Genomic DNA, 72,089 nt, shown 5'->3' on the forward strand with positions numbered 1-72,089 from the left:
GCTGCTTCTGAAGCAGCTATGTACTCCACTTCGCACGTAGATCCCGTCATGACGCTTTGTTTAGAACTGCACCAACTGACAGCTCCACCGTTCAATATAAACGCGTATCCAGTTTTTGACTTAGAGTCATCCGGATCAGTGTCAAAGCTTGCATCGACATAACCATTTACGACGAGCTCTTTGTCACCTCCATAAACGAGAAACATATCCCTAGTCCTTTTCAGGTATTTCAGGATGTTCTTGACCGTTGTCCAGTGATCCACTCCTAGATTACTTTGCTACCTCCCTGCTAAGCTAATAGCAAGGCACACATCAGGTCTGGTACACAGCATTGCATACATGATAGAGCCTATGGCTGAAGCATAGGGAACATCTTTCATTTTCTCTCTATCTTCTGCAGTGGTCGGGCATTGAGTCTGACTCAACTTCACACCTTGTAACACAGGCAAGAACCCTTTCTTTGCTTGATCCATTTTGAACTTCTCCAAAACTTTATCAAGGTATGTGCTTTGTGAAAGTCCGATTAGGCGTCTTGATCTATCTCTATAGATCTTGATGCCCAATATATAAGCAGCTTCACCGAGGTCTTTCATTGAAAAACTCTTATTCAAGTATCCTTTTATGCTATCCAGGAATTCTATATCATTTCCAATCAACAATATGTCATCCACATATAATATTAGAAATGCTACAGAGCTCCCACTCACTTTCTTGTAAATACAGGCTTCTCCAAAAGTCTGTATAAAACCATATGCTTTGATCACACTATCAAAACGTTTATTCCAACTCTGAGATGCTTGCACCAGTCCATAGATGGATCGCTGGAGCTTACACACTTTGTTAGCATCCTTTGGATTGATAAAACCTTTAGGTTGCATCATATACAACTCTTCTTCCAGAAATCCATTCAGGAATGTAGTCTTTACATCCATTTGCCAAATTTCATAATCATAAAATGCGGCAATTGCTAACATGATTCAGACGGACTTAAGCATCACTACAGGTGAGAAAGTCTCATCGTAGTCAACTCCTTGAACTTGTCGAAAACCTTTCACAACAAGTCAAGCTTTGTAGACAGTAGCATTGCCGTCAGCGTCAGTCTTCTTCTTGAAGATCCTTTTATTCTCGATGGCTTACCGATCATCGGGCAAGTCAACCAAAGTCCACACTTTGTTCTCATACATGGATCCCATCTCAGATTTCATGGCCTCAAGCCATTTTGCGGAATCTGGGCTCATCATCGCTTCCTCATAGTTCGTAGGTTCGTCATGGTCAAGTTACATGACCTCCAGAACAGGATTACTGTACCACTCTGGTGCGGATCTTACTCTGTGGACTTGGATCTACCAAATGATAAGAATGCCTTTGAGATTCAATCATAAACCACTTTGCCCCGGTTGTATGTAAACCCCCCTTCACCCCCATCCCCTAAAGTGGTAAAGAAGGAGGCTCTTTTTTGACCTACGAGGTTTGGTAGTAACTTGATCTGAAGTTACATGATCATCATCATTAGCGTCCTCACTAATTGGTGTAGAAGTCACAGGAACAGATTTCTGTGATGAACTACTTTCCAATAAGGGAGCAGGTACAGTTACCTCATCAAGTTCTACTTTCCTCCCACTCACTTCTTTCGAGAGAAGCTCCTTCTCTAGAAAAGATCCATTCTTAGCAATGAATGTCTTGCCTTCAGATCTATGATAGAAGGTGTACCCAACAGTCTCCTTTGGGTATCCTATGAAGACACATTTCTCCGATTTTGGTTCGAGCTTATCAGGTTGAAGCTTTTTCACATCAGCATCGCAGCCCCAAACTTTAAGAAACGACAACTTTGGTTTCTTGCCAAACCACAGTTCATAAGGCGTCGTCCCAACGAATTTAGATGGTGCCCTATTTAACGTGAATGCAGCCGTCTCTAAAGCATAACCCCAAAACGATAGCAGTAAATCAGTAAGAGACATCGTAGATCGCACCATATCTAGTAAAGTACGATTACGACGTTCGGACACACCATTACGCTGTGGTGTTCCGGGTGGCGTGAGTTGCGGAACTATTCCGCATTGTTTCAAATGAAGACCAAACTCGTAACTCAAATATTCTCCTCCATGATCAGATCGTAGAAACTTTATTTTCTTGTTACGATGATTTTCCACTTCACTCTGAAATTCTTTGAACTTTTCAAATGTTTCAGACTTATGTTTCATTAAGTAGATATACCCATATCTGCTCAAATCATCTGTGAAGGTGAGAAAATAACGATACCCGCCGCGAGCCTCAACATTCATTGGACCACATACATCAGTATGTATGATTTCCAATAAATCTGTTGCTCGCTCGATTGTTCCGGAGAATGGTGTTTTAGTCATTTTGCCCATGAGGCATGGTTCGCAAGTACCAAGTGATTCATAATCAAGTGATTCCAAAAGTCCATCAGAATGGAGTTTCTTCATGCGCTTTACACCAATATGACCTAAACAGCAGTGCCACAAATAAGTTGCACTATCATTATCAACTATGCATCTTTTGGCTTCAATATTATGAAAATGTGTATCACTACTATCGAGATTCAAAAAGAATATACCACTCCTCAAGGGTGCATGACCATGAAAGATATTACTCATATAAATAGAACAACCATTATTCTCCGATTTAAATGAATAACCGTCTCGCATCAAACAAGATCCAGATATAATGTTCATGCTCAACGCTGGCACCAAATAACAATTATTCAGGTCTAAAACTAATCCTGAAGGTAGATGTAGAGGTAGCGTGACGACCGCGATCACATCGACTTTGGAACCATTTCCCACGCGCATTGTCACCTCATCCTTAGCCAATTTTCGCTTAATCCGTAGTCCCTGTTTCGAGTTGCAAATATTAGCAACAGAACCAGTATCAAATACCCAGGCACTACTGCGAGCATTAGTAAGGTACACATCAATAACATGTATATCACATATACCTTTGTTCACCTTGCCATCCTTCTTATCCGCCAAATACTTGGGGCAGTTCCGCTTCCAGTGACCAGTCCCTTTGCAGTAGAAGCACTCAGTCTCAGGCTTAGGTCCAGACTTGGGCTTCTTCACTTGAGAAGCAACTTGCTTACCGTTCTTCTTGAAGTTACCCTTCTTCCCTTTACCCTTTTACTTGAAACTGGTGGTCTTGTTGACCATCAACACTTGATGCTCCTTCTTGATTTCTACCTCTGCAGCCTTTAGCATTGCGAAGAGCTCGGGAATTGTCTTATCCATCCCTTTCATATTATATTTCATCACGAAGCTCTTGTAGCTTGGTGGCGGTGATTGAAGATTCTGTCAATGACACTATCATCCGGAAGATTAACTCCCGGTTGAATTAAGTGATTGTTATACCCAGACATTTTGAGTATATGCTCACTGACAGAACTATTCTCCTCCATTTTGCAGCTGTAGAACTTATTGGAGACTTCATATCTCTCAATCCGGGCATTTGCTTGCAATATTAACTTCAACTCCTGGAACATCTCATATGCTCCATGACGTTCAAAACGTCGTTGAAGTCCCGGTTCTTAGCCGTAAAGAATGGCACACTGAACTATCGAGTAGTCATCAGCTTTGCTCTGCTAGACGTTCATAACATCTGGGGTTGCTTCTGCAGCGGGTTTGGCACCTAGCGGTGCTTCCAGGATGTAATTCTTCTGTGGAGCAATGAGGATAATCCTCAAGTTACGGACCCAGTCCGTGTAATTGCTACCATCATCTTTCAACTTTGCTTTCTCAAAGAACGCATTAAAATTCAACGGAACAACAGCACGGGCCATCTATCTACAACAACATAGACATGCAAAATACTATCAGGTACTAAGTTCATGATAAATTAAAGTTCAATTAATCAAATTACTTAAGAACTCCCACTTAGACAGACATCCCTCTAATCATCTAAGTGATCACGTGATCCATATCAACTAAACCATGTCTGATCATCACGTGAGATGGAGTAGTTTTCAATGGTGAACATCACTATGTTGATCATATCTACTATATGATTCACGCTCGACCTTTCGGTCTCAGTGTTCCGAGGCCATATCTGCATATGCTAGGCTCGTCAAGTTTAACCCGAGTATTCTGTGTGTGCAAAACTGGCTTGCACCTGTTGTATGTGAACGTAGAGCTTATCACACCTGATCATCACGTGGTGTCTCGGCACGACGAACTTTCGCAACGATGCATACTCAGGGAGAACACTTATACCTTGAAATTTAGTGAGAGATCATCTTATAATGCTACCGTGGATCTAAGAAAAATAAGATGCATAAAAGATAAACATCACATGCAATCAATATAAGTGATACGATATGGCCATCATCATCTTGTGCCTTTGATCTCCATCTCCAAAGCACCATCATGATCACCATCGTCACCGGCGCGACACCTTGATCTCCATCGTAGCATCGTTGTCGTCTCGCCAACTATTGCTTCTATGACTATCGCTACCGCTTAGTGATAAAGTAAAGCAATTACAGGGCGATTGCATTGCATACAATAAAGCGACAACCATATGGCTCCTGCTAGTTGCCGATAACTCGGTTACAAAACATGATCATCTCATACAATAAATATAGCATCATGCTTGACCATATCACATCACAACATGCCCTGCAAAAACAAGTTAGACGTCCTCTACTTTGTTGTTGCAAGTTTTACGTGGCTGCTACGGGCTGAGCAAGAACCGTTCTTACCTACACATCAAAACTACAACGATAGTTCGTCAAGTTAGTGTTGTTTTAACCTTCACAAGGACCAGGCTTAGCCACACTCGATTCAACTAAAGTTGGAGAAACTGACACCCGCGAGCCACCTGTGTGTGAAGCACGTCGGTAGAACCAGTCTCGCGTAAGCGTACGCGTAATGTCGGTCCGGGCCGCTTCATCCAACAATACCGCCGAATCAAAGTATGACATGCTGGTAAGCAGTATGACTTGTATCGCCCATAACTGATTTGTGTTCTACTCGTGCATATAACATCTACGCATAAACCTGGCTCGGATGCCACTGTTGGGGAACGTAGTAATTTCAAAATTTTCCTACGCACATGCAAGATCATGGTGATTCATAGCAACGAGAGGGGAGAGTGTCGTCCACGTACCCTCGTAGACCGTAAGCAGAAGTGTTATGACAACGCGGTTGATGTAGTCGTATGTCTTCATGATCCGACCGATCCAAGTACCGAACACACGGCACCTCCGAGTTCAACACACGTTCAGCTCGGTGACATCCCACGAACTCACGATCCAGCAGAGCTTCGAGGGAGAGTTCCGTCAGCACGACGGCGTGATGACGGTGATGATGATGCTACCGACACAGGGCTTCGCCTAAGCACCGCTACGATATGACTGAGGTGGATTATGGTGGAGGGGGGCACCGCACACGGCTAAAATATCAACTGATCAACTTGTGTGTCTATGGGGTGCCCCCTTCCCCCGTATATAAAGGAGTGGAGGAGGGGAGGGGGCGGCCTCCTAGGCGCGCCCCAACGGTTGTCCTACTCCCATCGGGAGTAGGACTCCAACCCTTCCAAGAGTAGGAGTAGGAGGGAAGGAAGGAGGAGAGAGGGGGGAGGAAAAAGGGGGGCGCCCCCCCCCCCTTCCTTGTCCAATTGGGACTAGAGGGGGAGGGGGCGTGCGGCCTGCCCTGGCCGCCCCTCCTCTTCTCCACTAAGGCCCAATAGGCCCATTACACTCCCCGGGGGGTTTCGATAACCCCCCCCCCCCCGGTACTCCGGTATTTGTCCGAACTTACCCGGAACCCTTCCGAAGTCCAAACATAGTCATCCAATATATCGATCTTTATGTCTCGACCATTTCGAGACTACTCGTCATGTCCGTGATCATATCCAGGACTCCGAACTACCTTCGGTTCATCAAAATACATAAAATCATATTACCAATCGTCATCAAACGTTAAGCGTGCGGACTCTACGGGTTCGAGAACTATGTAGACATGACCGAGACTCATCTCCGGTCAATAACCAATAGCGGAACCTGGATATTCATATTGGTTCCTACATATTCTACGAAGATCTTTATCGGTCAAACCGCATAACAACATACGTTGTTCCCTTTGTCATCGGTATGTTACTTGCCCAAGATCCGATCGTCGGTATCCCAATACCTAGTTCAATCTCGTTACCAGCAAGTCTCTTTACTCGCTCCGTAATAAATCATCCCGCTACTAACTCATTAGTTGCATTGCTTGAAAGGCTTATAGTGATGTGCATTACCGAGAGGGCCCAGAGATACCTCTTCGACAAACGGAGTGACAAATCCTAATCTCGATCTATGCCAACTCAACAAGTACCATCGGAGACACCTGTAGAGCACCTTTATAATCACCCAGTTATGTTGTGATGTTTGGTAGCACACAAAGTGTTCCTCCGGTATTCAGGAGTTGCATAATTTCATAGTCATAGAAACATGTATAAGTCATGAAGAAAGCAATAGCAATATACTAAACGATCAAATGCTAAGCTAACGGAATGGGTCAAGTCAATCACATCATTCTCTAATGATGTGATCCCGTTAATCAAATGACAACTCATGTCCATGGCTAGGAAACTTAACCATCTTTGATTCAACGAGCTAGTCAAGTAGAGGCATACTAGTGACGCTTTGTTTGTCTATATATTCACACATGTACTAAATTTCCGGTTAATACAATTCTAGCATGAATAATAAACATTTATCATGATATAAGGAAATATAAATAACAACTTTATTATTGCCTCTAGGGCATATTTCCTTCAGCACCAAGAGCAGCTAATTATGCAAATTGTAATCCACTAAAGCAAAACGTAGTTGAAACAATGGAGGAGCCACATACTAAGGAGCAATCCCTCAAAACAGTTTTGGAAACGAAGCTCCAAGCAAAGAGATAAAAAAATCTCAAGTTTGGGAGCAAGAACACAAGAGATAGCGGAACCATGATTTTCTGGATGTAGGAGATAAAGTGGGCTCTAAGTGAGTGGGGTCCTGTGGACCCCACAAGGCATCTTGGCACGCCCTGGGGGTGGTCGCGCCCTGTTGCATCCACCAAAAATAGCCAATGGGCAGCATCTCTAGTGATATCTTCATCACGAAGAGTAACATGGTAGCAAAGGGACAGATTAAAAATGGATACAATTGTTTAATTACAAAAAGATTAACAGCATCCTGAGTCATGTATTGTAAGTTTGTTGCTGGTATTGGTGAATTTGAGATGGACAGTTAATACTTGAACATCACACAGTGTGCAGTACTGAAATAGACAAGGCACGAACATGCTTAAAACATGAACCGTACAAAACATAGCCATTGCAAGTGGTATTGGTAAGATTGAGCTGTTCAGATCATACTTGGTAAGTCCTGGGGGGTAGTCATTGGGGAACTTCATCTAGGCCAGAGCCTGCACCAAGTCGGCGGCGGCAGAGGCGAGGTGTTCCTCTGGGTCAACACACACAACGGCCATCGCGCCATCGACCGCCATCAGCTCCTCGACCTCCACGTGATATGTGGTTGGGCTTGCGCGGCGATGCTCTAGATGTAGGGTGGGGGATTTGGAGGCATGAGGATGTTTCGCAGGCGCCATTTAAAGAATCAGGTCGGGGCCATGATAGAGATCAGTGGGTTACCTGACTGGATCGACGATGCTTGGGCAGAACGTAGATGTGGTTGAAGCTGTGGTTGCGGCGGTGACAGTTTGAGCTGCCGGGAGGGGGGCAGCGGCGTGGGGGAGATAATGTGGAAATTTGATGGCTGGGTATGTGGTGAGAGGAATAAATTCTAAAATCGCGCGCCTAATGAAAATCTCGCTGCGAAATTTGAAACTTGGGTGGGGGAAACACACAACACAGACGAAGCGCGTAAAATACTCGTGTGCGAGAAAAGAGAAAATTGGTAGATCCCGTCTCTAAAAAAATGTACACGTGTAGTTGATTTTTTTGGTCAATGGTATGCTTGCTTTATTAGGAAACATCGCACAGGTAACTGACTTATGGATCCTTAATGCAAAAAAACGCACACGGGTACGCCATAGAAACCATGTGTTTTGTGTATATCTATCAGCATCTCCAGCCGCACCTAATTTAAAAATCTCTTTCATTGTAGCAGGATTATTCAATGTACATGAAGGAGGCAAAGGTGATACCCGATGAACAATCATCGGTTTATGAAATGCAATCAAGTGTCAACCTTCCTCGCTCGCATAGCCAGAATTGATCCTATGCAACAAGAGAGAAGCTTGCTGCCATCCGACAGGGCAGCTATTTAAGCTGATGTGCGGCCAACTCCAACGGTGAGCTGGGACTAAAAACCAGCTGCGGCCAGCTCTAATCTCCGTGGCTTCCGGTGGCTGCTGGTGGACCTATCGGGAGTATTTAGGGCCGGGTTGCGGCTACAAAACTCCAGCGAACACATGCTAATCAACGCTCAAAGCCCTCAAAGGACGCGCTTACCGACATTGTACGTTAAGAGTAGATAGTACCAACTTAAAGTACTACTGGTCATTTGCTCTAAAACTAGTACATATGTAGTACTGGTAGATGCTCGTAATTAATTATACAAACTTACGGGAGACACGCGCACTAACTACTTCTCACATGCTGGCATCGGGGCATGCTGGCCAGACGCCGTCGTTCTCCTTCCCGCCCTTGTCAGCGGTAGCCCGCCGTGCTTCGATCTCCGCCGATCTCTACTCAGCACGGCGTGCGGCCTCTTCTTTCTCGCGGCAGCGGGACTCTCTTTTCTTGACTGCTTTCTGCCTTTTCTGCTCCTTCTATGCAGCTTTGGTCGCCTCTAGATCCACCGCCCATTCGGCCATGGCAGCATCAAAGTCCACCCACATACTTGTGCGGCCGCGGGTGGCGATGAACTCGGCACGACGGGATGCTATCGCTTCCTTACCATGTGTGCGGTCGCGGGCGGTGAGGAACTCGGCGCGGCGGGATGCCATCGCTTCCTTACTAGTTACTGTGCACCACGGTGCCATGAATGATGCTTGGAGAGAGGTCTGGGTTGGCATGGCCGGACAGCCGAACACCGCGGTGGTTTTTAAGAGCTCGACGACAAACGACAAAGGAAATTTGGCTTCCCTTATAATCTTGCTCATTCATTATCGCACACGGTTCATCTCTGTCGCCTCCAGAAACAGTGTGAGCTGAGCCTATTGTGTGTGGCGTTACGATTGGTCGGAACCCCAGCCACGCGGATCGTGCGTGTGCACCGTAGGATGCGACGCGATCGAATGGCAATCCACGTCCCTCTCATCAAAACCGTGCAACTGTAGCTGGATTGGATTTATATGCGCTAAATGCCTAGAAAATGCACATAATCCCCTAAATATGGTAAATGAGCCCGAAAAGTGCCAAATTTGAACACGGTGATTTGCAGGGTGTATACTCATCGTAGAAAAAAAGTCAGGACAAAGAACGCGGGAAATTTGGATTCCCCTTCAATCTTGGTGATTCCCTCTCGAAATCATGGAACTTCCTCGGTGATGGTTCGATTTACGAAGGGCGAGCATGATGACATAAGCCAAACCTTCTCAATTTTTTACCAGGGCATGGTGAGGCCATACCATGGCACCATGCCAGGCATCATGTTTTTCAAGCATGTATTTCAAATTTCTATAGTTGAAAAACCAATAAACGACGCATTTGTGGTTGACTATTGACACACATTCCCATGAAATCTCGGCCCATTCCTTGTAAAAGGCATGAGAATTTACTAAATAGCATGAGCATGGTTTTCCAGACCGTTCTTGTGCACCTTTTCATGCACCGATTGTTTGAATTTGAATTATGTGCATTAATGCCTAGAAAATGCACATGATCCCCTAAATATGGTAAATGAACTCGGAAAAGTGCCAAATTTTAACACGATGATTTGTAGGGTGTATGTTCATTGTAGAAAAAACTCATGGACAAAGGACGAAGGAAATTTGGATTCCCCTTCAATCTTGGTGATTTCCCCCTCGAAACCATGAGACTTCCTCGGTGATGGTTTGATTTATGAAAGGCGTGCATGACGACATAAGCCAAACCTTCTCAAATTTTTACTAGGGCAACGTGAGGCCATACCATGCACCACGCCGAGCATCATGTTTTCCAAGCATGTATTTCATTTTTCAATAGTTGAAAAACTAATAAACGACACGTTTGTCGTTGACTATTGCCACACATTCCCTTGAAATCTCTGTCATTCCTTGTAAAAGGCATGAGAATTTACTAAATAGCACGAGCATGGTTTTCCAGGCCGTTCTTGTGCACCTTTTCATGCACCAATTGTTCGAATTTGAATTATGTGCATTAATGCCTAGAAAATGCACATAATCCCCTAAATATGGTAATGATCCCGGAAAAATGTCAAATTTGAACACGTTGCATTGGAGGGGGTATGTTGATCGTTGAAAAAAAAATTGAATGACATACTAGGATGGAAATTTGGATTCCCCTTCAATCTTGGTGATTTCCCCCTCGAAACCATGAAACTTACTCGGTGATGGTTTGATTTATGAAGGGCGTGCATGATGACATAAGCCAAACCTTCTCAAATTTTCACCAGGGCACGATGAGGCCATATCATGGCACCATGCCAGCTGTCATGTTTTTCAAGCATGTACTTCATTTTTCTATAGTTGAAAAGCCAATAAACGACGCGTTTATGAGTATTGCCACACATTTCCTTAAAATCTCTGCCCATTCCTTGTAAAAGGCATGAAAATTTACTAAATAGCATGAGCATGGTTTTCCAGACCGTTCTCGGGCACCTTTTCGTGCACCGATTGTTTGAATTTGAATAATGTGCATTAATGCCTAGAAAAGACAAATAATCACGTAAATATGGTAAATGAGCCCAGAAAAATGCCAAATTTGAACATGTTGCATTGGAGGGGGTATGTCGATCGTAGAAAAAAAATGAATGATAAACTAGGAAGGAAATTTGGATTCCCCTTCAATCTCGGTGATTTACTATCGCACACGATTCATCTTCGTCGCCTCTGCGAACCGTGTGTGTTCACCCACACATGCAAAAGGAAAAAAGAAAACCCTTGCCCCCCTGCCCACTTCATCCCCACCCACTGGGCTCGGACTCCTCCGCAACTCTGCACCACATCAACTTCTATCGCGGCGGTCACCCTAAGCTCGACGGCTATCGTTGGCAGGCCGAGGTCACGCTCCAAACGGCACAGAATTTTGCCCCTACCGCTTGCCGCCGCCTATCTGCACTGACTTGCACCAACATTCTAGACTCTTCGATTGGGGTTTTCTGCGGGATTGGGCCGGGGATTTTCTCATGGAGAAGGTAATCAATTTAGCAAAATATTCACTCATCTCTTATCGTAGTCCGTCCCTCGCTGTTAATCAACCGGCAGAAATCGCCGTGTATTCATTTTTCTTCTAGCTGATTCATGGGTTTTCATTCATGTGTCCACAGTGCGAGCACAAATCGGGCAAGTGTGGTCGCGGCTAGTCGGAAACGAAGTTCTATCTCACCATTCCGGATGACTTCAGGGAACACTCGGTATGTTCAATCTCACCCTACCACGGGCGGCATGGCCTAACTTTGTGAACATATACCGTCTATTGCTACATTTGGATAAAAGGTACGGTGCCACATGCAGGGCTGCGTAGCTCTAGCACCGACGGCACATCAGAGGTTGTGTGCGGACGGGTTGGCGATCTGTAGCACGTATAGGAGGTGGTGGAGCTTGTATGGGCGGCGCCTGAGTGCGGATGGCTGGCAGTGGTCGAACGGGCATGGTGGCGGGGCTAGGGGAACCCTAGAATTCTTTTGCTCGCTATGTCCACTGGTGCACTTTAGATGGAACGGGAGAACTGGGGAGAAGGTGGGACATGGGAAATCGATGGGGAATGAAACAAAAATCGATAGAGGAGGGAGGCGGGCTTGCGGACAAAACCTAAGAGAAATGAGGTAGGGCGGAAAAAGGAACGCTCCGGACGAAGGTTGGGTAACCGCCCCATGATTTTAGCTAAGAGCATGGTTAATAGTACAACTAGCTGATGACTATATAATGTTACAATGTCATCTATAGTCAAGGTTATAGCCGACACGTACAATAGTTAGATATAAAGATGTGCTACTTTATTAATGCATGGGTCACGTCTCACTCTCACATAGTATCTAGGAGCATGTGTTACAGTTGTCTCTTATTCTGTAGCCGGCTCCTCTTCTCTCTCCTCTCTATGTCAGCGGAAATATAATATTTTAACTCTTATAGCCCGCTTACATAAGCTTATTGTACTTGCTCTAACTCCCTTCCGATTGTACTAGTGTATAAACTTTTTGTAATATCCATTCGCACCAATAACATTGCTCTTTTGTTTTTTGCGCAATTGCACATTTTATTTGTTGTAATTGTTGTGCAATTGCACATTTATTTTGGTGCAACTGTATTTAGTTTGTGCAACTGATTTGTTTTTTTTTCGATAAAGAACGTTTCATTCAATTGATATATCGAGGTGATAGAACAGCATTGAAGAATGCCCGGCCTCTGCATAGCGCGATGCACACAGCCAACATATCCAACAAGCCTAAAATAAATATCGTTTTGTAGCAAAAGTAAATCAGTCCAGCCTAGGGTGGGGCAACTCCTATCCGGAGATTACACCGCCATCCATGTTGGGAGAAAACCTCCCTGGCTGTATGCTCCAGCCGTATAGACGTCATCATAAAAATGTCTCTGTCCTCCGGCCTCTGCAGGATAGATCACGTACGGAGCCATCGCGTACACGCATGGATAACCTGCACAGGACATGAAACACATTTATTGTTAAAAATCACATCATTTCTGGTAAGCCACAGTGCCCAACATAAGGCAGCCGCTCCCACGAGTAGATGTGCAGAAAATTGTTTATCGATACCCCGCAACCAATTGCCGAAATGTTACGCGCACTACATGGGGATATAGATTTGAAGCTACTTGAACTATGGTCCAGACTACACGAGTAAACTTACACTCAAAAAATAAGTGTTTAATGGACTCGTCATGTTGGCAAAAGACACATGTTAGCAACTGATTTGTTTAATGTGAAATCTGAAATTGAACGTTTTAAATGTTATTTTGGGTCTGGGTATGTGCTAATTCCTAGGAGATATACTATTGTGTACTACTCCCTCCGTTTTAAAATAGATGACTTAACTTTGTACTAAAGTTAGTACGATGTAAGAGTTAATCTAGTTGTAGTATTAGGTATGGTCACGTAGTAGTCCAAAGAGTCCTAGTACTAGTCGTTTTAGTGTTCACGTAAGTAAATCGGACAAGTGCTTGTACGAGTCCGGGTCTCCGTCGTGTTGGTTGTCGACTCGGCGACGTGTTGGACGGGGTGGCTGTATCCCTTTATATACTGAGCAAATAAACGAAAAGGTGCAAGTCGACCGCACCGCAAATAGAGTTTCTTCTTCTGTTCGTTCGCAAGTTTACGTGGAGAGAGTCGCCGGCTACGCACGCAGGTACAAGACAGCCTCGTGTACGCACGCACGGCCAGATCGATCAAGCTGCTTGCTTGATAGCTAGCTAGCTTTGCACGTGTCTTGTGTAGCTCCTGGGCAATTTGGTTTAGTGATCAAAAGCCAACAATTGGTATCTAGAGCCTCGACGATCTACGATGACGGACAGCGACGCTTAGTTAGTCAAGTCCGGCAACGGCGGTTTCAAGGGGAACAAGTCCGTCAACGGCGGTTCCAAGGCAAACAAGAACGGTGACAAGGTGAAGAAGGGTGGCAAGTCAGCAACCAGTGGTGGCGGAACGGGCGGCGCCAATGTGCAAGCGCATCGCAACATCCCCATCCAGTACCCGATGCTCACCGACGCCAACTACGGCGTGTGGGCAGTGAAGATGAAGATCATTCTCCGAACCCTGCGAGTGTGGCAGGCCATTACGGACGACGACGTCGACGAGGAGTGCGACGAAGGTGCCATGGCCGCCATAGCCCAGTCTGTGCCAGATTCCGTGCTGATGACATTGGCGGAGTTCGAGACAGCAAGAGAGGCGCGGAACGCACTCAAAGAGATGAGGATCGGAGAAGATCGCGTCACGAAGGCTCGGGCACAAGTGCTGAAGCGCCAATTTCACAAGTTGCAGATGGAGGAAACTGAATCGGTGAACGACTATGCCATGCGTCTGACTACTTTGGTGGGAGAGATCCGCGCGCTTGGTGCAAAGCTCGACGAGACCGAGATTGTGGAGAAGTTTTTCAGTTTGGTGACTGATAAATTCACGTACATCATCGGCACGCTCGAGCAGCTTTATGACATCGACGACATGACCATAACGGAGGCGATCGGACGCTTGCGGACATGGGAAGAGAATGCTCGTGGTTGTCGGAAAGGCAAAGGAGGAGGTGGTGACCAACTCATGTACTCTCGCGCAGATTGGGAGGCCCCAAGTAGCAAAGGAAGGCGTGATGGTGGTGAAGGCTCAAGCAACGCGAAGCGCGGACAAACCGGAAAAGGCAAAGGAAAAGGCAAGCCACAAAGTCGTGGTAAGGCGGACCGATCTAAAGAGCTGAAGTCACGGAACTTGGATATGTCCGAGGTCAAGTGCTATAACTGCAACGAGATGGGTCACTTTGCGAAGGATTGTCCGGAGCCTAACAAGCGGGAGATCAAGGCAAATTTGGCAAAGCAGGAAGACGAACGTCCAGGTCTTCTGATGGCCGAAGTTTGTGATCTCGTCCAAACAGCGGTTGTGAAACCAAACCGGAAGGTGCTACTTCATGAGAAAAAGGTAACACCAAAGTTATCCAGGAGCCAGAACGTGTCGTGGTATCTCGACACGGGTGCCAGTAACCACATGACGGGGTGCAAGGAGAAGTTCCTCGAGTTGGAATATGATGTTCAAGGCTCGGTCAAGTTCGGTGATGGTTCAAATGTGGAGATTTGCGGGCAAGGTTCTGTCCTCTTCGAGGGTCTCACAGGAGAACATCGCATACTCACCGGAGTGTACTACATCCCACGGCTTCGCAAAAACATCATCTCTGTCGGGAAACTTGATGAGAATGGATGCAAGGTGGATATTGAGAATGGACTGATGACGATCTTCGACAACCTCCGAAACGTGCTAGCGCGTGTGAATCGCACGCGGAACAGGCTCTATATCCTCAACCTCGATCAATCTCAACCGGAGTGTTGGCTCGCCAAGAGTGATGATGATTCGTGGTTATGGCATGCTAGATTTGGACACGTTAACTTCTACGCCTTGAAGAAGATGTCGAAGATGGAGATGGTATCTGGGATGCCGTTAATCGACCATGTTGATCGAGTATGTGATGGGTGCTTGGTTGGAAAACAGCACCGCAGGCCGTTCCCTGCTCAGTCTACCTATCGTGCAAGTGATGCACTCGAGCTGCTTCATGGTGATCTTTGTGGCCCTATCACCCCAGCAACTCACGGAGGAAAGAAGTACTTCTTCCTTGTGGTAGATGACTACTCGAGATACATGTGGGTCGTTCTCCTACGATCTAAAGATGAGGCGTTTGAAGCGTTCAAGAAGCTGAAGGCTGCAACAGAGATGGAACACAAGCTGAAGGTTCGCGCTCTACGAACAGATCGCGGCGGAGAGTTTACGTCGAACGAGTTCAACGACTACTGCGAGAAGATTGGCATAAAGAGGTTCCTCATGGCACCTTATACGCCGCAGCAGAACGGGATTGTTGAAAGGCGCAATCGAACCGTCGTTGACATGGCGAGAAGTTTACTCAAGAGCAAGAACTTGCCGGGGACTTTTTGGGGAGAAGCTGTCTCGACGGCGGTCTATCTTCTCAATCGGGCTCCAACGAAGGCAGTGATCGGCAAGACTCCGTATGAAGCAATTTACGGACGGAAGCCGAATGTGTCTCATCTACGGACGTTTGGGTGTGTGGCACATGTGAAGACGGCGGAGCCGCATCTCGCAAAGCTTGCCGATCGTAGCACCAAGATGGTGTTCATCGGGTACGAGAGGAGTTCCGACACCAAGGCATACCGCTTCTACGATCCACGAAACAAGCGTCTACGGATTTCACGCGACGTCGTGTTTGAAGAAAACCAAGCGTGGAATTGGAGCGCAGTAGCCAACGATGCTCCAAACGGTAACATATTCACAGTTGAATTTCCAACTGATGGTGATGCAGGGGAGGACGTCCAGGTGGTTGGTAAGACGCCCAACCAAGGTGACCGCAACGGCAGTGATCACCATGGTGCCGACACCGACGACGACGCGCATGGGTCGCAAGGTGATAGCGACAACGACGCGCAAGACACGGGTAGAGATCTCGGCAACGACATCGACAACGAGGCGCATAGTGATGATGACAATCAAGATGATGGTCACGATCATGACGACTACGCCGATGACGCGGATGCCAACAACCCGGCATCTACCACGCCCGAGACTCAACCGTCTTCCTCAAGTGCATCGACGCCGACACAATTTGTGTCGCCTCCTTCGCAATCCACAACGGATTCTTCCGGGCCTCGTCGCTACAAGACCCTCAAGAAAGTCTACAAGTACGCAAAGCCAGTTACGCTCGAGTACTCCGATTTGTGTTTACTCGGAGTTGAGGAGCCGGCGAACTTCGTAGAGGCGAGCAAAAGTTCAAGTTGGATGCACGCCATGGATGAGGAGATGAAGGCGATCGAGAGCAATGGCACGTGGACTTTGGTAACCCGACCTCCGAACCAAAAGGCTATAGGTTTGAACTGGGTTTACAAGTTAAAGAAGGACACGAAGGGTGCCATTGTGAAGTACAAGGCAAGACTCGTTGCAAAGGGCTACGTACAACGTCAAGGAGTTGACTATGAGGAGGTGTTTGCACCGGTTGCTCGAATCGAGACGGTAAGAGTGCTCCTAGCTTTGGCAGCACAAGAGGATTGGAAGGTTCATCATATGGATGTGAAATCCACTTTCCTCAATGGCGACCTCAAAGAAGAAGTGTACGTGGAACAACCCCTCGGCTACGAGAAGAAAGGCGAAGAAGGGAAAGTTTACAAGCTCAAGAAGGCACTTTACGGGCTGAAGCAAGCGCCAAGAGCATGGAACGCAAAGTTAGACCGAAGTTTGATCTCGCTCGGGTTCAAGAGATGCCTCCTCGAGCACGCGGTCTATACAAAGAACTCCAAAGGATCAAAGCTTCTAGTTGGAGTTTATGTCGACGATCTGATTATCACCGGAGATAGCGCGCAAGAAATTGAACGTTTCAAGGCGCAGATGAAGAAGAAGTTTAGCATGAGCGATCTGGGATTACTCAGCTATTACTTGGGCATCGAAGTGAAGCAAAGCTCCGGGGAGATTTCCCTATGTCAATCGGCTTATGCGGTCAAGTTATTGGACAAGTGTGGCATGACAGATTGCTACGAGACACAAGCTCCAATGGACCAACGCCACAAGTTGAGCAAGCGTAGCTCAAATCCGCCGGTGGACACCACAATGTATCGAAGCGTTGTGGGCAGCCTAAGATATTTGGTGCATACCCGACCTGACTTGGCTTATTCAGTCGGGATCGTGAGTCGTTTCATGGAGAATCCGACAACCGAACACATGAGCGCGGTCAAGCAAATCTTGCGCTATGTGAAAGGCACTATAAATCTTGGCTGCACGTATAGAAAGGGAAAGGAAGGGTTGGTCCTCCATGGATACTCAGATAGTGACATGGCAGGTGATGTGGATGACCGGAAAAGCACAACGGGCATGATATTCTATCTTGGCCCAAATCCTATCAGCTAGAATTCTCAGAAGCAAAAGGTGGTTGCGCTGTCTTCATGCGAGGCAGAATACATAGCGGCAAGCACGGCGGCTTGTCAAGCAGTGTGGCTGAGAAGACTCCTAGCTGATCTTGCAAAGTGGGAGGTGCAGAAGGTGTCGTTGAAGATCGACAACCAAGCTGCAATCTCACTGTGCAAAAATCCGGTTCATCACGAGAGGAGCAAGTACATAGATACCCGGTTCCACCATATTCGGGAGTGCATTGAGGAAGGGTTGATCGAAGTTCAGCATGTGAACACGAAGGACCAGCTTGCCGACATTCTCACGAAGTCCCTCGGTCTGACAGAAGTTCATCGAGATGAGGAAGAAAGTGGGAGTACAAGCGATGGAGACAAAGCAACCAGATTAAGGAGGTGAATGTAAGAGTTAATCTAGTTGTAGTATTAGGTATGGTCACGTAGTAGTCCAAAGAGTCCTAGTACTAGTCGTTTTAGTGTTCACGTAAGTAAATCGGACAAGTGCTTGTACGAGTCCGGGTCTCCGTCGTGTTAGTTGCCGACTCGGCGACGTGTTGGACGGGGTGGCTGTATCCCTTTATATAATGAGAGCAAATAAATGAAAAGGTGCAAGTCGACCGCACCGAAAAAGAGTTTCTTCTGTTCGTTCGCAAGTTTACGTGGAGAGAGTCGCCGGCTACGCACGCACGTACAAGACAGCCTCGTGTACGCACGCACGGCCAGATCGATCAAGCTGCTTGCTCGATAGCTAGCTAGCTTAGCACGTGTCTTGTGTAGCTCCTGGGCAATTTGGTCTAGTGATCAAAAGCCAACAGTTGAGTCATCTATTTTGGAACGGAGGGAGTATTATCATTGGCTCCTTCACGATTCCTGGCCTCCCCTGCTTCTCCTTGCCACCGTCAGCGCTGTCGGCGTTGTACACGTACATCCGGCACACGGCGAAGAAGACGAGGAGGTTAGCACAGTTAAGCACGGCGAAGGCGTAGTAGAGGTCCAGCCGCGAGGCGTTGAGGTTGTTCTGGATCCAGCCTCCATGTCCTCTTCCGCTCCGTCGCGTGACGCGCGACACCGTCGACAGCAGGAAGCTGCTGAGGAAGTTGCCGACGCCGAGGCTGGTCATGGCGTAGGACGTGCCGAGGCTCTTCATCCCCTCGGGCGCCTGGTCATAGAAGAACTCGATCTTGGCCACCTCCAGGATGTTGGAAACCTGCTGACGGTCCACCTGACAGGCCACCACGCACGGAGGCAAACCTCCAGGACCGAGTCACCCGCGACTCTCCAGCGCACGAACGCCATCATCTCCGCGTTCGACATGATTAGCACTTATCCGATTCTATTGTAACAACCTGTACAGCGTGTATATAAACGCTTGTTGTACCTGAGACTGAATATAGTGAGAATTCTCCTCTCCAACTTGGTATCAGACACTCTCGATCCTCTCGCTTCCGCCTTCGCCATGAGCGTCCGCCGCCCTCTCCGGCGCACCCGCTCCTTTGGGGACGCCGACGCCGTCTTCGACCTGTCCTGCGTCGCCCCCGAGCCTGCGCCTGCCCCCGCACCGGCTCCTGCTGCTCCGGCGCCCATCCGCGCCCCGATCCTCCGCGCGCGCGCTCCAGCGCCCCTGCGCGCCCCTGCTGCTCCCGGCCGTGCGCTCGCCCTGGCAGCGCTGGCCGCCCAGGTCCCCGTCGCTTCTCCTCCATCCATGCATCACATTAATATCTCGTCCTTCATCCCCTTCAAGCTCAGCCTGGACGCCAACAATTGCTCGAAATGGCGCCAGCTCTTCGCCTTTGTACTAACCAAGTACCAGGTCGAGGATCACGTCGAGGAAGCCGTTGACCCCCTGCATGCTGATGCCGTCTGGAGGAACGATGACATTACCATCGTACTCTGGATCTACGCCACGATCTCCGATGAACTCTACGACGTGGTCCAGTCGCCGAACAACACCGCGTACCACCTCTGGCGCGAGCTGGAGGTCTTCTTCCGCGACAACGCCGCCGGCCGCACCGTCCACATCGGGGCGGAGTTCCGGGCTACGGTACAGGGCGATCTGAGCATCGCCCAGTACTGCCGTCGCCTGAAGCAGCTCTCCGACGCCATGGCCGACGTGGGCGAGCCCGTCACCGACCGCTCCCTCACGCTGCAGCTTGTGCGGGGCCTCAGCCGCCGCTTCCACGTCATGGCTACCTTGCTTCCCATGCAGGTGCCGTTTCCCACGTTCAACCAGGCGCGCTCCCGTCTCCTGCTGGAGGAGATCTCGCTGGGTGAGCGGGAACGCACCGAGGGGGCCGGGGCTCTCTCCATCGGGCACGGCGGCGGCTCGTCGTCTGGCAACTCCGAGCGCGGTGGCGACCGCGGTGAGCGCCAGCCTCCTCCGTCCCCAACTGACAAGGGCAAGGGGGCGGCCACTCCACCCTCCGGCGACCGCCAGCGTGGCGGGCGCGGACGTGGGCGCGGCTCCAACACCTCATCGCCTGCTCCACTCGGGCGCGGCCAACAGCCGTGGCTCGGGTACTTCGCGCCGTGGGGCTCCCCGGCGCCCTCCCCACAGCAATGGCGGGCGCCTTGGATGCCGCCCAACTCCGCCGGGGTCCTCGGCCCACGCCCGGAGCTCCGCACCAAGCCTACCCCGTCGGCGTGCCGTCCTCGTCGTCCCCGCCTCCATGGGACCAGCAGCAGGCCATGATGGCCCAGGCCTTCGCCAACCTCAACATGCAGCAGCCTCCGGCCACCCACGAGTGGTTCATGGACACAGGAGCTACATCCCACGTCGCCGGGTCCAGTGGTAACCTCACCAAGCTCCTTCCTCCTTCAATGCATACTCCCTCTACCATTACAGTAGGCGACGGTTCTGTGATTCCCGTAGTAGCCACCGGCTCCTCTAATCTCTCTCCCTACCCCTTCCAACTTAACCACGTATTGATTTCTCCCCGTATTGTCAAAAATCTCATTTCTGTGCGTCGTTTTACTCGCGATAATTGGTGTATTGTCTCTTTTGACCCGTTCGGTTTCACTGTGAAGGACATGGCCACAGGGAGAATTCTGATGTGGTCCAGTAGCTCCGGCGACCTCTACCCGTTTTTCCGATCCGATAAAGACGGCGGCATGGCCTTCACCATCTCCGGAGCAGGCGACTTGTGGCACTTGCGGCTAGGGCACCCTAGTTCTACTTCTATTTCCATATTAGCAAACAATTTCCTTGATTCCTGTAATAAGAGCAATGATTCTCGTGTGTGTGAATCTTGCAAGTTAGGCAAGCAACCTCGTTTACCATTTCCACAATCTTTTTCATATACTACTGCTCCTTTCCAATTAATCCACTGTGATCTCTGGACATCCCCTGTTTGCAGTTTTTCTGGGTACCAATATTACCTAGTCGTACTAGATGATTTTTCCCATTATTCTTGGGTATTTCCCTTGCGCCACAAGTCTGACACTGCTGCCGTCTTACAACGTTTCTTTTCTCACGTCCTCACACAATATAATGTTGTTATTCGGTGTTTGCAGTGCGACAATGGAGGGAGTTCCTTTCTCACTCTCTTCGTGACTATCTCTCTCGCTCCGGCGTCGTCTACCGCCTCTCTTGCCCGCACACTTCCGCGCAAAACGGGAAAGCAGAGCGCCTCCTACGCACCACAAATGACGTGCTACGAACTCTCCTCATCCACGCCCAGATGCCTCCAGAATATTGGGTCGAGGCTCTCCATGCCGCCAATCATCTGATCAATCGGCGCCCCTCTTCGGCGGTGCACAACCTCACTCCTTTCTACCTTCTCAATGGTAGCCATCCGTCCTATGATCACATGAGGGTGTTTGGGTGTCTTTGTTTCCCCAATCTCGCTCATCTTGCACCGCACAAGCTCGCCCCCCGATCCACGCCATGTGTGTTCCTCGGGTATCCACTTGAGCATAAGGGCTACAGATGCCTCGACCTACGCACGCGCAAAGTTCACATCTCCCGTAGCGTTGTTTTTGACGAACAAACCTTCCCGTTTTCCTCTCTCAACGCACGGCTGACCACACCACCACCTCCCACACCGGATCCACCCCTTTTTCCGGCGTCCCGATCCTACCTACCTCGTACGACAGGCCCGCGTCTTCTCCCGGCCCTGCGCTCGCTCCGCAGACTGCGCACCTGCCCGCCTCGCCCGCCGCGCCCAATCCCACCCGCCCGACAACTCAGCGCGAGCCAACCACGCCTCCCAGCGTCCCACCTGTTGGCCCCACCCACGACAGGCCGCCCACCACTCCTGCGTCCGGCCGCCATGCAACACATGCATCCACTTCCAGCCATGCAACCAATCCCGAGCCGGCGTCCCATGCAACGTCGTCTGCCGCTCCTCGCCCGCTACCGCCCCGAGCTGTTCCAGTAGCACCACCAGTCAACCTCCGCCGCATGCACACACGCTCCAAGTCTGGCTTTGCCCAACCCAAGTCCCAGTTAAACCTCTCTGTCACCACTCCTCCTACCATCAGCCCCATTCCCTCCTCTTACCGCGTGGCTCTTAAGGATCCGAACTGGTCTAATGCAATGTTAGAAGAGTTTCATGCATTGTTGCGGAATGACACTTGGTCGTTGGTTTCACGTCCTGCAGGTGCAAATGTGGTCTCCGGCAAGTGGATCTTTCGCCACAAGTTCAACCCCGACGGGACGCTAGCGCGGTACAAGGCTCGATGGGTTCTTCGCGGCTTCACACAACAGGCCGGTGTCGACTACGGCGAGACTTTTAGTCCCGTGGTTAAACCGGCCACCATTCGGGTCGTCCTCGGCGTCGCCACCAGCTCTTCGTGGCCCGTCCACCAGCTCGACGTCAAGAACGCCTTCTTGCACGGGCACCTCACCGAGACGGTGTACAGTGCGCAGCCTGCCGGCTTCATCGACTCCTCGCGCCCACGAGACGTGTGTCGTCTCAACCGCTCGCTGTATGGGCTCAAGCAGGCGCCGCGCGCTTGGTTCTCCAGGTTCACCGGCTACCTCATCACCCTCGGGTTCCGTGCTTCCAAGGCCGACTCCTCTCTGTTCACTTTGCATCGTGGGCATGACACGGCGTATCTCCTTTTGTACGTTGATGATATTATCCTCACCGCGAGCTCCACGCCCTTACTCCAGTCCATTGTCGGCTCTCTTCATCGCGAGTTCGCCATGACTGATCTGGGCCCTCTTCGCCACTTCCTCGGCATCAACGTACACCGCAACTCCACTGGCATCCACCTTTCTCAGGAACAATATGCCCTTGAGGTCTTGGATGGCGCCGGCATGCTAAATTGCAAACCGGTCTCAACCCCCGTCGACACCACCAGCAAACCATCCGCCATGGACGGGCCTCTCTTCCACGACCCCTCTCTCTACAGGAGCTTAGCCGGAGCCTTGCAATACTTGACTCTGACGCGCCCCGATATTTCTTATGCTGTCCAACAATGTTGCTTGTTCATGCATGCTCCCAGGGATGCTCACTACCAGCTGGTGAAACGTGTCCTCCGCTATGTGCGCGGTACGACGCGTCTCGGGCTCCAGTTCTACCGCGACTCCGGCAACGATCTCACCGTGTATACCGACGCGGATTGGGCGGGGTGCCCCGACACCCGCAAATCCACGTCGGGGTTTGCCGTGTACCTCGGCTCCAACCTCGTCAGCTGGTCTTCGAAGCGGCAGAACACGGTCTCGCACTCGAGCGCTGAGGCCGAGTACAAGGGCATCGCCAACGCGGTGGCCGAGGCGGTCTAGCTTCGTCAACTCCTCACCGAGATCCGCCGCCCTCCGCAGCGAGCTACCGTCGTCTACTGCGACAATGTCAGCGCCATGTACATGTCGAGCAACCCCGTGCAGCATCAACGTAGTAAGCACGTGGAGATCGACCTTCACTTCGTCCGGGAGCGCGTCTCCCTGGGCGAAGTTCGCGTGCTGCATGTGCCTACCACATCCCAGTACGCTGATGTGTTCACGAAGGGCCTCCCTGCGAGCATCTTCACAGCTTTCCGATCCAGCCTCAACGTCCGCGAGCACCCTGTTGCGGTTGCGGGGGGGTGTTGGAAACCTGCTGACGGTCCACCTGACAGGCCACCACGCACGGGAGGCAAACCTCCAGGACCGAGTCACCCGCGACTCTCCAGCGCACGAACGCCATCATCTCCACGTTCGGCATGATTAGCACTTATCCGATTCTGTTGTAACAACCTGTACAGCGCGTGTGTATATAAACGCTTGTTGTACCTGAGACTGAATATAGTGAGAATTCTCCTGTCCAACTCAGGAAGGCGTCGGCGACGCCCATGAGCACGAACTGCGGGAGCAGCACGAAGATGGAGAGCCGGACCATCGTGCCCCTGCTGTCGAGCACGCCGTTCTCGCGCGCCACGGCCAGGCGGTGCCGCTCGGTCGCCGACGCGATCACCATGATCGCGATGTGGAGGACGAGCCCGACGCCCATCCGCTGGAGCAGCGAGATGCCCCGCGGGTTCTTTGTCAGGCGCCGCATGCAGGGCACGAAGAGGCGGTCGTAGATCACGACGGAGACGAGCATGGAGACGGTCACGAACCCCTGCAGGCTCGCCGGCGGGATGTCGAAGCCGCCGACGCGCCGCTCCAGCGTCGTGCCCTGCTTCACGAACAGCGTGTTGATCTGGGCCAGCATCGCGCTCGGCACGAACGTGATGAACAGCACGGGAAGCATCTTGAGCATCTGCTTCGTCTCCTCCACCTGCGTCACCGTGCTCAGCGACCACCGCGACGTGCTCCCGGCCCCGGTCCTCACCGCCGCTTTGCTCAGCACACTGAAAGTCGGCGTGTGGGGCAGCGGGGACGTCTTTTTCCTGTCGTATTGGTCCGGGTCGAGCTCGTGCAGGTCGCGCGGGTCCGCGGGCGCCGTGACGCGGCACTTGCGGACGGCGGTGACGATGACCCCGGCCATCTTGGCGAGGGAGCTCTCGGGTGAGGTCGGCTTGTGGCGGTACAGGGGCGTTCCGGCGGTGAACACGGCGATGGAGACGGCGAGGCCGATGGTGGGGAGCGCGTAGCCGACGGTCCAGCCGATCTTGTCCTGGATGTAGACGAGGACGGTGTTGGCGAAGAGCGTGCCTAGGAAGATGCTGAACATCCACCAGTTGAAGAAGGAGAGCTTCTGCCGGCGCTCCCTCGGCTCGTGCTTGTCGAACTGGTCGGCGCCGATGGTGGAGATGTTGGGCTTGGTGCCGCCTGTGCCGACGGCGAGGGTGTACAGGGCCAGAAAGAACACGCCCAGCTGCAGGCTCGACGCCTTGCGCTCGCAGGTCGGGTCCGCCGTGCCGGTGCCGCACGCCAGCGGCTTCAGCGGCGGCAGCGACACGGCCATGGTCAGCAGGCACATTCCCTGCGCAATCATCCGTTGGCCAAGTTTTTTTTTTTCCATTTTCAGGGAGAGCTTTTGCCGGCGGCCCGAGCGGAGGTATGAAGGAAGGGAAGGACTTACGAGAAGGTAGATGGCGGAGGCGGCCATGAAGGTGCGGTAGCGTCCGAGGTGGGCGTCGGCGATGTAGGCGCCGAGGACGGGCGTGATGAGGCTGGTGCCGGCCCAGTTGGTGACGTTGTTGGCGGAGCGCACCGTGCCCTGGTGCAGCTCCCTCGTCAGGTACAGCACCAGGTTGGACGCGATTCCATAGGGCGCCATCCGCTCGAACACCTCGTACACTGCAGGTCACTTGGTCAGCCATGGCTTCTTCGGCGTTGCAGGCCAGGGATATCGGGCTTCTTCTTCCTTACGACCTTACGTGCAACGAAATGAAGGTTAGGCACGCGGAGCTTCCTTACCAAGAACGAAGGAGCATGCTTTCCATCCTCCTCGATTGGATCGGATGACCGGGTTGCCGCAGAGGTCCGTCGTGCCGTCCTGCGTGTACTCGCCGCCGCCGGTCTCCAGCTGCGGCGTCCCCTCCATTGGCACTCCTCTCCCAGCTGCACTTGACTTGAGCTCTCGATGCGCAAGGGTGGGAACTAGATCGATGGGTCTAATTCCGTGACACGGGCAATGCTAGTTAACTGTATATACGATTCTGACTAGCTAACTGCTACACGATCGAGTATCAAGCAATGGAATTATAATACACGATCGAGTATCAAGCAACTGCAATTCTAAATAGGACAGTCTTCTCATCAAATAAATAAAAACAATTAGCTGTAGGTATGATTTGTGCTTATCTACTCGGATTTATTCTGTATTTCAAAAAGGACGAAGATCCCGGCTTCTGCATCCACGCTGCTATTTCAAAAAGAAAAATCCATACGATCGAGAAAAGGATTAGGTTTCACTATCATGGATATAACGGAACAAACAAAACAAAATAAGCATCCTGGTGCAAAAGATCCAGACTGTTATTTTATGGTGATGAAGTATTTAGAAGCGACTATAAAAATGGGAGCGCCTATAGATCGATCCAGCTTGAGAGATAGCCTCGAATGAGGATTTCATTTCAAATTTCTGGTCACAAAATTGGTTTAACGCGTGGGGAACATGCTGAAGTGTGTTTTCTTTCTTTTTAATGTGGTGTTTTAGTGAGCTAAATATATTACAGGTGCCCCAACTTGTTCTGCACGGTCAATTTAGTGCGCAAAGTTGCAAAATACACAAAATTGATGCTTGAACTTGTTTGGTTGTGCAAATACGGTACCTCCGTCTGTATGCAGACGTACGTCTAGTCTTGTAGCATGTCTGTACGGCTGTGGCCTACTTGCCAGTGGCTAAGAGCGCGGAACATGCTGGGTGCTCCACTCGTGAGGATTTATTTTGCAGAAACCCCCTCATATTTTATTTAATCACATAAAAAAGACCTCAAATACGACATGCGAGAACTAACATGAAAAAACATCAACGGGAAGGGGTTTTGAACCTAGCTGGGATAACTACACCATGATCTGGTCAACCAGCTGAAATATGCCATGCGTACAGCAACTCTAGCAGACCCCGCATCCGCCCTCGACCCATAAAATAACCGCCAAAATGTAGGTAGGGGCGGAAAAACCTGTCCGACCAGACCCCGCATCCCGCCCCGGCCCGCAAAAATTTTTGAGGGGCGCGGCAAAATCCCGACCCCAACCCGGGAATACGCAGATTTCCCCCTCGCGGCCACGGTGCCCTGCATCACAGAGAAGCAGTTGGCGGGAGGGACATTTCAACCCGCGCGCCTTCCTCCCCTCCTTCTGCCGCCGACCGCCCTTGCTTCCGCCCGCCGCCGGCGATTCCGGCCAAATCTACGGGCGGAATCGGTCCGCGGGGCCGCCCCACACCCTCCCGCACGGAGACGCTGCACCGACCCCCCCCCCCCCCCCCCCGCGGATCCGGCGAGAAGAGCCGTCCTCATCGCCGCCCGGGATCACCCGCCGCGTCCACCACCGGTTAGTGCGTATTTTTGTGATTTTTGCGAGCGGTATAGTTAATTGACGCGCCGGTACGCATGTAGATGGAGTTGAGCCCGTGCGAGAAGTTCTTGCTCTCCGATTCGTCCGATTCGGACGACTAGGATGTTGAGACCATGCTTGCAAACTTTCGGCAGCAGACATTGGTCATGGCACTTGGCGTGAAGGAGCATGAAGACGAGAACCAGAAGAGGAGGCGAGGATCGACCTTCGGGCGTCTTTGCATTCCTCGGAATCGTCATCTTGGGAACGAGATGTTGATGCAAGACTACTTCGCGGAGAATCCTACATATCCACCGCACCTCTTCCGGAGAAGGTACCGAATGCGCCGATCCCTCTTTGTCAAAATTGTTCAAGCTTGCGAGGCAAATTGCCGGTATTTTACTCAAAGAAGAAATGTTGCTGGCTTAAAGGGATTTAGTGCATATCAAAAAATCTCTGCGGCAATGCGGGTGATTGCATATGGTGTTCCGGCTGACTATGCCGATGAGTACCTTCGCATTGGTGAAGATACTACAATTGAGTCTGTACATAGATTTGCAAAGGTGATCATCCGTGTCTTTGGTACTGAGTATCTTCGGGCACCCAACGAAGATGACACAAAGAAATTGATGGCATCTAATGAGAGGAGAGGTTGGCCTGGCATGCTAGGTAGCATTGATTGTATGCATTGGACTTGGAAAAATTGCCCCAAGGCATGGCAAGGAATGTATTGTGGCAAGTCTCGTGATGCAACAATTGTGCTAGAGGCCATAGCATCCGAGGATTTATGGATTTGGCATTGCTTTTTTGGTATGCCGGGCACTCTCAATGATATCACTGTGTTGCAACGGTCTCATTTGTTTGCTAGGCTTGCTAGTGGTGATGCTCCTGCTTGCAACCACGCTATCAATGGGCATGAATACACAAAGAGGTACTATCTTGCAGATGGTATATACCCTCCTTGGTGCACATTTGTCAAAAGCATCAAAGAACCCAAAACTAAAAAACAATGTGAATTTGCAAGGGTGCAAGAGGCAGCCCGAAAAGACATTGAAAGAGCATTCGGTATTTTGCAATCTAGGTTTGCCATTGTCCGTGGTCCTGCTCGTTTTTGGGACAAGAAAACCTTGAAAAATATCATGACATGTTGTGTTATCCTGCACAATATGATTCTTGAAGACGAGAGAGGAATGAACTTGGAATTCTTCTACGACAATGTGGGTAGCCGTGTCAAACCAGCTAGAGACCCTAACCGCATTAGAGCTTTTCTTCAGACATACAAGGAGATTGAAAATGCAAACACACACTTTCAACTTCAGGAGGATCTCATTGAGCACCATTGGCAAAGGGCTGGACAGTGACTCCTTTTTGTATTCATTTGTATTTGTATTCATGACAAGTTTTGTATGGCATTATTTAAGTTTGCTACGGTGATTTGAATAATTATTTGTAATGTGGATGATTATTGTATTATGTTTGATTTGAATAATTTAGTTTTGCTTTCTATTGTTGTATTATGTTGGATTTGATATTTGCGGGCCGATGAGATGCGGGATGCAGCGGCGCAAAGAGCAGACCCCGCAAAGCCGACCCGTAAAAAAGCATATTCTACGGGTCCGTTTGAGGGGTTTGCATCTGTGGTTGTCCGCGCCGGCCCGCAAAGGCCGTTTTGCGCGAACGCGTTTTGTGGGCCGGCGGGATGCGGGGTCTGCTAGAGTTGCTCTAAGCTAGAAAGCTATATAGACACTTTTCATGTATCGCTCTGCAATTTTCCTAATGCATTATCTATCAGTTTTATTTTTATTTTGTCCAAGTTCTTGCTTTGTTTCATGACACATAATTTTTCGCATACAAAAAATACAACATGCAATTATTCTGTATTTTAAATCTTTTTTGTTTCATTATTGTGTACTTTGAAGAGGTAGGCATGAACTTTTTCAAAATTTATGGGGCTTTAAATAGTTGAACCTATATTAGAAATTGTTTTATAAATTTATGTATGTTCATTCTGGACAACAAGCACACACACAATCATTGTTCATCTTCATTGTATTTCTAAAATAACCAATTATTAACAAATTGACAACATAGTATTTGTAAACTATTCAACATGTATTAAAAAGTATTGTGTTGAACTTTTAATGCAATTATTTAACATGTTACAGAATAAATTTTTAATACACATTGAGTTTTTTTAATACACATTGTGAATTTTCTAATGAAAGATGGACATTTTTAAAAAGCACGTTACAAATTTTTAATACAAATGAAACATTTTCCAAAAACGTGATGAACTTTTTCCAAATGCACTAAAACTTTCTTTAAGTTTATGGCAGTTTTAATTTATTATTACTCCATCGGATCCATATTAATTGATGCTAGTCTAGTACAGAGTTAGTACAACTTCAAAAAATTATATTACACTTCTATGCGTGCATGTGCAAAAAAATTCAGAATTTTTTTAGCTGTAAAAGTCCGTTTCTTTGAACTTCAAAACAAGCGACACAATGTGTCCCTGCTTCAATGCTACCTTTCGCATAGCAATGCAATATATACTAGTAGAAAGCCCGTGCGTTGCCACGGGCTTTTGAAATATTTTGCTTGTCGCCCCCAACCTGAGTCGCCGCCTCCGCCGCCGGCCAACCCTCTAAACTGTGCCACAATCTTTAGCACCCGCGACCTCCCGCACCACAATCTCAATGGTTGGCAATATTATGAAGAAAAAGGAAGGATCAAGATGGTTCTCTGAAGAAGTCATACCATCTCGCACATCAAGTTCATGGATCGTACGCATGCTCTCTTCTCTCGGCATCATTATCATATTTTCAGACTACAAAATCTAACACTCGTGTTTTGAATAATCAGCAGTGCAAATCAATTTCAAGAACATGTCATGGGTGAATCATTTGGGTGCTATACTTTAAAAAAATCATAGGGGAGAGATTTGGCAGGTTACACTGAATGCCATGTAGAAAGCCATACCCAATAGAGAGATCCAATTTTACTATAAAAGAACTATGTTACACACAAAAAAATGTAACTTGTAAGCTCAATAACATTACCTTCTTCCTCAAGTCTTCGCATCACCGAAGTGCCAAATTTCTCACCTATGATGTCAGTATCGCTCTATAGACAATGTTCTTCATGTATGTACCAACAGGACAATCGAAGCTTGGTTAGGAAGGTGGTCGCACAATAATTATTAAAGGGAAAAATCTTCCCTCAATTTGTTTGGGATGACCATAATAATTGTTGCAGATTAATTTTCCACACAAATCTATTCTCTACCTAGTTTTCTCACATCACCTATTTTTTCCTGACTTATATGTTTATTTCACTACCAAATAAGACATTACTCCCTCCCTCCGTTCCTTTATAGTACACAAATCACGGTCGGGTCTCTTTCTAGTACGTGCTAACTTTTTGACTGATCCTCGTAAGTGAAATGTCCTGATTGGTTGTTAGAAATATTTTGTAAGTGTGCATGCAATTAGTTGCGCATTGGCCATCGAAGCATTTGTTTCCAAGTGAGCGGGCATGAAGCATTTGTTTCTGTTTTTACATATACTTCTGAGGAATTAGTCAAGGATATTTGTAGGAGAGAGATCACGGGTATGCGTGTGTATGTCACAGGTTGTTACGCGTGTATGACAACTACAACAACAATAATTAGGCATACAAGGACTTCGTAACACCTACTTGTTTTATGTGGGTAATAAGCTTTCACATTCTGCAACAGAAGTCAGAAAACAAGCAATAATCATTAGTTTTCGGTTCTATGCAAGACACAAGCTTATGTAAAACTGCATATTATCACTGCTTTGTTTTTCTCTCCCAGTAAGAATATGCGTAAATGGGAAGAAATATATCTGCTTATTATAACCACTTTTTTTGGTCCCAACAAGAATCTGCTTATTATAACCACTTTTTTTGTCCCAACAAGAATATGCATAAATGTGAAGAGAATATAGCTTACTGTAATATGTGCAATCATTGTTCCATATACATTCACCTGCATACCAAAGATCTGACCCCATATCCAGCATAGGTAAATATACCAAGAGCAAATTCATAGCTCAGCCACCTTCACGAGGAGACTACACGTCTTGTACACTTGATCTGCTTGTATCCTCATCTTGATATTGCTGGGGGGAAATAATCAAGCGCAATTTAGATAATGACGAAGTGCAGGTCTCTTGATTTATAAACATTGTCTCAGCCTAATATATCATCCTGATTTTTGTATCCTTTGACACTTCAGAAGCAAAAAAGTTACAACCACTCAGAATGTAGAGTGAATAGTGAACCCAAGAAGTCATTTCTCTCATCAAGTTAAATCAATAGGCACGGAAACCACATTGTAAATTCTAGAAATAGTTATACCACAACCAGTAAGCTAATAGATTTAACTGAAATGAACAACAAAATCTGAAAAATGAGAAGATATATATTTATTTGTCAGACGATTATTGTGGAAACTGTTGGCACCACTCCCGTCAGCTCTAACTTTTCTTCTAACTGATGCGCTTAGGTAATGACGAAGTGCAGGTCCCTTTAGGAAAATAATCAAGCGCAATTTAGATAATGACGAAGTGCGGGTCCCTTGATTTAGAAACATTGTCTCAGCCACGAATGACAACCTTGAGATCTATGCAGATTCTCTCATGTTACAAGTGTGGAAAACCCACTTACATATTGTAAGCCATGCCACTTGAAATTTAAAACTACTAAGTGTATTTTACTTCAAAGGTCTCAAGGTTGAACCCAGCCGTCTAAGAATATAATGTACAGTATTGTGAAGATGGTGCTATATTAATGAAGCTGAACCAAGCCGTCTTGCAATCGCCACTGCACTTCCACAAGCACAAAACTAACTCAAGGTATAATCTAAACTATACAACTACTGTGGCCTGACAAGAACGCAGCTTTCACTATAAACTATACAACTATATACACCACAGTTAGAACATAGCACCTTTGCAAGAAAGCTCAGTACCAATGTGTCCTGACAATAAAGATTGTAGTAAGTTCATCCAGGGACTTCTACATAAAAGCAAAACAATAATGGAACACTTTACGCGTCAGGCAGAAAATATATAAAAACAAACGTGATTTTGTTTTGACAAAAGATGCCATCCAGACCTGTTAAGTAAAATTCTCTACATAAACACAGCGCCTAAAAGATGAATGTTGGCCAATTAAAACCCACGCTTCCGCCAATGACAGCCGGAGCGCTTGGAAATCCATGCACAAAAGAAACCTCTGCCATGGTACTGCACGATGTCAACGATGAGGTGGAGGTAAGTATTAGGTAATCATACTTGTGTTAGCTTCATAATTAGTGAGCTCACAGAATCAGGGATAAATCTATATTTTTTCTAAGAGAAATCAATCTATAAATCTGAATGCTATTTGCCACAAAGTGTAACTCTTACCATAACAATATTGTACCTTTTTGAGAAAACAAATTGGGGTACTAATTAATCATGAGCAGATCAAGTAATTACTCGACAATATTAGTGGCCATTCTTTTAATCAACATGTGCCTTTAATTCCTCCACGGCAGCATACAACCACCATCGTGCTACATGGGATTTAACAACACTCCCGCAGAAATTAGAGCAAAACAAAAAAAAGAACTATGTTGCACATACTTTCACCTCATCTACTCGCTAGAATATCTAGAATTTGGAGTGATCATATACCTGGAGACAAATAGTATAACATTGATGGGGATCCCTAACGTCGCGACCAATCTGTTATCCTCCAGCTTGAGACTACTTGTAAAGTAGCTTTCTATACTAAATCCCTCACCTGTAATGATAAATGGTTGTATTTGTATTATACAGAAAATTTTGATCTTTCAACAAAACATGGGAAGGAAGATAAGAACACTACACTAATGGTGGCAAGGCTAGAGTGGTCAGTCATATGTATAAAAACTTCATCTACAAACAAGCCTGCTCTTGCCAACTTCACATCTAAACATCTCTGTATGTGGGTGTATCACATCCATGCCCCGTCATATCTTGAATGGGAAGTCATATGGCCAGAGATCAAAGGGATCAACACCAATGAGACCAAAATTGTTGTACAAAATAACATTTGTATTGACGAGCTCAGCTTGCATAGAAATATATGTATACGGATTTCAAATAAAAATATATATTCAGAGTGCTTTTTTGGATGAACTTTCAGAGTGATTTTTATGAAGACATAAATGAAAGCTTTGTACAGTATATTAGAACATTTAAGTAATAACAATCTAATGATCAAAGGAATAACAGCCAACCATCTATTTGGAAAAGAGCAAAGCCACCATACATTTGATTCGTACAATACACAGTATTATACGTAAACTCATTTTTTGGGTAAACTAAAAGGCAAGTGATCGAGAAGGCGAATGAAGGGAAGAATCATACTTTGACGAGGAGCTCCCATGAATATCCGTTGGCTTCCTCTTCGAAGCTCCCATCATACCTGAAGGTCTAGTTCCCATCAAGGAGTACTGTTTCCCATGGCGTCGAGGTCGTTGTGCTTGCTGCCGGCGCGGATGCACTTCTGGGTATTGTATTGAGGTGTAGGCGACAAGCTGCTAGTCCAGGGCGGCACTACATTATGGTCAAGGAATAATGTCTTGAAGTGATTCATCCAGGCGTTGGCGAACAGCTGCATGATGTCGTCGATGGGCACGGGGCACCACTGACCTGGACGACGATGGCATGTGTGACTTGAAATTGAAGAAGGCCCCGCATCTGTCGCCTTGTCAGCCTGGAAAAGGAGACAATAAATTAGTGATGAAGCAATTGAAGAACGCCATGAATGTTTGCTTTTTTTAAAACGGCAAAAGCAGAAACTAAGTAAAAACTATAAATTAGTATTTGATCATAAAATTCCATAAAAATATCAACACAATTTGGGCTTCATGGTTCAGAGTTACCTAACATCAAGTGTAGAAAAAATATACTATGGCCGAACATTATTTCATATAATAAGTTAGAGCAGTCCTGAGTGTTTGTTACCAAAGGTGATCTCCAAGACCTATGGCAACAGAAAAAAAGAAGATGTAGGACACTCGCATAGGGTTAAAAATAGTTGTTTACACTGGGAGGAAATATGTGAACATTGAACAACATAACATACCTTTCCAAGTATCATACATGTTGTCTAATTATGTAGTTGATATATATATATAGGTTTAAGTTGCAATCTTCATTTCAAATCTAATTTTACTACAAGTATAGTGTGACATGTAAAAAAATCTATCACGACCAAGTGCAGAATCAAGTGTCCAGTCAGAGTCACCAACCTTTAAAAAACCAGTTTCCAAGGTGAGTCATCAATAGGTGAGTTCTGAGCTCCTGCAAGCACATCCAAATTGCCCTTTTTTTCATGCAAGCAGGTCTGACCATTGCCCCAATCACTAATGTAGTGCCTGAATCACCAGATAGTTGGTCTAGTCATGCAACAGGATTTTGCTAACACAGAGTATTTGAAATAAAAATATAAAAGGGATGAGAAAAGAAGGAGGTTGCATGATCAATAAAGCATATCTCCAAACTGCACATAGAGCTGGATGAGCAGTAGGCTTGAAGTATATAAAAAAACTCATGAGAAACTTGTTCAGTTTCTATCAAAGACTAAAAAATTTGCTCAATTTCTCATCTGTACAGGCATGATTAGTTCTGAAGTGCACATGGAAAATCTGAATTGGATGCAAGCATGCAGCCAAGAAAAAGCAAAAGAACAAATTATAAGCGTACATCAGTCTACACTTTGGCTGTAGTAAATGGCACATGCACTTGACATGAAAGAGGTCACTTCTCTCTATCTAAACCAACTCAAAGAATATCAAACAAGACCGATATGGATCTTCACATCTTTGCAGCTATGTGCACTTAAATTTCCCCCCGAAAAATGAATTCACGCTGATGGAGCCATACAGTTATTAATGTGTGAAAACTGTGATCGGGCAGAAGAGTCCCCTGTACTTGAAATTCAGCTGCCATTTACCAGGATTCAGTGTATATATGTGCTCATTTACAAAGTCCAGTTCATCATACCAACTTAAAAAATGCAGCCCACCAACCACATGTGGCACCAAGAAGGACCTCAGGGTCGGTACCTCGAGTAAGAATCTGCAAATGAACGAAGATGTGTCATGCACAAATCAAGGGAATCATGCAGAATCAGCCGTCAGTCAGGTTAACAGAACTGGGAACAGGACCTTGTGTGTAATTCTTGAGAGGAACCCTAAAGGCACGGCTGAGACTTGAGGTCATCGATCTTGGGAGCCATGGTCCTGCGGTCCATGAGCAAGTTCTTCCTGTCAGTGAAGCCCCTGTCCATGTCATCGCTAATGCATGCACCCTACATAATCAACGGTGTACCCGATATTAACTTCAACTTCACTCTTTCAGAGCAAGTGCTATATATACATTATCAAAGCTAGTGTATTGTTTTAACAGGTTCCACAAATTTATTTTGAATCAAGGGCATATGCATCATAGAAAGCTGATGCATTACATTGTTAAATGATGGTGAAACAGCGTCCAACGTATACTGTCAAGTGTGTATGCTGAAATCACACATCCAGCCACAAAATATATGCTGAGCACATGCGGTCCGACATATGAATGAATCTCCGCGAATGAGACATGTTCTAGGGGGTGATGGCAATCCAAGATGAACAAGTTAACCCTAAAATCAAATTCTTTGCCCAAACAATCAATTTGACAAATCCAGTGATGGTAGAAGAAGGGGAGGGTCGGGCATCTTACTTGTGGACGTTGGTCTCGATAACCTGGCAGACGAAGAGGGAGATCATGGACGTCTTGCCGGCCCCAGACTGGGCCTGGGCGATGACGCCGCGGAAGGTGATGATTGGGATGCCAGCGTGCTGCTGGATGGATACGACCTTTTTTTTAGGGTGAATGACAGTGGGAGAGGCTCCCACTGACTTTGTATTACTCACAAAGGAACAGTTACATATGTGTTACAAAGGGGTTTTGCGGCCCCCCGGCCATGCAAGCTATCCACAACCCTAGTGACCCAAATTTACAATGTAATTAGACAGGAAGGGGCGAAGTTCCTCTCTGCAGTTATGTGTTAGCAACTCCAAAAGATGCTTGAATCTAGCCAGCCATGCTCCGAAGGAATGCTGAATCCCTCTGAAGTGTTGGTTGTTTCTCTCCATCCATAGACTCCAAGCAGCCAAAAGAAATATATCCATGAAAAGAGGTTGCCTCCAGTTATCCCTACCCCCACGCAGCAGAGCCAATCTGTTGGCATCTATCGGCCACGCCAATCCAACTTTACTCCAGCAGTGTTGGCTAAAGGGGCAATTGAAGAACAGATGTTCCACAGTTTCCTCGGGAGGGTTTTGACAGAACATGCATGTGTAGTTGCCCCCCGCGACAGCAAAATGTCTGCGTTTGAGCATATTCCTGGTATTCAGACGATCAACTAGGAGTAGCCACCCAAACATCTTGAATTTGATCGGGCTCTTGGCTTTCCAGAGCCATCCGAACGCCTCATCTGCCACAACCTGCTTGTAGCAGTGATTATAGAATTTCTTGGACGAGAAGCGCCCGAGCGTGCATTCCCAGATGTCACAACGGTCATTGGCCACACGATTTTGTGTCAACCCCTCCTGGATCTCTTTGATTTCCTCCCTCGCCTGGATCGAGAGAGGTAGACTAAAGATCATGGCTGGGTCAGTTGCAGTAAGAACCTTAGCAATGGAGTCGTCTTCATTCAAGCAAAATGAGAAAGCCCGTGGGTACATGTCCATGAGTGGGGAATCCTGACTATTATCAGACCCAACATCTTTCCAGAATAAAGCGCTAGAGCCATCCCCCGGGGTGACTTTGGTGATCCCCCGGAAGATCCCACTGAGTTGCATCACGTCCTTCCACCAGAAAGAGCCCACTGCCTCAGTTGCATGCGGTATTCTGTTTCTGTAGTAAGCGTCCCAAACCAGCTCCACCCAGGGGACATCTTCATGATTATAGAATTTGAATAGATGTTTTAGGAGAAGGGCAATATTCTGTGTTTTGATATCAATCACACCAAGGCCTCCGCAGCGTTTTGGGCGGCAGACAAGTTCCCAGGCCGCAAGGGAGTTATTCTTGACCCCATCATCAGAGTTTTTTGCCCAGAGGCAATATCTACGCAGTTTGTCCAGATGCTCGATCACTTTTGCGTGCAATTTGATTGTGCACATTGCATATATCAGCATCGAAGTCACAACAGAATTGACCAAGGTCAGTTTGGCCCCGGATGACATCAGCGACAACGCAGTGGACGTCTTCCTCTCGACTGCATTTACTAGCGGCATAAGATCGAGAACACTTGGCCTCGTCGTGCCCATTGGTAGGCCGAGGTAGGTGAAGGGCGTGGAACCAACAGAACAACCAAAAACCCCAGCCAATTCACAAGCACGCTGGTGATCAATGTTAATGGGTATAAGAGTTGATTTCTGAAAATTGATCTTCAGCCCAATCGAAATAGCATAATCCTCCAAGATAGTTTTCATACGGGCAGCCTGTTCAGGACATGCCTGCATAACCAAAATCGTGTCGTCAGCGTATTGGACAACGGGGAAGTCACCCGCACTGTCACGAGGGAGAGGAAGCTCAACTAGTCCTCGAGCGAAAGCATCATTAATTGCTGCTTGGAGAAGGTCAGCCACAAGGACGAAGATCAACGGTGAGAGAGGGTCACCCTGTCGCACACCACATTTACAGTTAAATTTCCGAGCAGGAACTCCATTAAGGAGTACAGAAGAAACCCCCGAGCCAAAGATCGTTTTCATCCATCCAAGCCATTTGTCATCAAAACCCATGTGCTTCATGATCTCCATCATGGGGGCGTGCTCAATCGTGTCAAACGCCTTAGCAAAGTCTAACTTGAGGAGGATGTTTTCCCTCGCTGAGGTATGGCATTGATGGATGTATTCAAACAACCACGCCAGGCAATCTTGGATTGTCCTCCCTTTGATGAAACTGTACTGGTTTTTGTGGATGATTTTGAGGATGACTTTCTGTAGCCGATTAGCCAAGATCTTTGTGATGATTTTCAGACAACAATTCAGTAAGGTAATTGGTCTATAATCATTTGCAGTTTCTGGAGAAGAGTTCTTAGGGATCAAGGTGATATACCCCTCACTAATGCTGGTGATATCTAGCCCTCCAGCATGAAAGGCATGGCACAGCTCATAGAAGTCCGACTTGATGATCTGCCAGCAGCTCTTAAGGAAACAACCATTAAAACCATCAGGACCCGGAGCCCTGTCACTCGGCATTTCCTTAATTACAGTATCAATCTCTTCATTGGAAAAAGGTGCCGACAATTGATCCAGTCCCTCGATCCGACGAATGATTCTAGAAAGATCAAAACGCATGTTAGTGGGTTTAGAAGAACCCAAACGATCCTTATAGGTTTTGAACAACACCCCTTCCTTGCCAACGTGGTCATGGATTTCCACAGCATCATCACGAAGCATGGCAATAGAATTGTGTCTATATCTCTCAGTGGCCAGAGATTGAAAGAGCTTGGTGTTTTCATCAGCAAATCTGAAATACCTGATCGTGCATCTTTTCCTCCAGTACTCGTTCTGAAACTTTAGCAGTGTCTGCAAGTGAGATTTCAAAATCCTCCGAAAGTTTGACTCCTGGATAAATAGAGGTCTTTTGTCCTCGAGATTATCCATCATAGCTAAAGATTCATTACTGTTCTGGATCATAATTTTCAGCTTTGAGATATCTCTGCTCCATCTCTTGAGATCATATCTCAGAGTTTTCAGTTTTTTACAAATGCGGGCAGCAGCGTTCGGGGCATGGCATGCCTTGGACCAAGAGGCGGCAACCACATCCATAAACCCAGCATGGTTAACCCAAAAATTCTCAAAGCGGAAGAGCTTGGACTTGGGGATATTAGATTCAATTGCAACCACACACGGAATATGATCAGACACCGGTTTCCCCAATGGCAGGACCATCGTGTTTGGGAAGGAGGTAGTCCAACAAGAGGAAGAAAAGAACCAATCGAGCTGTTCGAGCAGGGGGTCGTCTTGCATATTGCTCCAGGTATATGTTCTGCCCTTCACAGGTAACTCCATCAGAGACTGCGCTCGAATGATTTCATTAAACAACAACATGTCCGCAGCGTCGCCCCCAGGCTTGTTTCTATTATTCGTGGAACGAATAAAATTGAAATCTCCAAGGATCAACCAATTTTCATCATCAGGTATATTTAGGTCAAATAACCAGTTAGTAAAATCCACCCGACGCTGACCAGAGCATGGACCATAGACATTGATCAATTGCCAAGAATCACTAGACTGAGTAGCAACGAAAGAGACACCCACAGCAAACGAGTCAACATACCAAGGCGTGCCCACAAACACAGAGCTATTCCATATTATAATAAGACCACCAGTGGCACCCACTGATGGGGCAAACACAAATTTATCAAAACGCTTAGGGCAGAAAGTTTTAATAAACGCCAGATCAAAAGAGTCACGCTTTGTTTCCTGGATACATAGCACAGAACAACCACTAGTATCAATAGCATTCCTAAGAGCCAAAGTTTTAGCATCAGAGTTGATGCCCCTGATGTTCCACGACAGTACATTCCACGACTTATTCATGAGCGAGCGAAAATTCAGTCTCCAGCTCCAGTGGACGAGCGCTGATCATCCAGCAGCTTCTCGGGAGAAAGAACATCCTGCGCAATCCCGCAACGGCTGCCCATCTGTTGAAGATCTTCAATCGACATAGGAGGGGGACAAGCATCAGACCTAACCTGCACGGGGGCAGCAGCCAAAGAAACAGCTGTGATAAAAGAGGTCTCGCGTGGTTTCACCCGTGACTTAGAGCGCTTGGTGTCAGAGACGTGATTGATCTTGAAGCCATCATACTTGTTAGATCGAGTGCTTCTTTTGACAGTGGTTGTGTCGAGAGGCACTAGCACATTGCGGGACTGGGGAGCATTATAAAGAGAAGTAGAAGCAATCACCTGAAGAGCAGTCTCTTGATCAGACAGGGGCACTGACTGTAACTCTGTATCTTCATAAACAAGTCGTGAGATCGCCTTGAGACCAGGAGAGCGAGCCGCCATCTCCCAATCAGTATCAATCACTTCAGACCTGTGTTCAACAGACTCCTGCAGCAGAAACGAGGGTATGATGACAGCCCCCGACTGAAAGATTGAACTGAACACCTCTGACATAACATCACGCTCTGGGACCATGCCTTCAAGCTAGGCAGCCGCAGCAGCATTCAGTTGGTTCTAGAGAAACTTGAACGGGTTAAGGAGTAACATAACAGCCTTAGATTGCTGAAAGGTGAGGGCCGGCGTATATATGCGTTTGAGCATCCCTCCCATCCAAAGCAACAACTCATGATCGGCAACCACAAAGAAATTAGCTGAATCTCCTCCTGCTCTGACAAACGCTAGTTATGCAGCAGGATTCCCAAGCACAAAACCTTGGCTTCCACCGCCTGAAACTCTGAGTCAGAAGACCAAATATCAGACAGATTGTCCTGAACATTGTTTTCTGGGTCCACACCATCCATCAGGGACGGCCCGTCGTACTGGAAGAAAGTTCTAAAACTGAACCCTGTGTATGGCGGAGGAACCACGGGCCACATAGGCCAACCATTATCCTGAATGTGCTCCTGGGCAGGATTCCGGGGCGTTCCATGCCGCTTCATTCAGAGCCTCTTGAGCAGTCATCTCATCAATTCTTGCCTGCTGCATGAGGGTGTAGTAGGGAAGCTCATATGGGTGGGGTGATGCATTCAGAAGAGGAGGAACATCCTCATTACCAACTAAGCTGGGAATAGTATTTCTGCCATTCAGAACATACACAGGTACAGACCAAGATCGAGCAAGCCCTGGCAACAAACCAACCCTGGTAACCAACAGACTGTGCGGCACCTCAGCAACATCTTTGATATGACACTTAACCAGAACTCTAGCTTTGTTGTGACCCGGGCGTGGCCAGACAAGAAGCTTTCCAAAATTAGAGACAGCCTTATGAATATAGTGTTCAGTCTGGTAGTCCATTGGGAAAGCTAGAAACATGACCCAAACCTCATATTCAAAAGCAGGCATGCGCATATTGAAACATTCGTCATGAGGTACTAAAGAGAAAGTAGAATCCTCAGTCAGAGCGTGAGGTCCCTCTCTAATGGCAGCATCCCGACTCTCCATATCCGCAAAAACCACACAACCAATTCCCAGCGGGTAAATAAAATCATCCACCAAATCATACTCTAGATCCCCAGTGATAATGCGACAGACCTCGGCTAGCCAGAGCTCCTTTTGATGATCAGGGACTGGAGGATGGACTGAAACAATAGCATACCTGTCATGGTTGAGGGGCGGATCATCTACCACCATGCATGGCGCTGGACGCGATGAGCAGGGCCACGGTCGAAGGTCGATCCAACCGGAGCGAAGGCGAACGGGCGCACTGGGAAGTTCGCCATAGCTAGAGTTGCCGGAGGTTTGGTATCCGCCCAAAGGGGAATCGCCGATGACGGACAGAGAGAAGGCGATGGGAACGGGGGCAATGAAGGTGGGGGTGGTGAGCTCGAGGAGGACGCCGGCTCACCCGATTGGGGTTTTTGGCAGGCTGAAGTGACTACACCCTGACCGGGGAGGCGTATCGTCAAGCAATGGGGGGTGGCCACTTCCGAGGAGCGTGGGATTTTCTGTTTCTGTTTCCAAACCCAACGAGCACGCGTATCCCTCACAACACGGGCCATACCAACAACCATAGAATTTCCAAACACAGACACACCCAACTCACCCCGAGGCAAGATCCTCTCAGATTTTGTTACTTGTAGGGATTTTTGTGCCCAAGCCCAATGAGGTAAAAATTTGCAAGATCTGGGCTTACGGGCCGCATGACCCAGACGGTGGCAAAGCGTGCAACGACGAAGCCCAGGACAAAGCCTAGTCATGTGGTCAGTTGCAGAGCAGGCATTGCATGGATGGCCTAAAGGGTCCGGGCCCACCTTGCATGGCACATGCTTGTGGGAGTTTCTACGTGAAGAAAAACAGGAACCATGCCCAGAAACATCCCCACAACTTTGATAAAAGTACCCAGTGCAATTGTCTGCGACATGTCCAAGCCGATCACATATAGAACAATGCTTAAGCCGTTTGTATATATAATCTTTGGTTGGAACTGATGAAATTTGTACCATTTGCTTAACACTGTCATTATCATAACCAGCCTGCCATCCATCCAAAATGGAGTAAAGAGTATCATCAGGGATGGACTCCCATGATCCCAAATCAAACAACCCACCTCGAAAAGATGGCAACTTGGCCGGAATATCGGAGGAGATAGGTAGGGATATGGACCCAATCCGAAGAATATCCGGAGAAACCGGAGCCAGAAAACTACCAAAAGAGATCACAGCCGGAGGCTCGCCGGAATGCAAGTCCGGCGGCGGCGGGATCAAACCCAAATTCTGAAACACTGGAATAGATGCAGGATCCATAGGCACATTATGCTGTGAAGATAACCATTTAGATTTGATAGCCGGACCAGGTGAAGAAGCCAAACCAGTCAGCTCAGAGTCCGCATGCCATGATTGAATCCGGGGGCGATTGTCCATACCGCGATGCAAATGAAAGTGACAGATAAAATCCGGCCAAATACGGTCCCATAGACCAAAGATAAAGTGACCCACTCGATTTGATGCCACCGAGAACCGGAAATGACGATCCCCCAAGCGAACAACATTGAAACCATCAGTAAGCCCTCCAATACATGATTGAAGAGCCAAACCAACCGAGTCCACCGAGAGGGCAAAAGAGGCGGAGGAGAAGGAAACTTCAAGGAAGAATTCCTTGGAGCCGGGGTTGGGGACGAAGTGGACCGTAGATCCAAACCGTGCACGCACCTGTGCCTCGACCTTAAGGCCGGGGGAAAAGTCCCAATGGAGGAGGCCATCCATTGGGTTCGCCAGGTGGAGATCGTAGGGTTAAACCCTAGAATTGCCATGGGAGTCGCCAGAGGTGGAGAGGAGAGGGATGGATACGGCCTTGACGACGGCCGGATCTGGAGGGGAGGTGACGGCGCACTGCTGGATGGATACGCCCTCGACGATGGCCGGATCTCGAGGGGCGGTGACGGCGCATGTGGAGGCCACGCACGTCGCGGTGCTGGTGGAGACTGGCGGGAGGCGGCGTCATAGGAGTGGTGGCGCAGGGCGGCGGCGAAGGAATGGATTTGTGATGGCTCCCGTCGAGGTAGCGCAGGGATCGGCGGCGACTTGATGCGAGTGCGAGGGCGGCGGCGAAGGGAGATCGGAGATGGGGCGGCGGCGAAGGATGTCGTACGTGGATAGGAATCGAGAGGAGCGGGTTTTCCTCTGGTGGGGTTTTTTTGGTGCGTTGATACGGGGGCAGCGGAGACGAAAAAAAACAGCGAAAATAAACCGTGAATACTATTCACCAACTGCTTCATTAGAAGTAGAGATAATTCGACCTTGTTAATTTTAGATGAGTAGAGTATGTCCTCGTAGACAACCTGGGAGTGCACTACAATCTGCTATCACGAGGTCTCACGATCAATCCTGCCTCACGCAACTTTTTCTCTAATTTTTCACGTTTTCATATGTGATCAAATAAAACATGAGGGAGTTTTCTAAAAAAATCCTCGTGCGCCGGCCACCTAGCGCATTCCCCGCTGTCAGCCACTTACAAGTGGGCCACTGCCGCGTTGGCATGCCACACAGGCTAGACGTATGTCTAGATACGGATGGAGCCACCGTATTTGCACAACCAGACAAGTTTGAGCATCAATTTTATGTATTTTGCAACTTTAGGCACTAAACTGGCCGTACATGACAAGTTGAGGCACCTCCAATGTATTTAACTCTATTTTTTGTTATCTGCTAATCAACCAATACTTATGCGACGAAGGTTTTTTGCTTTGATGACCACATGTACTGATATTGTTTCTATTCTACAATGTCACATGTCGGCGCTTCTTTGTTTAGATGGTGAGAGGGCACACAGGACCAATGTGTTGTTATAGGTTGGTTTTGCCGATTAATTTGAAAAATCGTTGACCAACCAAGATCATGGATCAAATCAAAAATTGAATAGTACCTCAACTGAATGAGAAAGCTCGTTGAGAAATAGTTGACCCTATCAAAATCATGAACGAAATCCAAAATTGAACACCTCAGCTGAACGAGAGGGCTCCAAATTAGGAAGCATGGTGAATTAGATGATTATAGATACCAAACCAAAATACCATGTGGACTTGATGGTAGATGGCATACTATAATGCACCATGAAAACCAGATGAAACGGGTGTGGAACGTGTTTGGTTTTGAAGCAAACTTATTAAATACATAGTGTTTATGTTCTTCTACCAAAATCTCACTGTTTCATTATGTTGATATTTATGCAGGGTACGAGATCAATGTCCTATGGTGTACATGGTGTAAAGCCTTTTATAATGTTCCGTTGGGCGATCTTTCGAAATATGAAAGCTTTTTTTTAAACACGGGCAAAAGCTTTACCAGTTCTATTAATTAAGAAGATTGTTGCCCAGTTAATTACAGAAAACCAAGCAAAACCCAATACATCTATCAAGGGTCAAGCCCACTCCAAACATCAAAACTCAACAAGGCCAACCCCACTCCCGTGTCGACAACATGTCAAACGCTGCAGCAGACACCAACAACACAAGCACATACCAAGGGGAGGCCCCGCTCCACCAACATGCCGCCCTCCACCTCCGCCAGACAGCATAAGTCGTGACTGCTATGGGAGGAGCAGACCCAGGACTTTCCAGCAAAGGTGAAGAGGCATGCACTCCACAAGATCCCGGCACCAATTGCAGTGATCGACATGCGCTGACGATACATCGACAGCAAGCTCATCACCCGCTCATCACCCGCACAACACAAGGCCGGTGCCCTCGAAGTTATCCTTGTTTCGACTTCAAGGATAGTTATGGTAACAGACTCCGTGGATGCATCAGACCAGTAGTTTAAACTCAATTTCATTACTCTGTTTCACTCGTACAAAGAACCAGTGCAACAAATGAAAGGCGCCACATGTAGCAAGAACCAGTGCAACAAATGAAAGGCGCCACATGTAGCTTGTGCAGTAACAACTACAGGTACTGCAACAAGCCATACAACCATCAACGTTGTCTGTGGTCTCGCTCACTGAGCAGATCATCCATGTTGGTGCGATGTATCTAAAATGCCTCATGTATCTTCTGTGGAATATTTGTCCAGAAAAACACTAACCCTGCGGAAAATAACAACCTACTCAGGATAAGATTTTTTTTTTTGTAAGGTGAGCCAGTATGATAGTGTTCACAAGAACATTGTAACCAATGGTGCACCTTGACCAAGCCAAACTGGGAATTACCAGAGCACGTGAACTTCAAAACGAAAGCCATGTCACATCATCTATCACCATACATTGTCCTAACGAAATTGAGATATATTTAACTCTTTGTTATTCGATATTTTGGGTTATTTGGCACCATATGTACTTTCCGGAGAGAATGTGACCAATATTTAAATAGATGCTTCAACAGCAACATATTTTGGTGTTCTATAAAAAAATTGATAGTGGAGCTTCCCTGGCATTTCTTTTGTTAACCCATCTTTTCTCATTCAGGATCCAAGCAGATCTGGAGAAAACTGTTTCAAAAGTTTTGTTCGTGCAAATTCACAGTTGTTCACATTTCAAAATGTAATGAAGTTATGAGCAAACAGTGCAAAGTCTGATGTGTAAATGTTATAACATTTTCAAGCACACTGAGATAACTATGAGTAAATGTACAGCTCCATGTGCAATGATTTTGATATCTTCACATGTAACAATAAAATGAGAAAACAGTACAAGTTCCACATGCAGGGATGTTATTACCTCTGCAAACATGTTTCTACTCTGCAAGATCAGATTCATCATCGGCATATTTAGGAGCTGCGTTTCTAGGCAGGAATTCTTCATCAGGATAAGTATCTGTGAATAACTGCAAGAAAAACAATGAAAGGAATTTATAAGATGAAGGGCAGATGGTTGCATGTGCCTTTTCTGTGTTCACATCTCATTATGCTCGACAGAGCTAGAGACATTATCAAGTAAATGAAGAGCTAATCTCCAAACGTACATCAGACACAACGAAATTAACAAGAACTAGACGAATTCACTCCAGCACTATATAGGTATACTAGTTACTCTTTCTTCAATGCAAACACCGTAATGAAGCACTCGCTATTGACATGTACAATTCAGTTCTGAAGCTTCCATGATGAGCCAGAAAGAATCCTGGCCTGTATCTCCTGCAAGTACAGAAATGAGAATAAAATTTACCAACACATAACGAACGCAATACCTGTTTTGTTGATTCCAGTATATCTCTGTAGTCCAGGTTTTCATCAGGCATGGGGCATGACAATACAGTACCAGATGTTCCCTGATAGTGGAAGACGGGACAATGGATGTCTTAATACAAATACATACAGTATATGACATCTTAACAGCACATATTTTTACTAGCGTTGAAAATGATCAAATAAATGCACCTGTGTGATCTCTTGAACATACACACAACTCCAGATTAGCACTGGCTTTGTATCCTCGATGTTTTTGCTGGTTGTCTCCAAATGGCCTTCTGAATCATCTGAAGTCTGAGTACTGAAAAGAACCTCCATAGCCTTGTTTATGTACTGCTTTCCCGTAAAGGCATCGGTACAGGGAGTAGACAGATATACCATGAACCTGCAAGGTGGAGATCAGCTTGTAAGCAAAGTTGCCTGCCTATATGGTGACAATTTCAAATGCAGTTGTTCCTATGTCAGATGCAGAAAAGTAAACACTAACACTGCATACGTAACTTACATTCCAGGAGGGCATACTGCTACATTGCTGCTCAGCTGAAGCGCCCGAACAGCTGTAGCTTGCTGCTCTTGTAATGCTAAAATGAAGGAAACAAATGAGAAGCAAATCACTTATTCAAGCAATACAAACATTAACAGAGGAGAAATAACTGTCCTCACATTTTGGGGGGAAAACAACCAGAACATTTGATGAAGCCTCTTTTATGGAGCTGCTGATTATGCATACTCCCCTGGCAACTTTTCTCGTCAAGTTTGAGTCTGAAGCATCAGATGGCATGTCCAATGAAGGAATTTTGTATGAGGGACCTAGTATCAACTGCTGGCACAAAATATCCTGACCAGAAGCCAATCTGGTGCCTATATAACGCTTCTTTTCCTGATCAAGAGAATGTTGATTGTTGGGTGCTATTCACAGATTACAAAATTGATCGTGCAGATCCCTAACTAAAGCATGCGACATCACTCAGAGGCAAATAAACACTGAAAATGATCGCTGATCTACTGATTCTGGGAATCGACCTAATGCGTTCAAATATATAAAATGAGTCAGTATCATTCTTATCCTGAGAGGAAAAAAATATCCCTTGCATGTACTTGAAATCAGGCTCTCCCTGACTGCTTTGCAGATTGGACAAACACTTTGGCAGAACTGTTCTTGTTGAGCTCAGGACTGAGATGCATAACCATGGTGGTTGCCAACAAATTTTCACCATCTAAAGATGCAAAAAAAAGAATTTTGCAGATTGTTTTATCTTTTTCCAGACTTTGATAGTACAGGAGAATCTAATTATGATAACACTCCATCTTTTCCCTCTTGAAGCAGCAGCAGCAGGTAATTTTGCCAACTCTCTCTACTCTATCTTTGCTGGATCAAGTGGGTGTCATAGAATCCTATGCCGATTTGCAATTTGTTGGTACACATTTGAAGATGACAGTAAAATCTATAATGAAAATATATAAATACTGAGCAACAAAAAGGAAAGATTATATTGTACAATTGACTATATCAGACAGACAAACATTGGCACGAACACGTCCAGCATAGAGCTTAAATTTTATCATACCTGGTCCACAAGAAGGGCTGTGACTGGCATCCTCAACACCTGATTGACAGAAGAGAGATATACCAGAGTCTAAGTATTAAAAGAGTCACAAAAAAGACAATATAATTGGCCATGTTCTGGTTTAAAAGGGCAGGTCATTCCAGCAGAGAGGTGTTAAACCCTTGGCCTACCACATCATCACTATCATCATGTTCCAGTAGTATATGTAAGATTTATCAAAAAGAAAAATAACATAGCTGAGAATAACATCTTACATATAGGGCACCCTTAACAGCAGCAAAGCGACAGAAAGCTTGCGGTAGCTCGCCATGCCCATACATAGGATAAATGAAAGCACCTTGGGCATTAGCAAACCTGTTAAAGATAAAATGAGCACATATAGAAAATTTAGACCACAGCAAGTCACATATAAAATCACCACATGTTAGACATCTCTTAAGCTACACCAGACTAAACAGATTACCCAACAAAGGTATATACATCATAGAAGATATGTCTTCTCAAAAGAGTACCAAAAAAGGATCGAGTGAGCAAAGTGACCTCCCAATGGACGAGGAATAAAGAGCTAGCGTCTTCATTCCATCTCTCGTTGTTAGCAATTTCTCGCATGAGTCTGCAGCATCTTGATCATAATCTGCCATGGCAATTGCATATAGCACAACCCTAGAAACAAGACACAAAAGCCTAAATCAGTCAAATTGCTAAAAAAATAGAGTACACTATAACACTTGAGCATGCTCTTACGCTCTAATCTTGGGTTGAAGCTGCTGTTTCTTGAGGAATTCGATGAAGGGGAGGTCCAAGTCCTCCTCGGATATCTTACCAGAGGCTTCGCCCTCCCCATCCTTATCGCCAGGAGACGATGCGGCAATGTGTGACTGGACAAGCTTGAAGAATCTGAACAAGAGGGTCTTCTCCTTCAGATTATCCCTAAGATTAAGCTTCTCCTTAGACCGATGTGTGCTGTCCATGAAGATGGCCTGCCTAGAGTCTGGCACCGGGCAGAGCGCACCATCCCAGTAGATGAGGCTGCCCCCTTCCACGCTCTTGAACTCCACATGGTGGCTTCCCCCTGACCTCAGAAGAAGGTCCACGGCCTCGTCGGCGCAGTACAGAAGCCTGGGACCCACCAGGTCGACCGTGAAGCGCCTGGACGGTTCGGGAACCGTCCCCGAGGTCTCAACCTCCGAGTACAGACTGCGGCGCTTGAGATCGACGGCGGTGTATGCAGCGGTGGCGGAGGAGGACGCTGTGGTTGAGGACGGGCAGGGGGTGGAGGAGTCGGCGGAGAGGAAGGAGGGGACGGAAGGGAGCGGGATGGAGGAGTAGAAGGAGCCGTAGAAGGCGTCGGGGTCGACGTGGAGGACGGTCTTCCCGGCGGCCGCGCAGGCAGCGGCGAGGATGGACTCCGGGAGGCCGGTGCCGCAGAGGACCACGTCGAAAGAGGTTGGGTCGATGGTTGGGTAGTCGTCCAGGGAACCGCCGCCGGCGGAGGCGTCAGCCATGGTCAGCAGCGAATCTCAAAATCAGGTGGAGACGGAAAATTCACAAGATCTAGTGCGTGGAAGAAAGCAAGCGCGTCCACCTGCGCATTCACTCAAACAGGTTGGAGGCACAGCTCAGTGCCAAGATTAGAGCTGCCGGCGAGGCACCCTGCTGCTGCTAGCCACGCTACAAACTGTGGGAGGGGCGCGAGAGCGAGAAGACCGTACAGAGTCTGTTGGTTTGGGAAGGCGAGAGATCGCCGCGAGTTCGATTTGGGTTTTGGGAGGATGGCGACGCAGATGCTTTTCTTTCCCCGGTATAATGCTAGCCGGCAAAGGTTCTCTTGGAAGAAACTCACAGCCAACGCCTCGCAGTTGTTTGATCGAGATCAAATGATGGCAGTTTTTCAAAAGAAAATGTTTTCTCTATGAAGAATTGACATGCTAAGTGACAGTTTTATTCATCTTATTGGGAGAGTAATAAAGCGACTGAAGGTCTGGCGAGAAAAATTCCTTTCGGATGGCAAAGAAATTTTATTGAAAGCTGTTACCCAGTCTCTCTCTGTTTTTGTTATGGCAGTTTTTAATATTTCCAAGAAGATTTGTAATCTCATAATAGATGAAATGTCTAGCTTTTGGTGGGGAGATACTTTAGAATAAAAGAGAGTGCATTGATGGGCATGGTGGAAAATGTGTGTACCAAAAAAGAATGGAGGCATGGGGTTAGAGTCTCGTTATGTTAGCAAAGTAAAGTTGGAGGTTGATCACAAAACCAAATTCTTTATGTGCAACTGTTCTCAGAGCTAAGTATTACCCGATGGAAATTTACTGAAAGCGGGTCCGAAAAAGGATCCTCTTTTACTTGGCGGAGCATAATAGTTAGGCTACGAGAGGACACATATGAAGAGTTCGTACTGGAGCAAATATCAACATATGGGAGGACCATTAGATGCCTAGCAGTCCGAATAGGAAAGTAATAACTGTAAAAGAACAAAGACTTGGACGCGGCTTTTTTGCTCCTAGGTGCATATGCACCCATTGTCGAAAACACACATTTATAAAAGTTGAAAAATTCGGAACAAAAATCCCGCGTGTATATCCGGACATTTTATGTCCGTTCACAAGGTTTCGGTGAAAAACGACGTTTTTTGTGGCTTGTGTAAAAAAGATAAAGAAATGCCTGCCTCGTGAATAGTTAGAATGAAGCATCAGAAATTGTCTTTTTTACACAAGCCACAAAAAACGTCGTTTTTCACCGAAACCTTGTGAACGGACATAAAATGTCCGGATATACACGCGGGATTTTTGTTCCGAATTTTTCAACTTTTCGAAATGTGTATTTCGACAATGGGTGCATATGCACGTAGGAGCAAAAGGGAATATCCGCAAAGACTTCTACAAAATGTAGATGATTTAATTGATCCCTATACATGACTGTGGATGAGGCTCTGACTAGAGATAATTTTATTTGGGTGGATGCAGAAAGAATTTTAAAAATCCCCTTGAGCATGAACATGCACTACTGAAATCTGGCATTTTGCCGTCTGCCTCCTCTTTGCCGTCTGCCAGCTGAAGATTTTGTGGCATGGCGGTATACAAAGTCGTTCTCATTCTCGGTCTGATCAGCTTACTATGTTGAATTGGAACATCAATTTGGTGCTCAAACTAGGCAGGGTGATGGCTAAGGAGCTATGAATGCAAACCTGGTATGGGATATTTTGTGGAAGTTACAAATTCCAAACAAGGTGAAATTTTTCGCATGGCGTGCTTTACATGGTATTGTCCCGGGGATGTCGATCTTAGCAAATGGACACATCAAGGTACAACCCCAATACCCAGTATGCAAGCAAGGGCCGGAAGATATGTGGCATCTGATGTTTGCACGTGAAAGAGCAAAAGAAGTATGGAAGAAATTCGGGTTACATGACACGATAGGCAAAGTCATTCATATTGATAGGTCAGGTAGTGTGATCCTTGAAGAATTACTCACGCAGCTTGGGAGACAGCCGCCTGTTCTCGGTAGGTTGGGATTCCGAGAGTCTTTGGTGTTCCGGGCATGGTATATATGGTGGCAGCGACGAGAATTTGTTAAGGGCAAGAACGTTCAGAAACCGGATGAAGTTATGTGGGTGAAACCTCATGTCAATTCTTATAAACTAAATGTTGATGCCGCTTTTTGAAGATGGAATGGGTGCAGCAGCGGCAATTCTTCAAAACAGACACAGAGAGGCTCTTGCAGGAGCATCCTGGCTGTTGCATCATCTCCTTGATGCAACAACAGCGGAAGCAATGGCTATTCAGTGAGAACTAGAGTTCGTTGAAGGACTTGGCTGTCAACAAGTCATTGTTGAATCTGACTAGCTGGAAGTTATTCAAGCATGCAATGGCGTGAACGAGATTTGGAGCCGCTATACTGCTATTTTGGCTGATTGTTTTCAAAAAGCATATTGTATTGGTGTGGTATCCTTTGCTCATTATCCTAGGGAGGCTAATAGATTAGCGCACAACCTTGCTAGACATAGTTTCAATTTAAATTCTACTTTTATTTTGGATGGTGATCCTCCCAGCTTTTACTTCCAGACATCATGGACGATGTAACTTTGATTTGATTTTAATTAAGTGCACTAGGTGGCTTTCCCCTAAAAAATGTCATGGGAAACGTTCGCAAATGCCAACCCCCAACGAAGTTTGGTAACGAAGATGGTCCCTTTTTTTTAATCAAGAGCTTTCATTAATTAATCAGTGGGCTTAATCATTTTGCAGATAAACAACTAGAAACTAGGTATAAAATTGATCCAAAGATATATTCTACTAGCAGAAGCCTGCTTGGCACACGATGTGCCCCTTCATTAGCCTCATGTTCAATGAAGTTCACTTGGAAAAAAATTCAAGTTGCCGCTGAGCTCTTCAATCTCTTTGAGAATCGATGCAATTTCAGTTCAACCCTGATCCCGACCCCTCCACAACTTTACTACCTCGCTCGCATCAATTTTCTACCGTGATGTTGCCAAGACCTAGATCACAAGCGAGCTTGATTCTGTTCCTGACAGCAAGGGCCTCCACGATTAAAGAGTTGGCAGTTTGAACATACCATGACACTTGGCCTCTGATCAAGAATCTAGCATGGCCTTGTAAGACCGGTATCGTAGCTCTCTATTTTTACGTCGACACAAAGCCAGCATGCACGTAAGACCGTAAGCTTTGATATAAACTCCACTATAAGCACTAACACCATGGAATTGACCATCTCAGGAATTTGTCCCTCTTCAAATAAATTCCTCACTTCCAAACACACATATTATATATTAGTACATTCCAATGATGGATGTAAAAATTGATTGTGAATCCATCGGGGCCTAGTGATATATCTGGGAGCATCATCAAAGTTTGTTGTTCATTGCATCTGAAAGGATTGATATAGTTGACTAGAGGGGGGGTGAATAGGCAACTAACAATTTTAGCTTTTCTTTACCAAATTAAACATTGCATCAAAGTAGGTTGTCTAGATATGCAACTAGGTGAGCAACCTATATGATGCAACAACAACAAGCACACAAGCAAGCAAGGGATACAACACAATATAAGCTTGCACAAGTAAAGGTAAGATATAACCAAGAGTGGATCCGGTGGAGACGAGGATGTGTTACCGAAGTTCCTTCCCTTTGAGAGGAAGTACGTCTCCGTTGGAGCGGTGTGGAGGCACAATGCTCCCCAAGAAGCCACTAGGGCCACCGTATTCTCCTCACGCCCTCACACAATGCAAGATGTCGTGATTCCACTATTGGTTCCCTTGAAGGTGGCGACTGTCGGTGTCAAAACTGGCAGATCTCGGGTAGGGGGGTCCCGAACTGTGCGTCTTAGGATCGAAGGTAACAGGAGACGGGGACACGATGTTTACCCAGGTTCGGGCCCTCTTGATGGAGGTAATACCCTACTTCCTGCTTGATTATCTTGGATGAATATGGGGTTACAAGAGTTGATCTACATCAAGATCGTAATGGCTAAACCCTAGATGTCTAGCCTGTATGGTTATGATTATGATCATGAGAGCCTCTACGGACTAAACCCTCCGGTTTATATAGACACCGGAGGGACCTAGGGTTGTATAGAGTCGGTTTCCAGAGGAAGGAATCTTCATATCCGAACGCCAAGCTTGCCTTCCACGCAAAGGAGAGTCCCATCCGGACAAGAAGTCTTCTATCTTGTATCTTCACAGCCCATTAGTCCGGCCCACATCACACAGACCAGACGCCCGAGGACCCCTTAATCCAGGACTCCCTCAGTAGCCCCCGAACCAGGCTTCAATGACGATGTGTCCGACGCGCAGATTGTCTTCGGCATTGCAAGGCGGGTTCCTTCTCCGAATACTTCAAAGCATCTGTCCCGAAGAGTTATACTCGGCTTTTCATTTAATGTTACACCCTTTGACTTCTGCGCCTCCATTCATTCTGTTTCCACGTGTCGAGCGAATACAAAAGGTCAAAGTATTTTTTGCACATAACACCCTGGCCATATAAGAAAGGCGTCTATTTAAATGGATTGGATCTCAGATGTCATTCCACATCAGGCGGAAAATCCTTAGAGCTTGCTAGGGGAAACCATTCAAACATGGCTAGCGCTCCCAGTTCTTCCTCCCGCCCCCATGGCTTCGAAAAAGGTGATTGGGAGAGATGTTCAGTATCCCATGACCAGCTGAGTAAGCTTCAAACGCAGGGATTCCTCCCCCCCGGATCTAGTCCCTGTTCGGGCAGGATTAACCTCTTTTACCGGCGAAGCCCTGGCGGAAAATTTCCCCAATCCAACCAGGGGGGAGCGAGTGTGCTTCGTATCCTTCTTATTAAGAGGCGTCGGATTTCCAATCCACCCTTTCCTCCGAGGTCTCCTGGAGTACTACGGCCTCCAACTGCACAATTTCACACCGGCCTCCATCCTGCACATCGCGGGTTTTGTCGCTCTTTGCGAGCTATTCTTGGGCTGCGAGGCCCATTTTGAATTATGGAGGAAGCTTTTCTGCCTCGTCCCTCGCACCCAAAAGAGATCTGTATTCGAGGTGGGCGGCGCCGAGATATGGCGCATAGCCGGGACCGGATACCTGTCCGGCACGCCGAAGAAGGCATCCGAAGAGTGGCCCTCGGAGTGGTTTTATATTGAAGATGTCGCCCTCCCCGACCCAGTTCGAATGGGCCTTCCCGAATTTTCCAGCGCTCCATTGAAGAAACGCCACAGCTGGCGCCCTCGGAGCCTCGAGGAGGAAGATAGCACAGAAGTCCAACAAATAATGGGAAATATAAGGACACTCACCCAGTCCGGATTATCAATAATCGAGGTAATGGCGATTTCCATAGCGCGGGGTGTTCAGCCACTCCAATTCAGAGGGCTCCCCATGTGGCACTATAATGGGGAAGATGACGCCTCACGCTACAGATGAAAGGGTCCAGACACCCTTGCCGCCCTGGCCACAATATTGGCCGATCTATACAAAGGGGAGAAAGAGGAGTTCACTCGTCTTAAGCGCCGAGAGGGATTTTCCATGTATAATCCTCCAAACTGGGTGAGTTTTATTCCCACCACCTTACTCAATCCTCTCCCTGAGTTATGTTTGATTGACAACCCGTCCATTTTGAATAGGAATGGTGGAAGGCTGTCGCAGGGATCCATAGCCCCGCTCCACAGCCGGAGGACCATAACTAGGACCTCGACCCCGGATACGAAGAGGATCCGGACATATTTGTAGAGCTCAAGGAGGGAGTCTTCTACCAGGTGAGCTATGATGGCACAGAAGTGGCCATCGTGGCCGATTATCCTGGCCTCCTTCCTGTTTCATATGTAAGTAGTCAGGAGACACCTCCTCCAAATGAACTTCCTCATTATGCCTCACCCGCGGCACTGTCTCGTGCTCCAAAGGGGAAGCGCTCGGTGCGCCATGCTACACCAGAGGCGTCTCATAAGAGAGTGGCTCCTGCGCCGGACGGGTCTTCGAAGAGGAAGGCGAATGACAACACGGCCGAGCCTTCATCCAAGAGGTATGACATTAAATATGCCCTCTGGCCGTCACATCGAACTGTGACATTGTCCGCTGTGTTTTATCAGGAAGAGTATTCGCCGAACTATGTCCGGGGATCCTGCCAATCGTGCCTCCACCCATCAGGTTCCAGACCCTGCCCCTAGGGCGGGGGCTGACACGGGAGTGACGCCGGACTGTCCTCCCTCAAAGGATTCGGATGATGTATCTGTCACAAACTCTGAAGTAGAGAGCGCCATGAATCATCGGCGCCGGAGGGCCGCTCTTCGCGACCCTAGATTTACTAAAGAGGCATTCAACGCCTTCTGCTCGGCTGATGCGTACATCCGAGCTGCTCGAGATGGGCTTGTCAGAGCCACCGACCAGCATTTGAAAGATATGCGGGTAAGTACGCATTGTACAAATCTGGTAATCATATACCAGTAGCCCTCGAGACTTGAAGTTGTTTGAAACAACTGATTTAAGGATCGTTGTATAATCAAGCACTCATGGAGAAGAACAACATGTTGTCTCATGAGCTGGAGAAGTGTCGGACCCAGCTAGCTGTTGTTACCGCCGAACTGGAGAAAACCAAGGAGGCACCGCCTGGTAATGTTCCCCTCCATCCAGAAAAATATAATCATATACCAGTAATGTTAATACTGTCATATTTCTCATGGCAGGATCGTTAGATCAACTGAAAGAGGAACTCAAGGTCGCACAGGCGGGTAAACAACAGGCCGAAAGGCAACTGGCCGCTGGCGAACGTGTGTTGACGCGGACCAGGGATGATAAGAACAAGCTGCAGGATTCCAACACCCAACTGGGCGAGGAGCTAAAAGACATGCGAGCCCAGCTAGTGGACGCCGTAAAAGAAAACAGGAGGCTACGGGGCGGCATATTCAGTATGCTTTTGAACTTACCTTTGTGTAGTGCGGTAAAGAAATGAGTTAACAGATTTATGTCTGCAGGTATGCTGACTGGCCGTCCCAAAGAGGAAATGTCCGGATCCCAAGGCGATCTGCTACAAGAGCTGTCCCAAGTGCACGATCGAGCGCGGAAAGCAATGCGGAGTGTAGCTAAGGCTTTATGGCCATCCGTATCTCCTCCAGGAAGTATGGAGGAGCTTGTGGAGCTATTCAAGGGAGCTCGGCGCCGCTTTAAATTATGGAAGATATCAGCCTGCCGGGAAGGCACGCGAGAGGCCTGGGCCATGGTGAAAACGCGGTACACTGGACTTGATCCGAATCATATGGCCCGGGTCGGACCTCAAGGGTCAGATGGACAAGAGATTCCTATGAGCTTGGTGTATGACCAAGTAAACATAGCCGCCAAGTTTTCACAACAGGATTGTAAGCTAGACAACCTGTTAGATGGTATAGAGGAAGAAGTTTTTGAGTCCAAGTGACTATGTACTTCAATTGACAAATTTTGTCCCTAGACGAATTGTAAAACCATTGTCATGGCAGACCTTTTCGCTTCAACCTCCAGACCCAAAGGTGCGGAGCGTTTCCGAATCCCGGACCGGTGATAAATACCGGGGCATGCGTGCAAACCAGGCGTAGGGATCATAGTTGCTTGAACAGACAAGTTGTATCTGGCTAGCTATGTTATATTACTTATTGATTGTAAGAAACATCTTCCAGAGAGAATAGTTCCGTTAAGGGTTCCTTTCCCTGGGTGAACATGCGTTAGTATGCATGCCCAAACTGTGATTCGAAAAATCGCAGTATACGTAACATCTGGGGATTCATAGTTCAACGAGGGTAAAACGTCTTTAGTCCGCTGACCGATTATTCCCTTAAGAATGCTAGCTTTCGGCTTCACCCAGTCTGAGGTACAAGTCTGGATGACCCGGTTATAACAATCGCAGAGGTGCTCCCTTTATGCACTAGCCGAACAAATGGGAACGTACGGCATAAGCACAGGAGCCAGGCAACCCAGCTTGGCAAAAACTTAAGTCATAAAGGTGCATATAATGGCGAAGAAAAGGTACATATGAGGAAAGGACGCATATGTTGCGAGCTTGATGCTCAGAAAATGATAATAAGCTTCTATAAAAGAAGCCCCCAGGTATTATGGGCGTGTACATTTAAGGATGTGTACCTCATAAGTGTGTGGTCTAGCCGCACAAGGGCTGTAAAGCTAAAAAAAGTTAAAGAGAGAAAAAACAGAAAGAGGAGAAAGGAAAACGAACAGTGAGTCCGGCTCTAGGCGTAGAATCTTTGGAGTCTGGCGGCATTCCACGGGTTCGGCTTTAAACGATTATCCGATGCATCACGCAGGCGGTGCGCACCTCCAGTGAGAACTTCTTCTATAATGAAGGGACCCTCCCACTTGGGCTTGAGTTTGTCCTTTTTCTTTTCTGGCAAGCATAGAACGAGTTCACCAACATTATAAGTCTTGGCCCGTACTTCTCTGCTTTGGTATCTGCAAGCCTGTTGTTGATAGAATGCGGAACGGGCTTTTGCAACGTCGCGCTCCTCCTCCAGGGCATCTAGACTGTCCTGCCGATCAAGCTCGGCTTCTCTCTTTTCATACATGCGCACTCGAGGTGAGTCATGAATGATGTCGCAGGGCAAAATAGCCTCTGCGCCGTACACCATGAAGAATGGTGTGTATCCGGTAGTGCGATTGGGCATGGTCCGCAGCCCCCAGAGCACAGAGTCGGGCTCCTCGACCCAGTGCTTGTCCAACTCTTTTAAAGACCGCACTAGTCTGGGCTTAATGCCGCTCATGATAAGACCATTAGCTCGTTCGACTTGACCATTTGTTTGTGGGTGATAGATGGAGGCATAATCGAGCTTGATGCCCAGATTAGCACACCACGTTTTCACTTCATCGGCTGTAAAATTGGAGCCGTTATCGGTGATGATGTTGTGTGGGATGCCATAACGGTGTACGACACCGGATATAAAGTCTATCACTGGTTCGGCTTCGGCCGTTTTAACTGGTTTGGCCTCTATCCACTTATGGCCAGCAGATATTTTTTCTGATGGCTTCCCCCTTTAAGGGGTCCGACCATATCAAGCCCCCAGACCGCGAAAGGCCAAGTAATGGGGATTTTTTGTAGAGCAGTATGCGGCATATGGCTTTGATTGGAGAAAAGCTGGCATCCTACACAACGTTGGACAAGGTCATGTGCATCTGCTCGGGCCGTCGGCTAGAAAAAGCCGGTATGGAAGGCTTTACTTACAAGAGCCCGAGCTGCGGCGTGGTGACCGCCGAGACCAGCATGTATTTCGGCCAGGAGTTGCCGTCCTTCTTCTTCGAAGATACATCTTAGAAGGACTCTGGTAGCGCTCTTCTTGTAGAGCTCTCCTTCATGAACTTTGTAGGCTTTCGAACGTCGAACAATGCATCGAGCCTCATTCTGATCCTCAGGGAGCTCTCGCCTATTGAGGTAGGCCAAGAAGGGTTCAGTCCATGGGGCAATTACTGCCATTATTAGATGGGCCAATGGTGTTATTTCGGTGGCTGAGCCCCCGATGATATCGGTATTGTGCTCGGAATTTGGGGGTATAATCGGATCCGGACTAGTGTTGTCGTTCTCGTCCTGCCACACCACGGATGGCTTGAAGAGCCTTTCGAAAAAGATGTTAGGCGGGATGGGGTCATGCTTGGTGCCCATGCGAGCAAGGACATCCGCCGCTTGATTACTTTCTCGAGCCACATGATGAAACTCGAGACCCTCGAACTGAGCTGATATTTTGAGTACGGCGTTACGATAGGCCGCCATCTTCGGATCTTTGGCATTGAAGTCTCCGTTTATTTGGGATATTGCGAGATTAGAATCCCCGCGCACCTCCAGGCGTTGTATGACCATGGAGACAACCATCCGAAGACCATGCAATAAGGCCTCGTATTCGACTGCGTTATTGGAGTCTGTGTATAATATTTGGAGTACGTACTGGACTATGTCTCATGTGGGGGACGTTAATACAACGCCCGCTCCTAGACCGGCCAGCATTTTAGAGCCATCGAAGTGCATAACCCACTTGGAATATGTACCGTACTCTTTAGGGAGTTCGGCCTTTGTCCATTCGGCGACAAAGTCAGCCAATACTTGGGATTTAATGGCTCGGCATGGTTTGTATGTTATATCAAATGGCAAGAGCTCAATGGCCCACTTGGCAATCCGGCCTGTAGCGTCGCGGTTGTTTATGATATCATTAAGTGGTACTTCGGAAGCCACCGTGATCGAGCACTATTGGAAGTAGTGCCGTAGCTTCCGGGATGCCATGAAGACCGCATATGCTATCTTTTGGTAATGAGGGTACCGGGATTTGCATGGTGTGAGAACAGTGGATACATAGTATACCGGTTTCTGAAGTGGGAATTTATGTCCATCCTCCTCTCGTTCAATGACGAGCACCGCACTCACCACCTGGTGACTTGCAGAGATGTATAATAACATGGGTTTGCCGATGTTCGGCGCGGCCAGGATTGGGTTGCTTGCTAAAAGAGCTTTTATTTCTTCCAGTCCGGCCATTGCCGCGTCCGTCGGGTGAACTTGAAATTTGACTATCTCGTCAGCTGGTTTGAAGGAGGTGGATTTGGGCCGCTTATCAAGGATTACATCGTCCCTATCCACCGTGGAGCGTAGTGCGGTTAATTCTTCGGCTGCAAGGGCCTCGGATAGTGCCTCGAGGGCCAGGGATGCGGTTTTGTTTTTGGCGCGGAGTGCTATGTCCGGATCACTGGCGAGAGTGATAATACCGTTGGGCCCGGGCATCTTGGAAGGTTATCTCTTCGGACCAATAGTTCTCCGGCGTGCCGAATACCACGTCGAGTTTGATTTTTCCCGTGCATCTTGCTTCCCGACTGGGGATGATTCCTCGAAAGGTCGTATTACTTTGTTCGATGCAGCTCCTGTCTATTTGCATTTTATTGAGCGTGTCCTCGTAGATGAGGTTCAGACCGCTGCTGCCGTCCATGAGCACTTTAGTGAGCCGAAAGCCATCCACAATTGGATTGAGGACCAGGGCGGCTGGTGCCCGGACTGGCCGGAATTTTGGTTCGTCATCGGCATTAAAAGTTATGGCTGTGTCATTCCAGGGGTTTATTGCTGCGACTTGGCAGACTTCGACGAGGTCACGGAGCGCCCTCTTGCGCCGATTGTTTGAAGCGAAAGTCTCGAAGACCATGAATACACTGAGGTCGTCGTCTTCCGGAGAGTACTGCTCTGAGGTGTTTTTGGTGAGGATATCCTCACCGCTCTTAGCCACTTGCCGGAGTATCCAACATGCTCTGAGGCTGTGGGTTGGTTCAGTATCCGGTGTTGTGTGTATTTTGCATGGCTTATCGAGCCATCCCTCAAGAACGGTTCCTCGTCCCGTAATGGGTTTAATCTTCTTGCCTACGGGGTCGGCTGCTCCGCGAGGGTGCATCCTTTTTGCCCGCCAGGGAGGCGGCGTGAAGGCCGGTGGTTCTGTTGGAAATATGCCCTAGAGGCAATAATAAAATGGTTATTATTTTATTTCCTTGTTCATGATAATTGTCTATTGTTCATGCTATAATTGTATTAACTGGAAACCGTAATACATGTGTGAATACATAGACCACAACATGTCCCTAGTAAGCCTCTAGTTGACTAGCTCGTTGATCAATAGATGGTTATGGTTTCCTGACCATGGACATTGGATGTCATTGATAACGGGATCACATCATTGGGAGAATGATGTGATGGACAAGACCCAATCCTAAGCATAGCACAAGATCGTGTAGTTCATTTTGCTAGAGCTTTTCTAATGTCAAGTATCATTTCCTTAGACCATGAGATTGTGCAACTCCCGGATACCGTAGGAATGCTTTGGGTGTACCAAACGCCACAACGTAACTGGGTGGCTATAAAGGTGCACTACAGGTATCTCCGAAAGTGTCTGTTGGGTTGGCACGAATCGAGACTGGGATTTGTCACTCCGTATGACGGAGAGGTATCTCTGGGCCCACTCGGTAATGCATCATCATAATGAGCTCAATGTGACTAAGGAGTTAGCCATGGGATCATGCATTACGGAATGAGTAAAGAGACTTGCCAGTAACGAGATTGAACAAGGTATAGGGATACCGACGATCGAATCTCGGGCAAGTAACATACCGATAGGCAAAGGGAATTGTATACGGGATTGATTGAATCCCCGACATCGTGGTTCATCCGATGAGATCATCGTGGAACATGTGGGAGCCAACATGGGTATCCAGATCCCGCTGTTGGTTATTGGCCGGAGAACGTCTCGGTCATGTCTGCATGGTTCCCGAACCCGTAGGGTCTACACACTTAAGGTTCGATGACGCTAGGGTTATAGGGAATAGATATATGTGGTTACCGAATGTTGTTCGGAGTCCCGGATGAGATCCCGGACGTCACGAGGAGTTCCGAAATGGTCCGGAGGTAAAGAATAATATATAGGAAGTGAGGTTTTGGCCACCGGAAGAGTTTTGGGCGTCACCGGTAATGTACCGGGACCACCGGAGGGTTCCGGGGGTCCACCGGGAGGGGCCACCAACCCCGAGGCCTGCGTGGGCCAAGTGTGGGAAGGGACCAGCCCCTAGGTGGGCTGGTGCGCCTCCCACAAGAGGCCCAAGGCGCATGGAAAGGGGGAAGGGGGAAAACCCTAGGCTCAGATGGGCCTAAGGCCCACCTAGGGTGCGCCCCCCTCTCTCCCCCTCTTGGCCGCCCCCTCCATCCAATCTAGGGCTGGCCGCCACCCCTAGGGAGAACCCTAGATGGGGGCGCAGCCCCTCCCCTTCCCCTATATATAGTGGGGTTTTTGGGGCTGCAGAAGACACGAGTCTCCCTCTCTCTTGGCGCAGCCCTACCCCTCTCCCTCCTCGTCTCTCGCAGTGCTTGGCGAAGCCCTGCTGGAGTGCCACGCTCCTCCATCACCACCATGCCGTTGTGCTGCTGCTAGACGGAGTCTTCCCAAACCTCTCCCTCTCTCCTTGCTGGATCAAGGCATGGGAGACATCACCGGGCTGCATATGTGTTGATCGCGGAGGCACCGTTGTTCGGTGCTTAGATCGGATTCGGCCGCGATCTGAATCGCTTCGTGTACGACTCCACCAACCGCGTTCTTGCAACGCTTCCGCATCGCGATCTTCAAGGGTATGAAGATGCACTCCCCTCTCTCTCTTTGCTAGTTAATCCATAGATTGATCTTGGTGATGCGTAGAAAATTTTGAATTTCTGCTACGTTCCCCAACAGTGGCATCATGAGCTAGGTCTATGCGTAGATTCTATGCACGAGTAGAACACAAAGTATTTGTGGGCGATGATTTGTTCAGTTTGCTTGCCATTACTAGTCTTATCTTGATTCGGCGGCATTGTGGGATGAAGCGGCCCGGACCGACCTTACACGTACTCTTACGTGAGACAGGTTCCACCGACTAACATGCACTTGATGCATAAGGTGGCTAGCGGGTGTCTGTCTCTCCCACTTTAGTTGGATCAGATTCGATGAAAAGGGTCCTTATGAAGGGTAAATAGCAATTGGCATATCATCGTTGTGGCTTTTGCGTAGGTAAGAAACGTTCTTGCTAGAAACCCATAGCAGCCACGTAAAACATGCAACAACAATTAGAAGACGTCTAACTTGTTTTTGCAGGGTATGCTATGTGATGTGATATGGCCAAAAGGATGTGATGAATTATATATGTGATGTATGAGATTGGTCATGTTCTTGTAATAGGAATCACGACTTGCATGTCGATGAGTATGACAACCGGCAGGAGCCATAGGAGTTGTCTTAATTTATTGTATGACCTGCGTGTCAATGAAAACGCCATGTAATTACTTTACTTTATTGCTAACCGTTAGCCATAGTAGTAGAAGTAATAGTTGGCGAGACAACTTCATGAAGACACGATGATGGAGATCATGGTGTCATGCTGGTGACGAAGGTGATCATGCCGCGCCTCGAAGATGGAGATCAAAGGCGCAAGATGATATTGGCCATATCATGTCACTTTATGATTTGCATGTGATGTTTGTCATGTTTACATCTTATTTGCTTAGAACGACGGTAGCATAAATAAGATGATCCCTCACTAAAATTTCAAGAGATGTGTTCCCCCTAACTGTGCACCGTTGCGAAGGTTCGTTGTTTCGAAGCACCACGTGATGATCGGGTGTGATAGATTCTAACGTTCGCATACAACGGGTGTTGACGAGCCTAGCATGTACAGACATGGCCTCGGAACACAAGCAAAACACTTAGGTTGACTTGACGAGCCTAGCATGTACACACATGGCCTCGGAACACAAGAGACCGAAAGGTCGAACATGAGTCGTATAGTAGATACGATCAACATGGAGATGTTCACCGATGATGACTAGTCCGTCTCACGTGATGATCGGACACGGCCTAGTCGATTTGGATCATGTATCACTTAGATGACTAGAGGGATGTCTATCTAAGTGGGAGTTCATTAAATAATCAGATGAACTTAATTATCATGAACATAGTCAAAAGGTCTTTGCAAATAATGTCGTAGCTTACGCTTTAGTTCTACTAAGATATGTTCCTAGAGAAAATTTAGTTGAAAGTTGATAGTAGCAATTATGCGGACTGGGTCCGTAAACTGAGGATTGCCCTCATTGCTGCATAGAAGGCTTATGTCCTTAATGCACCGCTCGGTGTGCTGAACCTCGAGCGTCGTTTGTGGATGTTGCGAACATCTGACATACACGTTTTGATGACTACGTGATAGTTCAGTGCGTAATGTTGAACGGTTTAAAATTGTGGCACCAAAGACGGTTTTGAAACGTCGCAGAACATATGAGATGTTCCAAAGACTGAAATTGGGATTTCAGACTAGTGCCACGTCAAGAGGTATGAGACCTCTGACAAGTTTCTTAAGCCTGCAAACTAAGGGAGAAAAGCTCAATCGTTGAGCATGTGCTCAGATTGTCTGAGTACTACAATCACTTGAATCGAGTGGGAGTTAATCTTCCAAATGAGATAGTGATGGTTCTCCATAGTCACTGCCACCAAGCTATTAGAGCTTCACGATGAACTATAACATATCAGGGATAGACATGATGATCCTTGAGCAACTCGCGATGTTTGACACCGCGAAAGTAGAAATCAAGTAGGAGCATCAATTGTTGATGGTTAGTAAAACCACTAGTTTCTAGAAGGGCAAGGGCAAGAAGGGATACTTCATGAAACGGCAAATCAGTTGCTGCTCTAGTGAAGAAACCCAAGGTTGAACCCAAACCCGAGACTAAGTGCTTCTGAAATGAGGGGAACGGTCACTGAAGCAGAACTACCCTAGATACTTCGTAGATGAGAAGGCTGGCAAGGTCGACAGAAGTATATTGGATATACATTATATTAATGTGTACTTTACTAGTACTCCTAGTAGCACCAGGGTATTAGATACCGGTTCGGTTGCTAAGTGTTAGTAACTCGAAATAAAAGCTGCGGAATAAACGGAGACTAGCTAAAGGTGAGATGACGATATGTGTTGGAAGTGTTTCCAAGGTTGATGTGATCAAGCATCGCATGCTCCCTCTACCATCGAGATTGGGGTTAAACCTGAATAATTGTTATTGGGTGTTTGCGTTGAGCATAGACATGATTGGATTATGTTTATCGCAATACGGTTATTCATTAAAGGAGAATAATGGTTACTCTATCTATTTGAATAATACCTTCAATGGTATTGCACCTAAAATGAATGGTTTATTGAATCTCGATCGTAGTGATACACATGTTCATGCCAAAAGATATAAGATAGTAATGATAGTACCACATACTTGTGGCACTGCCACTTGAGTCATATTGGTATAAAACGCATGAAGAGGCTCCATGTTGATGGATCTTTGGACTCACTCGTTTTTGAAAAGATTGAGACATGCGAACCATGTCTATTAGTATATATGCATGAAGAAAGTCCATACAGATGGATCATTTGGACTCACTTGATTTTGAATCACTTGAGACATGCAAATCATACCACATGGGCAAGATGACTGAAAGGCCTCGTTTTCAGTAAGATGGAACAAGAGAACAACTTGTTGGAAGTAATACATTTGATGTGTGCAGTCTAATGAGTGCTGAGGCACGCAGTGGATATCGTTATGTTCTTACTTCACAGATGATTTGAGTAGATGCTGAGAATATTTACTTGATGAAACACAAGTCTGAATTATTGAAAGGTTCAAGTAATTTCAGAGTGCAGTTGAAGATCGTCGTGACAAGAGGATAAAATGTCTGTGATATGATCATAGAGATGAATATCTGAGTTACGAGTTTGGCACACAATTAAGAAATTGTGGAAATTGTTTCACGACTAATACCGCCTGGAACACCATATTGTGATGGTGTGTCCGAACATCATAACTGCACCCTATTGGATATGGTGCATACCATGATGTCTCTTATCGAATTAAAACTATCATTTATGGGTTAGGCATTAGAGACAACCGCATTCACTTTAAATAGGGCACCACGCAATTCCGTTGAGACGACACCGTATGAACTATGGTTTAGAGAAACCTAAGCTGTTGTCTCTTAAAAGTTTGGGGCTGCGACGCTTATGTGAAAAAGTTTCAGGCTGATAAGCTCGAACCCAAAGCGGATAAATGCATCTTCATAGAATACCCAAAACAGTTGGGTATACCTCCTATTTCAGATCTGGAAGCAAAAGTGATTGTTTCTAGAAACGGGTCCTTTCTCGAGGAAAAGTTTCTCTCAAAAGAATTGAGTGGGAGGATGGTGGAGACTTGATGAGGTCATTGAACCGTCACTTCAACTAATGTGTAGCAGGGCACAGGAATTTGTTCCTGTGGCACCTACACCAATTGAAGTGGAAGCTTATGATAGTGATCATGAAATTTCAGATCAAGTCACTACCAAACCTCATAGGACGACAAGGATGCATACTACTTCAGAGTGGTACATAATCCTGTCTTGGAAGTCATGTTGCTAGACAACAATGAACCTACGAGCTATGGAGAAGCGATGGTGGGCCCGGATTCCGACGAATGGCTTGAGGCCATAAAATCCGAGAGGATCCATGTATGAAAACAAAGTATAGACTTTGAAAGAACTACTTGATAGTCATAAGGCTGTTGGGTACAGATGGATTTTAAAGGGAAGACAGACAATGATGGTAAGTGTCACCATTAAGAAAGCTTGACTTGTCGTTAAGATGTTTTCCGGCAAGTTCAAGGAGTTGACTGCGATGAGACTTTCTCACTCGTAGCGATGCTAAGAGTCTGTTAGAATTATATTAGCAGTTACTGCATTATTTATGAAATCTTGCAGATAGGATGTCAAAACATTGTTTCCTCGACGATTTTCTTGAGGAAAGGTTGTATGTGATACAACCAGAAGGTTTTGTCAATCCTGAAAGATGCTAACAAGTATGCAAAGCTCCAGCAATCCTTCTAAGGATTGGAGTAAGCATCTCGGAGTTGGAATGAACGCTTTGATGAGATGATCAAAGATTTTGGGTTTATACAAGGTTCATGAGAAACTTGTATTTCTAAAGAAGTGAGTGGGAGCACTATAGAATTTTTGATGAGTATATGTTGTTAACATATTGTTGATCAGAAATGATGTAGAATTTCTGGAAAGCATCCAGGGTTATTTGAAAAGTGTTTTTTAATGGAAAACCTGGATTAAGCTACTTGAACATTGAGCATCAAGATCTATAAGGATAGATCAAAAACGCTTAATAGTACTTTCAAATGTTAACATACCGTGACAAGATTTTGAAGGAGTTCAAAATAGATCAGCAAAGAAGGAGTTCTTGGCTGTGTTACAAGGTGTGAGTATTGAGTAAGACTCAAGACCTAACCACGGCAGAAGAGAGAGAAAGGACGAAGGTCGTCCCCTATGCTTTAGACGTAGGCTCTACAGTATGCTATGCTGTGTACCGCACCTGAAGTGTGCCTTGCCATGAGTTAGTCAAGGGGTACAATAGTGATCCGGGAATGGATCACATGACAGCGGTTGAACTTATCCTTAGTATCTAGTGGACTAAGGAATTTTCTCGATTATGGAGGTGGTGAAACAGTTCGTCGTAAAGGGTTACGTCGATGCAAACTTTGACACTAATCCGGATGACTCTGAGTAGTAAACCGGATTCGTATAGTAGAGCAGTTATTTGGAATAGCTCCAAGTAGTGCGTGGTAGCTACATCTACAAGATGACATAGAGATTTGTAAAGCACACACGGATCTGAATGTTGCAGACCCGTTGACTAAAACCTCTCTCGTAAGCATAACATGATCAAACCCTAGAACTCATTGAGTGTTAATTACATGGTGATGTGGACTAGATTATTGACTCTAGTGAACTTTGAGTGTTAATCACATGGTGATGTGAACTAGATTATTGACTCTAGTGCAAGTGGGAGACTGTTGGAAATATGCCCTAGAGGCAATAATAAAATGGTTATTATTGTATTTCCTTGTTCATGATAATTGTCTGTTGTTCATGCTATAATTGTATTAACTGGAAACCGTAATACATAGACCACAACATGTCCCTAGTAAGCCTCTAGTTGACTAGCTCATTGATCAATAGATGGTTATGGTTTCCTGACCATGGACATTGGATGTCATTGATAACGGGATCACATCATTAGGAGAATGATGTGATGGACAAGACCCAATCCTAAGCATAGCACAAGATCGTGTAGTTCGTTTGCTAGAGCTTTTCTAATGTCAAGTATCATTTCCTTAGACCATGAGATTGTGCAACTCCCGGATACCGTAGGAATGCTTTGGGTGTACCAAACGTCACAACGTAACTGGGTGGCTATAAAGGTGCACTACAGGTATCTCCGAAAGTGTCTGTTGGGTTGGCACGAATCGAGACTGGGATTTGTCACTCCGTATGATGGAGAGGTATCTCTGGGCCCACTCGGTAATGCATCATCATAATGAGCTCAATGTTACCAAGTGTTTGGTCACGGGATCATGCATTACGGTACAAGTAAAGTGACTTGCCGGTAACGAGATTGAACAAGGTATTGGGATACCGACGATCGAATCTCGGGCAAGTAACGTACCGATTGACAAAGGGAATTGTATACGGGATTGATTGAATCCTCGACATCGTGGTTCATCCGATGAGATCATCGTGGAACATGTGGGAGCCAACATGGGTATCCAGATCCCGTTGTTGGTTATTGACCGGAGAGTCGTCTCGCTCATGTCTGCATGTCTCCCGAACCCGTAGGGTCTACACACTTAAGGTTCGGTGACGCTAGGGTTGTAGAGATATTAGTATGCGGAAATCCGAAAGTCGTTCGGAGTCCCGGATGAGATCCCGGACGTCACGAGTAGTTCCGGAATGGTCCGGAGGTAAAGATTTATATATGGGAAGTCCTATTTTGGCCACCGGAAAATGTTCGGGATTTTTCGGTATTGTACCGGGAAGGTTCTAGAAGGTTCCGAAGTGGGGCCCACCTGCATGGGGGGACCCACATGAACGTGGGTAGTGGGGGCAAGGCCCCACACCCCTGGTCAAGGCGCACCAAGATCCCACCTTAGAAGGAATAAGATCATATCCCGAAGGGATAAGATCAAGATCCCTAAAAAAGGGGGATAACAATCGGTGGGGAAGGGAAATGATGGGATTTATTTCCCCCACCTTTGCCAACGCCCCAATGGACTTGGAGGGCAAGAAACCAGCCCCCTCCACCCCTATATATAGTGGGGAGGCGCATGGGAGCAGCACCCCAAGCCCTGGCGCCTCCCTCCCTCCCGTGACATCTCTTCCTCCCCGCTTGCGCTTGGCGAAGCCCTGCCGGGATCCCGCTACTTCCACCACCACGCCGTCGTGCTGCTGGATCTCCATCAACTTCTCCCCCCTTGCTGGATCAAGAAGGAGGAGATGTCCCCGCTCCGTACGTGTGTTGAACGCAGAGGTGCCGTCCGTTCGGCGCTAGGATCATCGGTGATTTGGATCACGACGAGTACGACTCCATCAACCCCATTCTCTTGAACGCTTCCGCTCGTGATCTACAAGGGTATGTAGATGCACTCCTCCCCTCTCGTTGCTAGCATCTCCTAGATTGATCTTGGTGACACGTAGGAAAATTTTGAATTTCTGCTACGTTCCCCAACAACAAGTGCCAGAAGACTGGACATTATGCTAATGAATGTCCCGAAGCTAAAAATGGAAATGGCAATGGAAGCTCTGGGAAGAAGCCTAACCCTTTCAATAAAGTACATGTGAACCACGTTTACGTGGAGGAGGTTGAAGCACAACCTGATGCAGTAATAGGTAAGTTTTTGGTTAAGTCATTTACTGCACTCGTTCTTTTTGATACTGGTGCATCGCATTCATACATATCAAGGGGATTGTGGATAAGTATAAACTACCCACCAAAGTTCTTAGAACACCTATGTTAGTAAGTTCACCAGGAGTCGAGTATATGGCAAGCCAAGGATGTTTTCAGATGCCATTGTCCATAGGTAGGCATGTTTTCCCCTCAGACTTGATAATCTTGGAATCACAAGGTTTGGACGTAATTTTGGGTATGGATTGGCTATCGATGTACGGAGGAAACATCGATTGCGCCAGTAAAACAATTTCGCTTACCACCCCAGAAGGAAGAAGGATTAAGTATGTATCCCGGCATGTGCCGAAGAGGACTCAAGTAAATTTCTTATCAGGAGTTGTACAGGAGGAAGTACCAGTGGTGAAGGATTACCCGGATGTATTTCCAGAGGAGTTGCCAGGCATGCCACCGGATAGAGACATTGAGTTTTTGATTGAGATTTTGCCAGGCACAGGGCCAATATCAAAGAGACCGTACAGGATGCCCGCAAAGGATTTATAGGAAATTAAGAAGCAGATTAAGGAGTTACTGGATAAAGGCTATATTCGCCCAAGTTCTTCACCTTGGGGATCGCCAGTGCTTCTAGTGGAGAAGAAGGATGGGTCGTTAAGGATGGTTGTTGATTATCGAGGATTGAATGAAGTGACCATCAAAAATAAGTACCCACTGCCGATGATCAATGATCTGTTTGACCGATTACAAGGAGCTAAGGTATTTTCCAAGATCGATCTACGATCAGGATACCATCAGTTGAAGATTCGAGAGCAGGATATACCTAAGACGGCTTTTACCACCAGGTATGGGCTGTATGAGTATACCGTTATGTCATTTGGTCTGACTAACGCACCTGCCTATTTCATGAACCTGATGAACAAAGTGTTTATGGAGTTTTTGGATAAGTTCGTCGTAGTATTCATTGATGATATTTTGGTTTACTCAAAGAATGAAGAGGAACATAAGGAGCATTTGCGTTTGGTACTTGAGAAGCTCAGAGAACATTGGTTATACGCCAAGTTCAGCAAATGTGAGTTTTGGTTGAAGGAAGTTGGATTCCTCGGACACGTTATATCCGGAGAAGGAATAGCAGTAGACCCCACCAAGGTTGTCACTGTGATAAATTGGGAATCACCCACATCAGTTGGAGAGATCCGGAGTTTTCTTGGACTTGCAGGATACTACCGGAGGTTCATTGAGAATTTCTCGAGGATTGCTAAGCCCATGACAGAACTGTTGAAGAAGGACACCAAGTTCAATTGGACTGAGGAATGTGAAGCTAGTTTCCAAGAGTTGAAGAAACGTTTGGTTACATCACCAGTGTTGATTCTGCCAGATCAACGCAAGGATTATGAAGTATATTGCGACGCTTCACGTCGAGGACTTGGAGCAGTGCTAATGCAGGAGGGAAGAGTTGTTTCATATGCTTCACGACAACTTAAATCCCATGAGAAGAATTATGCCACGCATGATTTGGAGTTAGCAGCCGTAGTGCATGCGTTGAAGACATGGAGACATTTTCTCATCGGAAATCACTGTGAGGTGTACACGGATCATAAGAGTTTGAAGTACATTTTCACGCAAAAGGAGTTGAATCTCAGGCAGAGGAGATGGTTGGAACTCATAAAAGATTATGATATGAGATTGCATTATCACCCCGGAAAGGCTAACACAGTAGCCGATGCGTTGAGCCGCAAAAGTCATGTCAACACACTCATGATCGGAGAATTACCCAAGAAGTTAGCCGAGGATCTTCGTGAACTACGTTTGGAAATAGTTCCGAGAGGCTATGTAGCAACATTGGAGATTCAGTCTACCTTGATGGAAAAGATCAGGGAAGCTCAGAAGACAGACAAGGAGATTGATGAGATAAAGAAAAGGATGAGTAAAGGAAAAGCCAAGGGATTTTCGTGAGGATGAGCACGATACCTTATGGTTTGAGGACCGCGTTTATGTGCCCAATGATCCGGAGATCAGGAAGTTGATCTTGCAAGAGGCCCATGATTCGCCGTATTCGATTCACCCAGGAAATACCAAGATGTATTTGGATTTGAAGGATACTTTCTGGTGGACCGGAATGAAGAAGGATATTGCGGAGTATGTAGCAGTTTGTGATGTATGTCAGAGAGTGAAGGCAGAGCATCAGAAGCCAGCAGGATTGCTACAGCCATTGCCGATACCCGAATGGAAGTGGGATAAACCAGGCATGGATTTTATCACGAGATTGCCCAGGACTCGT

General features: G+C 47.0%; 2 protein-coding genes across 17 annotated transcripts; both read right to left on the reverse strand.

The window, feature by feature from the left end:
• Positions 1–18,352: 18,352 nt before the first annotated feature.
• LOC123078148 (protein NRT1/ PTR FAMILY 5.2-like) lies at positions 18,353–25,699 on the reverse strand. The gene is made up of 3 exons (XM_044500550.1): positions 25,516–25,699; positions 23,999–25,395; positions 18,353–18,939 (listed from the first exon to the last, which is right to left on the reverse strand). Exons 1-3 carry the CDS (start codon positions 25,640–25,642, stop codon positions 18,550–18,552), a joined length of 1,914 nt encoding a protein of 637 aa, XP_044356485.1. The 5' UTR covers positions 25,643–25,699; the 3' UTR covers positions 18,353–18,549.
• Positions 25,700–30,953: 5,254 nt separating this feature from the next.
• Positions 30,954–49,899, reverse strand: LOC123078149 (rab escort protein 1). 16 transcript variants are annotated; one of them, XR_006437123.1, is made up of 16 exons: positions 48,809–49,899; positions 48,605–48,727; positions 48,319–48,418; positions 48,065–48,103; positions 47,160–47,376; positions 47,002–47,077; positions 46,686–46,881; positions 46,496–46,576; positions 46,027–46,132; positions 35,327–35,469; positions 35,225–35,237; positions 34,409–34,534; positions 33,807–33,870; positions 33,522–33,710; positions 32,805–32,913; positions 30,954–32,372 (listed from the first exon to the last, which is right to left on the reverse strand). XR_006437123.1 is itself a non-coding variant. In XM_044500551.1 (10 exons), exons 1-9 carry the CDS (start codon positions 49,567–49,569, stop codon positions 46,043–46,045), a joined length of 1,683 nt encoding a protein of 560 aa, XP_044356486.1. In that variant the 5' UTR covers positions 49,570–49,899; the 3' UTR covers positions 45,127–45,396; positions 46,027–46,042. The 16 variants fall into 16 exon arrangements, 2 of the variants coding, with proteins under 2 accessions (XP_044356486.1, XP_044356487.1); XR_006437121.1 differs by adding an exon at positions 34,040–34,140 and having other exon boundaries at positions 33,522–33,870; positions 35,163–35,237; XR_006437124.1 differs by adding an exon at positions 34,040–34,140 and having other exon boundaries at positions 33,522–33,870; positions 35,113–35,237.
• Positions 49,900–72,089: the final 22,190 nt, after the last annotated feature.

This window comes from Triticum aestivum, chromosome 3D, assembly GCF_018294505.1.
Source record: "Triticum aestivum cultivar Chinese Spring chromosome 3D, IWGSC CS RefSeq v2.1, whole genome shotgun sequence".
Lineage (NCBI taxonomy): Eukaryota > Viridiplantae > Streptophyta > Magnoliopsida > Poales > Poaceae > Triticum > Triticum aestivum.

What these genes read in the sequence shown, in the direction of transcription:
- LOC123078148 (XM_044500550.1), bottom strand. Translation starts at nt 25,642, where the DNA reads ATGGAGGGGACGCCGCAGCTGGAGACCGGCGGCGGCGAGTACACGCAG. An exon ending in AGCATGCTCCTTCGTTCTTG is followed by an intron (nt 25,396 to 25,515) that starts GTAAGGAAGCTC and finishes AGTGACCTGCAG; the next exon opens with TGTACGAGGTGTTCGAGCGG. An exon ending in CGCAGTTCGTGCTCATGGGC is followed by an intron (nt 18,940 to 23,998) that starts GTCGCCGACGCC and finishes GTGGACCGTCAG; the next exon opens with CAGGTTTCCAACATCCTGGA.
- LOC123078149 (XM_044500551.1), bottom strand. Translation starts at nt 49,569, where the DNA reads ATGGCTGACGCCTCCGCCGGCGGCGGTTCCCTGGACGACTACCCAACC. An exon ending in CTGTTAAGGGTGCCCTATAT is followed by an intron (nt 48,104 to 48,318) that starts GTAAGATGTTAT and finishes TCTGTCAATCAG; the next exon opens with GTGTTGAGGATGCCAGTCAC. An exon ending in GGTTGTTTTCCCCCCAAAAT is followed by an intron (nt 47,078 to 47,159) that starts GTGAGGACAGTT and finishes CCTTCATTTTAG; the next exon opens with CATTACAAGAGCAGCAAGCT.